The sequence below is a fragment of the Sarcophilus harrisii genome, chromosome 4 (genome assembly GCF_902635505.1).
Source record: "Sarcophilus harrisii chromosome 4, mSarHar1.11, whole genome shotgun sequence".
Lineage (NCBI taxonomy): Eukaryota > Metazoa > Chordata > Mammalia > Dasyuromorphia > Dasyuridae > Sarcophilus > Sarcophilus harrisii.
Window position 1 is genome coordinate 336,361,128 of NC_045429.1, and position 72,089 is coordinate 336,433,216.

The following is a 72,089-nucleotide window of genomic DNA, read 5'->3' on the forward strand; positions in this document are numbered from 1 at the left end:
AAACCTCTTGAAAAACATTAGTGATTTCTGTGACAATTTTTCCAACCAAGTCTCGAGTTGGCAGCCATCTGTTACAGTTGGAGGTGGGATGAAGTAAGTATTTCATCTAGAGTTGGATTAATTCTTGTAAGATGGTCAATAGATGAGTCGCTTTTCAAGAAACCACAAAAAAACCTCATAGTAGAGGGCAGTGGAACTTGTAATGGGTAGAGAGGGGCATGGTAGAAGGTAGAGGGATTTGTTGAAAAAAATAATTCTGCCTTCTGTTAGTTGCTAGTGAGGCTCAGCAGCAGGAGGAGCAGCAAGTGGGACAGCTATGGCAGGTGGTGCGGCAGGGGGCTGGCTGGCAGCAGGGGGGTCTACAGCAAGGGGATTGCACAGAAATGGGCTGGCAGCAGGTGGAAGCCCAGCAGCAGGGTCTGCAGACCACAGCTGTGCAAGAGGTGGGGCAGCAGGAGATAGGGCAGCAGCAGCCGTCCTGTCCGCAGCAAGGGGGACAGCAGCGACGGGGGCAACAGGTGTCACAGATGGGGCGGCTGCACCTGGGCACACAGCTCACTGGGCGGCACACAGTGGTTTGGCAGGAAACTGGCAGGCAGCACCTGGGTGGACAGCAGCAGCTGGACTGGCCACAGCAAGGCTGGCAGCAGCTGGACTGGCAGCAGCTGGGCTGGCAGCAGCCAGAGGAGATAGAGCCACAGCAGGAGCTGACCATGGTATTGCTTGGTTTTGGTTTTGTTTAGGTAGTAAGGAGGAGTTGGTTTTTAAGTCTGAATGCCCTATCTTGTTCTGAGCCCTTTATATATCCTGGGTATGTACTGTTCATTCCATAGAACCCAGGAACTTTTCCTTGTTTTTGTTTATATTTCCTGGAATGGTTGGTTGTCTTTTAGTTTCCTTTGAAGTCTTCTTACTCAAGAAAGATTATTTAATTAGGTCTCATTCCATTCTACTATTTACTTCTAAAATCAGAACTTAATGTCTTGACTTCAAAGACTTTAAGGATCACAACTCTAATTATTCTTTATTATTTAAGTACTATTTTAGTCAGGTGATAGACTGATAGCCAGGTAAGGCCAGATAGAACTCAAGGACATTTTATGACTAAGGATGGAAGTATTTTTCCAAGATGATCTGGTATTCTTCTATTTCAAAATGGAAAGGAGCCTTACTGGACATTAGTCCGTTCTATTCCCAAAGAGTCTTAGGCAAAAAGAGTAGATACCATTACTATTCTCTTAGTCACATGGGCTTGGATTTAGAGTCACCATTGACTCTTCCCTTTTGCTACTATTTATTCCTCAGCTGCCATATCCCACTGATTCTATTTCCAAAATATCTCACATCTGTCCCCTCCTCTATACTCAAAGAATTACTATCAAGATCAGGTCCTATGTCTGAACTACTGCTCGGTGGAAACTTGTTCTTCTGACTCTTACTTTTTCCTTTTTCTCATTTATTTTTATCTTATGCACTGTTTAATGTTTTGAATGCATGTACCCCGCCATCTTTTTCCCTGCCCTCTAAATTTCAGCTCCCTTTTAATGTATGGCAAAAGACCCTTTCCATGGTTTCCTAACACTCCTCCCCTTCACATATTTATTGTTACAGCTAGATCGAACTATTCACTGTTGTCTGACTTTGTCCTTTTCTTTTCTATCTCCATTTGCTCCTTTGCTCAAATTGTTTTTGCTTAGAATGGGCAATTCACATCTCTATCTGATGAAATGCTTCCCTTCTTTTCTGGTCCAATTAGGAGCCACCTTTTCTGGGGAATCTTTATTCTACACACTGACAATCACCCCTTTCAAATTTCTCATAACAATTTGTTCACACCTCTTTTTTGCATCAATTTCATTTTTGTTCATGCCATTTAGAGTCATGTTACAGTCACATTTTATTCCAGGCCCTAGTATAGCACTCTAAATGTTAAAGGCACTTAATAAATGTTTTTTGCTAAATTATGTCCATTGAACATGCATAGGAAATGTATATTGATTTCCAAAGACCAGAAAAGGACTTCAACATTCCTGATCATTGTTCCTTTCTTCGTTTCTGTGACATAATGCCAAAGAATGAACTCTGCACTGCAAATTTAGGGCAGAATATGGGTGAATGGCATGCAGCAAAACTAGAATAGGTTAAAATGGTCTATTGATATTCACAACCAAACACAGAATAAGACAGTATAGACAGATGGACATAAATTTAGTCAGAGTAAAGTCATATATGGCTTTCTTTACTCCCCACTATCCCAAGAGGCAGCATTCTGTGGGGTGCTCTTAACTCAGTGGGATGTTCCTCTAGTCAAAGACCTCAAGCTGCTGGAGACCTGGCTTCTATTGATTTTCATATGATGAAGCTTTGAAAAGAAGTTTGGCAAAAATGAACTTTACAACATCTTACAACTATACACCAAATTTAGCTCAAAATGACTACATGGTTTGAATATAAAAGGTTACATTATTTTTAAAATGTGAAGAAAAAAATGGGAGGAAATACTTTTGACAACCATGGTTATGAGAAGAATTCTTAACCAAACAAGACAGAGGAGATTAAAAAAGACATTGACAATTTTTGTTTCATATAATTGAAATTTCATCATAAATAAAATCAATGGAAATAAAACAAGAACATTATAGAAAGGGAAAATAGTTGCATGAAGTACTGTATAATGAATGAAAGTATGATTTCTAGATATAAGATGAAAGACATCCAACCTAGAAGGACCATAAAAACCATTTAGTCCAATTCCCTTATCTTATAAATTCAGGAAACTGAGGCCCAAAATAATGAAATGACTTTTCTGAAGTCACATAGCTAATAAAAAGATCTAGAATCTAAACATAGCTTCTTTAGAACCTAATTGAAAATTCTGTCTATTCTCCAATAGACAAAGTATTGCAGTAGATAAAATATTTTCAAAAGAATTACAAACAATATGTGACTGTTTGAAAACATACTCTAAATTTCTAATAAGAGGATAAATACAAATTAAGTTGACTGAGGTATATATGACATCCTGGAAATTGACAAAGATGACAGAAAGTTGGAGTAACCAATGTAGGAGCAGTCACAGGAAAATATGCACACTATTGTTTTGTTGCTAAAGCTCTGAATTTGTTTATTTCTTCCAGATATCAATTAGCAATTATGTAAGAAAAATAACTAAAGCAATCACACCTTTTGACCTAGCAATCTTATTATTATGCCCTAAGAAAGTCAAAAGACTATAATAAAAGTTGTATATGTGTGTGTGTGTGTGTGTCTGTCTGTCTATCTATCTACCTATCTATCATTGGTTGGTTGTTGTCCTTTGTTCTCAGAGTACCAAAATGACATGTTAGAATCGAGTTAATGTGTCTGTGACTGATCAGACTAATATGAGCTCAGAATGCTTTGCCACAGGTTGGACACAAAATAGTCCTTATGAACATTGGGAGTAGACTCTCTACTTTCATTAGAAGTAGATCTTTCTGAGCTACTTCAATTCTGCTTTGTTTATAGAGGACAGTACCTTCTCTGATGAAGGCATGCTGTTGCTGCGTGGTCCTGTGCCAGTGTCTACCAAAACCCTGTGTATATAAGTATGTGAGTATTTTAAAATATGTATATATACATATATACATGCTCAAAGGAGCTGGAGAAGGAAACAGTAAATCATCCGAGAATCTTTGACAAAACAACAACTAACAAAACAAAACTCAAATGAGTCCATGAAGAGCAAGGCATGACTGAAGGAAAAGAACGACAAAACAACTTTATATGTGTGTGTGCGTGTGTATATATATATATATATATATATACATATATATATATATGTATATATATATACACACATATATAGTCATGCATCTGTTTTATCTAAGTCAACATATTCATAACAACACTTTTTATAATAGTAAAGAATTTGAAACTAGTAAAGAAACTGAACATTCTTTGTAGTAGCAAAGAACCAGAAACAATCTGAGTACTCTAATTAGAAATGAGGAAGTCAAAGAAACATAGAAAGAGTTGAATAAACAAGAAAGCCCAAAAAGGCAGTATACTGAATGACCTCTGAAATGTAATTTTAAAATATCACTAGGCTTTTGATTAATATGAATGTCTACTAGAGTAGGACTTCTTAAATTTTTTTCACTTAACAACCCCTTTTTGTCCAAGAAATTTTTATGTGCCCCTGGATATTTAGGTATATGAAATAAGTATACAAATAAAATATTTATTGCAAATAAATCACAGTTTTGTGACCCCCCCACATTCAGTTACAAGAACCCATGTCAGATCACAATCCACAGTTTAAGAAGGTGGGTACTAGAGGAATCACGATACCCCTTCGTATTCCTTCTTTATTCTGACTGTAGTTAAGCTCTAAAAAAATACACAAAATGAACAATAATAATAATAATAAACAAATGGCTATAAATGCACCCTACCAGTCCAGCACTGTCTAAAAGAATCATTCAAGTTTGTGGGTCCTAAAAGAAGAGTAGGAAAGGTAAGTGAAAGGCACATCAAACAATTTTCCAGTAATCCACGGAAGAAACAGACCCAAAAAGATAAACAAGCTGCACAGAACTCAGGCAGCAGTAATCAGTCAAACCAAAGGAAGAGGTATGGCCAAACCAGCCTCTTGGTGGTATAGTGGGCTGGAAGCCTGACCCTGAGCTATAACAGAAGATGGCAGGAAACTCGGGCCAGGTAGTATAGAGACCCAGGGGACATGGCCTAATCAGGCAGCCTTCTCCTGAATCATAGTAGAAGACAGATGCAGATTAGACCACTAGCAGTTCAGCACCTAGGCAGCCCATAACTGAGCTATATCAGGAGCCACAATAGGAGAGAGAACCAACATAATAATCTTGGCAGAAAAACACTTGGATTCATGCTAGAAGCCTTCTAGTGATACATAAAATCTGGTTGGGATCTGTGAGGGTCACAGGAAGGTACACAGCCAACTCCCAGTTCAAGAATGTATAAGAAGAAAGGAAGAGAGAATGGTTTGCTAAAACCAAACCTAAGCTGAGGTACTAGGTGACAGAATCAAACATTAAAAATTCTTGCAGAGGCTGGGAGATCTTAGCTATAACATTGAGGGCAAAATAGTGTTTGTACATCATAGCATGTATGAAAACTTGAAATTCCAATTCAGAAACTAGTGATGTGTTCAGGGTAGTAATTCATTGTTCCAAATGATGGAAGTATCAAATATTAGGATTCGATCATGTGAAGAATTCACAATGGCCATTCTCTTTGACAAAAGGTAACTTTACTTAGAAGAGGTTGTGGATAAAATGAAAAAATAAAATAAGTACACCAGGAATGGTAAATATGGAACAAAGTTGCGAGAACACATAACTAGCAAGGAAAACAGTTTTAGCAATTAAGCAAAGGAAAAGACAAGTTCACTAGTGGAACAATTAACCAGGAGAAAGGGAATATAACATGTTCTTAACTGACAGACTAAATCTGTAGAGGGATTTAGCACCTTAAAAAACTTAGTTAGCTATAAGAAGGAGAAAGACACCATGAGGCAGAGTACCATGGCAGGCTATAATCCCAAAAGGGATTCAGCAAAGATGACATGAACCATGGACAGATTTATAGGAGAAATTAACCTCAGGGGTTTGACATAGTGGGGCTACCTTTCACCTCTGCAGAGGGTGGGACTATAAGGTTAAACCGATCCCCATCAGTGCCCTTCCCTGCTTGCCTTAGGGAGCAATTTTATCAATACTTCAGATTCTCTCAGTCAAATCCATCTAGTTACTGGGAGTCTTATCATTAGGCTGTAGAAAGAACAAATTGGAGAAAACACCAAAAAATTAAGAAATGTCTTGGATTGAAAGAAATTCAAGTGGTGAATAAGAAAGGAAAGAAGGAAGAAAGGTTGGGAAAGAAGAAAAATTCATTAAGTGCCTGCTTTAAACCAGATGCTATGCTAAGCGATATACAAATATTATTTCATTATTTCCTTATAATAACACTAAAAATAGAAGGAAAAAAAAAGGGTAACACCATAATAAATCCAGTTAATGTCTCAGTAAAAAGAATGACTGAGCCACAGGGATTACATGAATAGATGGATAAAAAAGCCAGTTCTTTATTTTATTTATTTTTTTTATTAAATTTGTTTATTTTCCAACACAAGCATAATTTTCAACATTCAGCTTTGCAAAACCTTCTGTTCCAAATTTCTTTCCTTCCATTCCCTACATCGCCACGTCTAGATTACAAGTAATCCAATAAGTTGAACATGTATAATTCTTCTATACATATTTCCAAAATTATCATGGTACATAAGAAAAATTATATCAAAAAGGAAAAATTGAGAAAGAAAACAAAATGCAAGCAACCATAAAAAGGTGAAAATACTATGTTGTGATATATTCAGTTTCCATAGTCCTCTCTCTTGGTGCAGATGGATCTCTTCATCACAAGGTCATTGGAACTGGACTGAATCACTTTGCTGTTGAAAAGAGCCACAGGCCAGCCCTTTTTGTAGTGGCTAGAAACTGGAAACTGAGTGGATGCTCATCAGTTGGAGAATAGCTGAATAAATTGTGGTATATGAATATTATGGAATATTATTGTTCTGTTAGAAATGACCAACAGAATGATTTCAGAAAGGCCTGGAGAGACTTACACGAACTGATGCTGAGTGAAACGAGTAGGGCCAAGACATCATTATATACTTCAACAATAATACTAGATGATGACCAGTTCTGATGGACCTGGCCATCCTCAGCAATGAGATCAACCAAATCATTTCCAATGGAGCAGTAATGAACTGAACCAGCTACGCCCAGCGAAAGAACTCTGGGAGATGACTAAAAACCATTACATTGAATTCCCAATCCCTATATTTTTGCCCACCTGCATTTTTGATTTCCTTCACAAGTTAATTGTACAATATTTCAGAGTCTGATTCTATTTGTACAGCAAAATAACGGTTTGGTCATGAATACTTATTGTGTATCTAATTTATATTTTAATATATTTAACATCTACTGGTCATCCTGACATCTGGGGGAGGGGGTGGGGGGATAAGAGGGGAAAAATTGGAACAAGAGGTTTGGCAATTGTTAATGTTGTAAAGTTACTCATACATATAACCTGTAAATAAAAGGCTATTAAAAAAAAAAAAAAAGAGCCACAGGCATCAGAATTGATCATTGTATAATTTTGCTGTTTCTGTGTACAACATTCTCCTGGTTCTTCTCACTTCACTTAGCATCAGTTCATTTAAGTCTTTCCAGGTCTCTCTGAAATCATCCTTCTGATTGTTTCTTATAGAACAATAATATTCTATAACATTTACATACCATAACTTATTCAGCCATTCTCTAACTGATGGGCATCCACTAAGTTCCCAGTTCCTTTCCACTACAAAGAGCGCTGCTACAAACATTTTTGCACATGTGGATCCTTTTCTCTTTTCCATGATCTCTTTTGGATACAGGCCCAGTAGAGACACTGCTGGATCAAAGGATATGCACAGTTTGATAGGCCTTTGGACATAATTTCAAATTGCTCTGTAGAATGGTTGAATCATTTCACAACTCCACCAACAATGTATTAAATTCTCAGTTTTTCCACCTCTTGCAACATTCATTATTATCTTTTTCTGTCATCTTAGCCAATCTGAGAGGTGTGTAGTGGTACCTCAGAGTTGTCTTAATTTGTATTTCTCTAATTAATAATGATTTAGAGCATTTTTATATGATTATAAACAGTTTAAATTTCTTCATCTGAAAATTGTCTGTTCTTATCCTTTGATCATTTATCAATTGGAGAATGGCTTGAATTCTTATAAATTTGAGTCAATTCTCTATATATTTTATAAATGAGACCTTTTTCAGACCACTTGGATGTAAATTTTTTTCCAGTTTATTGCTTCTCTTCTAATCTTGTCTGCATTAGTTTTGTTTGTACAAAAAACTTTTTAAGTCAATATAATCAAAATTATCCATTTTGCATTCTATAATATACTCTAGTTCTTCTTTGGCCACAAAATTCTTCCTTATCCATAGATCTGAGAGATACACTATCATTACTTTTCTAATTTACTATCATATCATTCTTTATGTCTAAATCATGAACCCATTTTGACCTTATTTTTCTATAGGTCAATGCCCATAGGTGTGGGTCAATGCCTAGTTTCTGCCATACTAATTTCCAATTTTTCCAACAATTTTTGTCAAATAGTGAGTTCTTATCCAGAAGTTGGGGTCTTTGGGTTTGTCAAACACTAGATTATTATAATCATTGACTTTTGTGTCTTGTGAACCTAACCTATTCCACTGATCAACTACTCTATCTCTTAGCCAGTACCAAATGGTTTTGATGACTGCTGCTTTATAACATAGTTTTAGGTCTGGTACCTTCAAAAAATATCACTGTAAATAAAACTGAAACCTAGAAGTAGTTGCCATCACCATCATTATTGCTAAGGCCAAAGGAGTCTCAGACAATGGCAGTGAAACAAAAATCAGATTGGCTTGGTAAGGATAACTCAGAGACACTTATAAGTGAGCCCAGAAGACAATTGTTATGAGTTTGGTGTTTTTCCTGATATTCTGAGTTTTACTCTAAAGATGAAGTTCACTTATGAAATGTTTATTGAAACATTTACTTGGATGTATGAGAATTGTACTGATATGGATATATTTTTAAAATATGGTGGGACACCAGTTTAAGTTCATCTTTTTTGAACAAGAATTTTTTTATTAAAGCTTTTTATTCACAAAGCATATGCATAGGTAATTTTTCCAACATTGATCCTTGCATTAACTCCTGCTGCAGATTTTCCCCTTCTTCCCTCCATCCCCTCCCCCACTCGCAGTCCAATACATGTCAAATATTCCTAAATACATCCCCCCTCCCATGTTGAGCATCAAAATATAATGTTCTGTTTTGGTTTTCTGGAAGTCTCTGGGGCAGCCTTCTTTTTAGCAGATTAATCACCACAAGAATAGCTAGGTGTTAAAAGTCCAAAAGTCTTTATTGTCTCCACCTGGTGCTCAGCTAGCTTTCTCGTGGTCTTCAGAGGGGACTTGGTTTCAGTGGAGAAGTACAGGAGGCCAGGCCAGCCACCACAAGGCTGATGAAGATGGAATTGAATCTCTCTCTCCTTGGCTCCAAGAGCTTCCAGTCCTCTTGTCTTCTCTGCCTTTATCTCCTAGCCTCTCAGTCTCCCAGGAGAGCCACCAGGAGCCTGACTGAAAGTGGAATGAATCTCATTCAGTCCTTGCTGGCTGTTATATATTCCATTATCATAGGTGTGAATCTTGTGGAACTATATTAAGTACTAAGTACATGTACTAAATTAGAGAACTATTAAGCACCATACTAAACTAGATAACCAATGTCTTCATCAATTCCACCGACTTAACACCTTGTAAGAATCCTTGTTTCAAGTTCAGAGTTCTGGCCCATAACACATGCCAGATCCAATATGTGTATACATATTCACACAGCCATCTGGTTGCATAAGAAAAATCAGATCAAGAAGGAAGAAAAAGAAAAACTGAGAAAAAAGAAACAAAATGCAAGCAAATAACAGAAAGAGTAAGAATGTTATGCTGTGTTCCACCCTTTGTTCACATTGGTTCTCTCTCTGGGTTAGATGGTTCTCTTCATCATTGCATAAGTGGAAGTGCTCTGAATCATCTCAGTGTTGAAAAGAGCCACGTCCATCAGAATTGATCATCATATTGTCTTGTTGTTGCTGTGTATAATGATCTCCTGTTTCTGCTCGCTACACTTTGTATCAATTCATGTAAGTCTCTCCAAGCCTCTCTGAAATCATCCTGCTGGTTTTTTCTTACAGAACAATAGTATTCCATAGCATTCATATACCATAATTTATTCAGCCATTCTCCAACTGATGGGCATCCACTCGGTTTCCAGTTTCTTGCCACTATAAAAAAGGTTGCCACAAACATTTTTGCACATATGGATCCCTTTCCCTCTTTTAAGATCTCTGTGGGATATAATCCCAATAGAAACACTGCTCAATCAAAGGGTATGCACAGTTTGATAACTTGTTGAGCATAGTTCCAAACTGCTCTCCAGAATGGTTGGATCTGTTCACAGTTCCATCAATAATGTATCAGTGTCCCAGTTTTCCCACATCCCCGCCAACATTCGTCATTATCTTTTCCTGTCATCTTAGCCAATCTGACAGGTGTGTAGTGATATCTCAGAGTTGTCTTGATTTGCAGTTCTCTGATAAATAGTGATTTGGAGCACCTTTTCATGTGGCTACAAATAGTTTCAATTTCTTCATCTGAAAATTGTCTGTTTATATCCTTTGACCATTTATCAATTGGAGAATGGCTTGAATTATTATAAATTGGAGTCAATTCTCTATATATTTTAGAAATGAAGCCTTTATCAGATCCTTTGGATGTAAAAATGTTTTCCCAGTTTATTACTTCCTTTCTAATCTTGTCTGCATTAGTTTAAACATATCATTTTTTAAAAGAAAAATAATGAGTTGAAGTAGAGGGTGTCACCAAGACATTGTTAGGACAGTTTCAGGGCAAGGTTGCCTCCCTGAAGTTAAGGAATGATTATAAGGTTGTCCAAAGGAGGAGGAGGAAATGTATACCACCAAGTTGCTTCCTATTTTAAATAATTATTCTTGATTAAACAAATAAACCTATTTATTTAGTTAGTTAGTTGTTTGTTTGTTTTTTAACTAGATGAGAGAGGAGATTCTTTGCCTCAGCTGCTATCTAGCTTTAAACATTGAATGGACATAGCTTCAGTCAAACTGAAACCTGTTAAAAACCTTAACTTAAAAAGGGCAAGGTCTCCTCTTGAATCCAGGGCCATTTTCAGTCCTCCTGATCTGTATCTGGTCACTGGACCCAGAAGCTGTAGAGGGGAAAGTGAGGCAAGTGATTTCGCACAATCTTCCCTCATTTAAATTCAGTTTACTTACAAGTCATGGCATTACCTCTCTGGTGTCTTTGTTGAGAATGAAAGACAAGTAACAACAATTATTCTTGATGAAGTTCAATTGTTTAAGTACTGCTGGAAGATCAAACTGTTGGAAGCACTCTAAATTTCAGAACCCCTGGGCAAAGTTCCAGTCACTTCATCCTTGTTGGGGCTTGACAAATTATTGTAAATTTGACTCTTCTCTCTAGAAGTTGAAAGTATTTTTACTGCAAAGGATTCAAGTTTATAATATGGAATTGCAAGTCCAGTTTTTTTTCTTGAGTTTTAGAGAATACCTATTGTATTTGAGATATGCTTATCTTTTTTTTTAATTAAGATTTAAGCCCAGATCAAAAAAAGAAAATTCAACTGACAGAGAAAATTTCTTTTCTTTACACACATTAAGGTACATTGTGTACGTGTTCCTGAATCTAATTATAACAATAGATGTAATATAACAGAGGGCTCATGTTTAACAAAGTCAGACCAAATTTTTTAAGAGCAAAGTGATTGTTTCATCTGTATATCTTTGTATTCTTAGTACTTAGCAATACGTCTAGCCCCAGGAGGTGCTTGTCAAATGTTAATTGATTGATTAGGATGGAGAAGAAGAAAAACAGGAGCAGGTGAAGCAGAAGGAGGATGAGGAAGAAAAGAAGGAGAGGGAGGAGAAATAGGAGAAGAAATAGAAAAGAAAGAAGAGAAAAGAGAAGGAGGAGGAAACGAAGCAGAGAAAAGAGGAAGAGGAGGAAAGAAAGAGGAAGAAAGGAGAAGAATTAGAAGGGGGGGGGAAGAGGAGGAGGAGGAAGAAGTCACATAAATGCCAAGCATTCCATGGAAGTCTCTATAGTTCTAAGGTGAATATTTGCTGGTTTTATTGGTGAAAAGAGCTCCCTATTCAATAAACTCAGAGGTTATGATAAGAAACTGAAATTATTCATACTTTCTAAATGGCCATTAGATATTCTTTGTTTCCATCTGATTCTCTACCTGATTCTATGTCTCTAGACTTTTACAATATGAGACAATAAGTTTGCAGTTTCAACAACAAAGGGTGGAAAATGAATTCAGAAGAAGGAACTGGTTTCAAATGTTACCTCTACTCTTTATCTCCTGTATACTCTTGGACAACTTGGTTCATGTTAATGGACATCACTTTATTTGTCTGTAAAGTTTAGAGGTGAGGTAGCATTTTCTGATGGAGAGGGCATGGGATGTAAGCCAGTAGATAATGGTTTGAATCGCAGCTCTGCCGTTTTCTACCTGTATGATCTTGGCAATCTTCTTTTGATCTATGTAAAATAAGGATGTTGAACTATAACTAGGGGTTGCATCATGGATCTCCTTGAAAGTCTGATGAAGCCTATGGATAACATATGTTTTTAAAGGCATAAAATACATGGGATTTCAAAGGAGCCAATAACATTGACATATAATTTTAAAAATATTTTTAAAAAGTTCACCCATTCCAGATTAAGAATCACCAGATAATTTCTAAAAAAATTTTTTTCTATCTATAAATCCTCTGGTGAAGAATATTAGAAATGCAAGTTCTTTGTCAAGTAAAAATTTATTTTAAAAGACACAAATAGTATCTGAAAGTCATGGAAATCTGAAATGCTTAAGAATGATACAAAGGTCAGATTCTATACATTCACATTTCCAAACCCAGAAATTCAAGTGGAGAAAGCTGGAACTTTTGCAACATTTGTTAAATGTTCATGTGTGGTCTTGAAGAACATTTTTTTAAAGGCATTGCTAAAGTTAAAGGGATAATAGAAGAGATGGATAGTTTATAGCTTATAATATTTTATAGCTTATAATTAACTTCCAAAGACATAAATGGGCTAAATGGACGAGTAATCCTGGTTCTTAGTTATTAGATCTTAGTAGAGCTGTTTAGCAGCAGGAGGAACAACAGGTGGGGCAGGTGTGGCAGGTGGTGCGGCAGGGGGCTGGCTGGCAGCAAGGAGGTCTGCAGCAAGGAGATTGCACAGAAATGGGCTGGCAGCAGGTGGAAGCCCAGCAGCAGGGTCTACAGACCACAGCTGTACAGGAGGTGGGGCAGCAGGAGATGGGGCAACAGCATCCATCCTGTCCACAGCGAGGGGGGCAGCAGCGACGGGGGCAACAGGTGTCACAGATGGGGCGGTTGCACCTGGGCACACAGCTCACTGGGCGGCACACGGTGGTTTGGCAGGAGACTGGCAGGCAGCACCTGGGTGGGCAGCAGGGCTGGCAGCAGCAGGACTGGCCACAGCAGGGCTGGCAGCAGCTGGACTGGCCACAGCAGGGCTGGCAGCAGCTGGACTGGCAGCAGCTAGGCTGGCAACAGCCAGAGGAGACAGAGCCACAGCAGGAGTTGACCATGATGTTGGTTGGCTTTAGTTTGGTTTAGGTAAGAAGGAAGTGTTGGTTTTTGAAGTCTGAATGTTCTGTTTTGTTCTGTCCTAGTCCCTTTATATACCCTGACTAGATACTATCACTCTCCCAGATTACAGAAACCTTTCCTTGTTTTTGTTTATGTCTTCAGTAATAAGAGCATTGGATTGGCCAGTTCAATAGCTCAAAAATACTCCCAGTATAATTTAATAATTCTGACTTTCCCTTGACTCAGATGCTCATCCAATGTGCTTTTTCCTTATGAATATTAGATATTAGTAACTCATGCTTCAAATGATCAGAAAGATTGCTCATTATTGCTAAATGTTGGACCTCATAATTCCTGATTGAATAGGTCATGTGACTCTCTGACAAGCGCATTAGCATTTCATAGGTCTAGTCATCATCATTTTCTACTTGTTTATATCCATGACTAATATTTGGAAAATAATTTTCACTAGGTGAGTATTTTCATTTAGGGGTGGTTTTTAGGTGAAAGAAGTTACAATTTAAGAAAAAAAAACCTATTATCTTGAGAGAGCAAGAAGAACGATGCATATAAAAGCATTTAGAAAGCTGGGATAGGGAACAAAATCCAGTCATTTTGTTGTTTCTTTTTTTCCCCTTTAACCACCATGTACAGAAATAATTTTTCAGTCATTTTTTAGTCATATCTAATTCTTTGTGACTATGTTTGGGATTTCCTAGGCAAAGATACTAGAATGTTTTGTCATTTCCTTTTCTAACTCATTTTACAAATGAGGAAACTAAGGCAAACAGGATTAAGTGACTTGCCCAGGGTCACAACAGTTAGTAAGTGTCTGATGTTAGTGTTGAGCCCAGAACTCTATTCACTGTGCCACCTAGGTTCCCGAGAATTATTCACTGAGTACCTATCATTAATTTAGAGGATCGGTGTATAAAGTGTAAGTTTTGTGGTTACAAGGTTCTTTTCAGAAATCTAGGAGGACAAAACTACTTTCATAATACTAAGATATTTTGATATCTAATATAGTATATATTAACAAAAGTAATTCCCATAAACAAAAGCTCTTTAATGACCTTGATAATTTTTAAGAGTGTAAAGAGGACCTGAGATTTAAAAAAAAAAATTGAGATCTGCTGAGTGAGAGTGAGAAGGTTTGTTAGGAGCCCTCTGTTCCAATTCCCTTATTTTACAGATTCGTCTCAGAGAGGTTATGAAACATGCTCAAGTTCACATAGCTCATAAGTTTCAGAGGTAAGATTTGAACCATGTCTACTAACTCGGAATTCTTCACTGTTATCACTATGCTGTTACTATACTATACCTCACTATAATATCTCTATTAGGTAGGACTCTGGTTCTGACATATAACAAGTTCTGTGAACCTCATTTGACTAATCTATAAAATGGAAATTGTACAAATACAAGACATAGAATTCCATTCTTGATGATGCTTTGACTCTGAGGACATTAATTTCTTTATGTTTGTCTTCAGACGTTGAAAAAAGAGAAACTAGAATTTCATATTTGCTTTTTGTTTTTAGATGTACTTCTCCACTATAAAACAAAACCTCTTTCTTGTATCCCTCCTTTATGTGAAAAAATTTGCCCTCTTCTACTTCTCCCTTCACCCTTCTCCTCCAAGTGCATTCTTCTTTCTCACCCCTAAATCCTATTTGGAGATCATCTTTATATGATCAACTCACTCCCATTCCCTCTGGCTATACAGACTTCTCCTAACTGCCTTGATAATTATAGAGTTAATGCATCATCTTTTCATTTAGGAATGTAAACAGTTTAACTTTATTGAGTCCTTAGGATTACTCTTTCATGTTTACCTTTTTATGCTTCTCTTGAGTCTTTTGATTACATGTAAATTTTTCTATTCAACTCTGGTGTTGTCATGGAAAATTTGGTAGCACTCTATTTCATTAAATATCTATATATTCCCCTGAAGGATTATACTAAATTTTCTAGATGTTATCCTTGGTTGTAATCCTAGCTTTTGGAATATATTCTAAGTTCTCTGATCCTTTAGTGTAGAAACAGATAAAACTTCTGTAATTCTGACTGTGACTCCATAATATTTGAATTGTTTTTTTCTGAACAATCTTGCAAATTTTTTTCCCTTGACCTAGGAGTTCTGGAATTTGGCTATAATATTCCTGGGAGTTTTCATAAGAATTGATGGATTCTTTTGATTTCTAATTTACTTTCTGAATCTAATATTTTGGAGCAGTTTTCCTTTATAATTACTTGAAATATGATGTCTAGTTTCTTTTTTTTTTATCATGGTTTTCAGGTAGTTCAGCAATTCTTAAATTAATTCTCCTCAATCTATTTTCCTGTTCTGTTGTTCTTCCAATGAGATATTTCATATTTTCTTCTATTTTTTCATTCTTTTTACTTTGTTTCATTGTTTATTGATTTCTCATGGATTCATTGACATCTTCTTGCTCAATTATATTTTTAAAGAGTTATTTTCTTCTGTGAGTTTTTTACCTCTTTGACCCATTCTTCTTTTTAAGGAATTTTTTTCTGTTAATTTTTGTACCACCTTTTCATTTAGCCTATTCTGCTTATAAAGAACTTCTTTTCTTCAGTGATTTTGTTTCTGAGGCAATTGGAGTTAAGTGAACTTTCTCAGGATCACAGCTAGGAAGTGTTAAGTGTTTGAGGCCACATTTGAACTCAGGTTCTCCTGACTTCAGGGATGGTGCTATATTCACTGCACCACTTAGTTGCCCCTCAACGAATTTTTTTGATGCCTCTTTTACTATTAGGTAAATCAGGAAATATTTTCTTCAGTATTTTCTGTAGGTTTTTTAAAATCAAGCTGTTAATTTTCTTGCATCACTCATTTCTTTTTCCATTTTTCCACTATTTCCCCTCACATATTAAATATTTAATAAATTTTCCCTCTTCCTCCCCCTCCCTCCTTCTTCCCTCTCTCTCCCTTTCTCCCTCCATCTCCATCTCCCTCTCTCCCTTTCCCTTTCTCCTTTCTTCCTCCCCACTCCCTCTTTTTCTTTTCCTCTCCCTCTCCTCCTTCTCTTCTTCTCCCTTTCTCTTTCCCTATATTCTTCTCCTTCTCCCACCCCCTCCTCAAAGTAAGATCCTTTCTTAAATTTATAGTCCTGATTGATATGATTGATATGGCATGAACTTTGAGGAAATTATTATATTCCCAGTATGACCAGGACAGACTACAAGAAGGCTTATTGATTTTTTAGTCTTTTCTGTTATATTTTATATACTCTAGAATTAACTTTTTGGGCTATTATACTCCACTGCTTATTACAAAAATAGTTTGAATATTAAATAACATATGTTTCTTAGATTTTAGAATCTGTCAGTGTTAGAGCAGCTAGGTTCATCCTGGGTTTGGTTCCAGATTTTCTTCATATTTAAGAGGAGAATAAAAAAGAAAGAGGATTGAATATTATCCAAAGAATTGCAGAGGGACACACCAATGAGAAATTGTCTGAGAATATACTTGATATTGGAGCAATATATAGCAATATATAGGTGGTGAAGTAGACAGAGTAAACTGGAGTCAGGAAGACTCATCTTCATGAGTTCAAATCTAGCCTCAGAGACATGCTAACTATGTGACCCTGGGCAAGTTACCTATCCCTGTTTGCCTCAGTTTCCTCATCTCTAAAATGAACAGGAGAAGAAAATGACAGACATTCCAGGATCTCTGCCAAGAAAATTCCAAATAGGGAACCAGAAAGTCAGATATGACTGAAAAATGATTGATACACTCAGTGTCTTACTGTCAAACCTCTATTCTCTGAACTTGAAAGTATATATAGCATAGAAGAAAAAAAAACACTAATTGGAGACAGAGGACTTAAGTTCAAATTCTGCCCCATGCATGATCTTGGGTAAGTCTGAACCTCAGTTTTCTTACATGTGTTAGAAAAGATGAGATGCCTGAGATTCTTTGCATTTTTAAAAGGAATGACTTCTCACCTTCTTTCAAATAGTTTCTAGCTAAAATTGACTGAATTACACACACACTAATGAAGAATTTAGAGTGAGAAGAGTTTTTGTTATGCCAGGAAAATGTTTATTGAAAACTAATAAGCAACACCGTATGGAAGATGGAATATAATAGATATATTTGAGACTCAGGATGCCAATGAGAATACAGGAAGTTTAGAATCTATTGGGATGAATTTGGAAAGCTCATGTAAATAATTTCCAATGAGCCATTTGCCTCTAGAAATTGATTCTAAGTCCTATAGCATGGAGAACTGAGAAACTGTCATTTGATGTACAGAAAAAGCCTGGCCCAAGTGGAAGAATGTAATGATGAACATTGGCACTTCATGAGATAAAATTTTCCATCTGATTTGAATGACTCAGAAGAGACATAGATGCTCAGCAGCAGGAGGAGCAGCAGGTGGGGCAGGTGTGGCAGGTGGTGCGGCAGGGGGCTGGCTGGCAGCAAGGAGGTCTGCAGCAAGGAGACTGCACAGAAATGGGCTGGCAGCAGGTGGAAGCCCAGCAGCAAGGTCTACAGACCACAGCTGTGCAGGAGGTGGGGCAGCAGGAGATGGGGCAGCAGCAGCCGTCCTGTCTGCAGCAAGGGGGACAGCAGCGACGGGGGCAACAGGTGTCACAGATGGGGCGGTTGCACCTGGGCACACAGCTCACTGGGCGGCACACGGTGGTTTGGCAGGAGACTGGCAGGCAGCACCTGGGTGGACAACAGGGCTGGCAGCAGCAGGACTGGCTACAGCAGGGCTGGCAGCAGCTGGACTGGCAACAGCTGGGCTGGCAGCAGCTAGACTGGCAACAACTGGGCTGGCAACAGCCAGAGGAGACAGAGCCACAGCAGGAGCTGACCATGATGTTGGCTGGTTTTGGTTTGATTTGAGTGGAAAGAGTAGTTGGTTTTTCAGGTGTGGATGCTCTCTCCTATTCTGGACCCTTTATATACCCTGACCAAGTACTATCAGTTCCCAGAATCCAGAATCTTTTCCTTGTTTTTTATTTTATTTCCTGAATTGAGAGCTCTGGATTGGTTAGGTAGTTATGAAGTTGTCATTGAAACATTCTAAAACTTATTACAAAACAAAAACATTTACTCCCTCACCAAAATTAAATTCTCTCCTTTGCCCATTTGCCCTGAAGTCATAATTTTGTGCTCTGACTTCAAAGTGCTCCCTAATTACCATCCAAACATTAATCAGTATTATTCATATCCAATTGTCTAGTTGTGTCTCTTTAGTCTAAGAAGGACATAGAGTCATATGTCTCCTATTAGATCATTTATTTGGACTTGTTTTCAAAGCAAGCATCATTTGGAATATCTTTTCACCTTTGATGTCTATTTCACATAGGTACCCCAACATAAACTTTCTTCTCCAGTGAAAAGATTCTAAGAATTCCTTTCTCTGAGTTGTTGTGTTTAATCACAGCCTTCTGCCTGGCTAGAATAATCTACCTTCCATGTCTATGGAATTCCTCCCTTTCCTTTAAAGTTTACCTTTTTGCCCCTTTGATCTCTTACCCCTCTGAAGTCCTGTTACAGCTTTTGTCTTAACAGTTTATGTGTTTTTGCATTCTTTACTGCCTTTCATTCCTTTTCTGTTATTTTCCTGAGCTAATATGTAAACTTCTTGCCATTTTTCTTGAGGATATGTGAGAGTTCTTCCTACAATAGTGGAGAGACAGTTTATCTTGGAATCAACAAGACTAAAATTTCACTTCTAATAAATATTGGCTGTGGTAGAATGAATAAGCTACTTAAACTCTAGGTGTCCCAAATACCTTTCTAAGACTAAGACTGCCTTGGTAGAGAGTATTTCCTAATTGGAAATTCCCTATAGCCAATTAAATTATAGAACTAATAAGAATGTTATTTAAACTTTTTGCGAACTTATGTCTAATATCTTCAATAAAATAATGGATTACTAGTCTATCTAAAGATGGAGAGGAAAAGAAGGGGAGAAAGGAGATGGGTATCCAATCTATCAAGAGTTGGTGAGACTTATCAAGAATAAGATTCAGAAAATAATTAAGAAGCCTCTTGATGAGGGCAAAAGAAAAGGATATAATAAATGGCTTGAAGCTTAACATAAAAAAGCACTAAGATCTTGGCAACTGGCCCTATAACTTTCTAGCAAATAGAAAAATAATAAATGGGAATAGTGTCAGATTTCATATTCTTGAGCACAAAGATCACAGCAGATAGAAATTGCAATTGTGAAGTTAAAATATATTTGCTCTTTGGAAAGAAAGTTATGACAGCATACTAAAAAGCAAAAACATAACTTACCCGAAAAAATCCCATATAGTCAAAGCTATGGTTTTTCCATTAGCAATGAATGATATGAGAATTGGACTATAAGAAAAGCTGAGTACCACAGAAACCCATGTTTTTGAATTATGGTGCTGAAAAAGACTTTTGGAGTCCCTTGGACAGCAAGGAGATTAAACTAATCAATACTTAAAGAAATTAATTCAGGCTATTTACTAAATATGGTGAAACAAATATTTGGTCACAAAAGATAGAAGACAGGACTCATTGGAAAAGACCCTAACATTGATAAAAAATGAAATTAGAATGAGAATAGGATGGAAGGGGATGAGATAGATAGACAGTGTCATGGAAACAATGAATGTGAACTTGGACAGACTTTGAGAGATAGTACAGGATAGAAAAGGCTGGCATGCTATGGTCTCAAAGAAAATGACATGACATAACTGAATGACTGATTTTTAAAAAAGAGAGAGAACTAGCCATTTGGATAGATTCTCTATGGAAGATTTATTGGAGGAAAAAATCAAAAGTCAAATAATATAAGAAGGGTCAGAATTGGAATTTATAACCTGCATACTTAGAAGGAGTATGTATACTGATGCTTTCACAAATCCATTAGCATATTGAAGTATTTTTCCCTATTAGATTCTAGAGAGCAAATATCTTAGTCTGAAACTTAGCACATAGGAAGTGCTGAATAGTTGGTTGATTTGATTTCATATGTCTACATACATAATATTGATGGTATAGACTGGTTAGATCACTCTGCTCTGCTGATCAGTCTGATAAGAGATTGTGGAATATGTAGATAAAGAAAGCTAAACTGATTGATGCATATCCATGAATGTAGTTAATAACTGTAAAGAAATTGGCCTTTTTTGGGTTATTGTATCTGACATAATAAAGTATAGCTGGCCTTGATTAACCTAGATTGGAATATATAGTTCCCTTTACCTACTTCAATATAAAGCAACATATTCCTACTGTCTGCAGACCACATACATATCAATTGTGTTATATCTAGATATAATTCATTTCTTTGAAGCTCATGTGTATACAGCTTTATTTCTCTAGGTCAAACAGAAATGGATGAATTGGTGAATAAGAAGAGAATTGGATAAGTCCATATCTTCTTGCTCCCTTCCTGCATATAAATATATCTGCACAGGATCCTAAATTTAGAGATGGATTGGACCTTAGAGGCCATTGAGTTCAGTCCCCACATTTTACAAATATGGAAATAGTCCTAGCAAAATAAAGTCACTTATTCATTGTCACACTGCTATTGAGTATCCTTAGAAGGATGTGAACTCAAATTTTCTCGACTCCAAGTTTGGCACATTATTCACTATACTATGTTGTCTCCTATGGTTTATATACTATTCAAGAAAAACTGTGATTTTATCAAGTTATTGTAACCTGTAACCAAGATACCAAATCTACCTGATATAATTTATGTCAATATTAGATACTAGTTTCTGAAGATACCTATTGATGATCTAACCATGTATTACCATTGGTAATGGTAATACCATGTATTACCATTGTCAATATACAAATAATAATAACAATAATAAATAACATTTATGTAGGCCTTTAAGGTCTGCAAAATACTTTGCAAATATTCAATCCTGGGAAGTTGATGCTATTATTATCCCCGTTTATAGAAAATAAAAGTGATGCAAGTAAAGGTCAGGTGATTTACTGGAGGTCACACTACTACTAAGTGTCTGAGGCTAGATTTGAACTTATATGTATGTTATGTATATCATATATACATAGATTTATACATATTTATGTTTTGAATATATATAGATACATACTATAAATGCATCATATATAATTTACACATACATACATGAAAATATATGTATAAAACACTAAAAATTTCTGAGACCGAAGACAGATAAATGACATTACAGAAGGATTCATGACAGAATTTCTCTAAACAGCCAATCTCTTCTGATACATTTAGCCATATTTCAAAGTATCAAATTCAATTGATACATGTTTTCTAAAGAATGCAATTACTGTATGAAATAAGAAGCAGTTGTATAGAGTATTGTATGGTTTTCTGTTAACTTCTACTGGTATGATATATCAGATATTATATTGTGATATATCCCTTCTTTACACATTATGTAAATATCCAAACTCTACTTAAAGACCTTCAATGATGAGGTCATTCACTCCCTAACACTTAAATTTTTGAAACACATTTCACTGTATATTAAAATCAATCCTGAGAAACAAGCTGTTTTTTTTATTTAGCTGAAAAAATTTGGGTATTGAATTTTATTTCTTGCTATAATTACAGGTTGTGATTTCCTTAGTTAAGTAGGCTAAGAATGAAACCAAGAAAAAAAGATCTTTAACTGTTCTGTATGGTTATCACATGGATCCACTGAACAGAGAATACTTGCTATATATGTCCTAGGTCTTCTTGATTCCATATCCAAAGATCTATACAATACTATATATGTAGTATAGTAATAAATGTTGTATGATGAGTCAAATCTGTTCTTATCTGTACCTTTATTTAAAAGGGAAAAGTATTATTCTTCTTTGTCAGTTGATACTTTGTTCAACATTCTGCTTTTTCATAGTCTTAATAATCAGATTCACTAAATGTATAAAGGGCTGCTTTGACTTTTTTTTGTTGTTCAGTTATTTTAGTCTTGTCCATCTCTTTTTGACTCCATTTGAGGTTTTCTTGGCAAAGATATTAGCATACTTTGCCATTTTCTTTTCCAGCTCATTTTACAGAAGAGGAAACAAAGGCAAACACAGTTAAGTGACTTGCTCAGGGTCACACAGCTAGAAAGTGTCTGAGAATAAATCTGATCTCAGGTTCTCTTGATATGAACTCTAGTGCTCTATATCTGCTGTTCAAAATTGTGTATAATGCCTTATTTGATTCCCACAATGATCTTGTGAGTCAAGTCTTACTGTTAATCTATTATTCCCTATAACATTGCAAATATTGGTCTGACTTTAAATACTTGCATAGAAACAACAATAGATCAGAAATTATTGATGAAAATGCACAATTAGAATGATTGTCAATTTTTTCCTGTTATTTGAAAACTAGAACTTTTTTGAGACACATACAAGCAATATAGCATGAGAAAATGGAATGAAAAGAAATGTGGGATGGAAACATCATTGCTTTGAGTTCTAGATTCATTGCGGTCACTTGGATGTTTCTATAGTGAAGCTATCAGATAGCAAGAATTTTATAATAGAATTGAACTCAATGATTCCTCAGGCTTTTTTAGGTGGAAAACCCTGTGATTTCCTTTATTTTGTTAATTGGCGGATTCAGGGTTAATAGAGAACCTGTGTCTGAGACGAGGAAAAAACAATACCAGACCACATAGGTAGTAAACATTAGTCCTCTATGACTCATCTTATAGTTGATTAGCTTTAATGAGCATAATTTTACTGATTCATAAGAGGAAGAGGAGTGATGAGCTTGTTTTTATGCATTGAATGCAAACAAGTCTGGATTCTCAGCAGCAGGAAGACCTGAAGCAGCCTGGGCATGGGTGGCAGGTGGGATGGTAGCAAGACTGGCACCAGGTAGACACAGAGCTGGGGTAGCATCACATTGTGTGGCAACAAGCAAATGCAAAAATGGTAGCAGCAGTTTAGTTGGCAGACTACAGATTGGCAAAAACTTAGTCTACAGTAGATTGGGTCCAGCAGCTGAACAAAGCAACTAGGGTGGAAGCATCTGGACACACAGCAGCTTGGGCAACAAGTGGACACAATACAGGTAGATTTGTAACAGTTGGTCCTGCAGCACGTGCTCTGGTTACAGTCAGGTGGGAAGCATCAGCCAAAGCCACAGCTCAGGCCAGAGCAAGTGGAACTACAGCAGAAGCTAACCATTGTGTTGGTGGACTGAGTTTCTGGGTTTCTTTCAAGGTGAGTGAGTGACTTGAATTCTGAAATGGGAACTTCTTACATATTCTTTTCCATGGCTGCTGTCATTTGGTCCAGATAATTTATTTCATTTACCTTGATGAAATAATGATTATTACATCAGAAAACTTGTTTTGTTTTTTTGATGAGAGGAATTTTTTTCCTGATCACTTAGAATTCATCCTTTTATTTTTCCTCCAAAATGATCTTCTATAGCTTTTTATTTACAAGATATATGCATAGGTGATTTTTCATCATTGACAGTTGCAAATCCTTTTGTTCCAACTTTTTCCCTCCTTCCCCCACCCCTTCTCCCAGATGGCAGGTTGACCAGTACATGTACGATATCTTCTTTCAGAATCCTCACCACTATTTCTTCTTTTCTTTCTGTTTTTGACATCTGAGCAATAATGGGTTGACTTGACATTAGACTTTTCCTCCTTCACTTCCTGTGTTGTGACCTTTATCTCCTGATTCCTGCCCAAACAACACACAGTCAGTTACATGACTTCTGAGAGCCCATCTAACTCTGAGGTTTTGTAACCGGTACTAAAGTTAGGTTCCATAGTCTATAGAGAAGGGATCAGGGAAATCCGACTCATGTTCTGCACTTGACTTTTTGCTTAATTTCATCTGTATCAACATTGCCTATTAGACTAACTTTCTTTCTTAAACTAAAATATTTATTTTTCACCAGCCAAATACAGTTTAAACAGTGATTACATGGCATAGCCATTGTTTTAATTTTTTTGATAAATATTTGGTCTAGAAAAAAGGGATAATTTCTATTACATAACCAAGTCACCTTTGAGTCTTCTCTCTCCATCACTCCACATATTGCTATCAGTTTCAGAATCTTGTTGAATTTACCTCCACAGGATCTTTTGTATCACCCACTTTCATTCACAGAATCACCACCCTAATTCAGGTGCTCATTATCTATTACTTGAACTGTTGGGATGATCTGGTTCATTTGCTTCTTGTACTATAAATCTTACCCTTAGCCAAACATTGTTCTACATAGATACTCTTCCTGAAACGAAATTATAAGTAGCTCAGCAATCGGATTTGGATAAGCTATATGAAACAGAAGGGGGAACAAGATGGCACAATAAATAGAGTGCTGAGCCTGAAGTCAGAAAATCTTATCTTTCTGAGTTCACATCCAATCTCAAACACTTACTAACTGTGTGACTCTAGGCAAGTCGGTTCATGTTTGTCTCAGTTTCTTCTTATGTAAAATGAGCTAGAGAATGAAATGACAAACCACTCCAGAATCTTTGCCAAGAAAAATCTAAATGGGGTTATGAAGAAGTATACAAGAACTAAATGATTGAACAACAATAAATTCTAAATCTAGGATCCAATTGGAGAATGGTTGAGTAAATTGTGGTATATGAATGTTATGGAATATTATTGTTCTGTAACAAATGACCAGCAGGACCAGTACAGAGAGGATTGGCGAGACTTACATGAACTGATGCTGAGTGAAATGAGCAGAACCAGGAGATCATTATATACCTCAACAACAATACTGTATGAGGATGTATTCTGATGGAGGTGGATTTCTTCAACAAAGAGAAGATCTAACTTTGTTTCAATTGATCAAGGATGGACAGAAGCAGCTACACCCAAAGAATGTATGAATGTAAACTGCTTGCATTTTTGTTCTTCTTCCCGGGTTATTTATACCTTCTAAATCCTATTCTCCCTGAGCAACAAGAGAACTGTTCAGTTCTGCACACATATATTGTATCCAAGATCTACTGTAACCTATTTAACATGTATAGGACCGCTTGCCATCTGGGGGAGAGGGTGGAGGGAGGGAGGGGAAAAATTGGAACAGAAGTGAGTGCAAGGGATAATGCGGTAAAAAATTACCCTGGCATGGGTTCTGTCAATAAAAAGTTATTAAAAAAAAGAAAAGAAAAATCAGATCAAAAAGGAAAATAACCAGAAAGGAAAAAAGAGCAAGCAAACAACAAAAAACATGAAAATACTATGTTGTGACCCACATTCAGTACCCACAGTCTTCTTTCTAGATGCAGATGACTCTGTCCATAACAAGTCTTTAGGAATTGACTTGAATCACCTCATTGTTGAAAAGAGCCAAGTCCATCATAGTTGGTCATCACATAATTTTGTTGGTGCTGTGTAAATGTTCTCTTGGTTCTACTCACTTTAATTAGCATTAGTTCATGTAAGTTTCCCCAAGCCTCTCTGAAATTATTCTGCTGATTGTTTTTATAGGATAATAATTTTCCATAGCATTTATATACCATGACTTATTCAAACATTCTCCAACTGATGGGCATCCACTCAGTATCCTGTTCCTTGTTACTACAAAAAGGGCTGCTACAAACATTTTTGTACATGTGGGTTCCTTTCCCTCCTTTATAATTTCTTTAGGATGCAAGCCTAGTAGAGAAACTGTTGGATTAAAAGGTACACACAGTTTGATAGTTCTTTGGGAATAGTTCTAAATTGTTTTTCAGAATGATTGGATTAGTTCACAATTCTACCAACAATGTATCAGTGTCCCAGTTTTCCCACATTCCTTCCAACATTCATTATTATCCTTTTCTGTCATCTTAGCCAATCTGAGAGGTGGGATGTGGTACCTCAGAGTTGTCTTCATTTGCATTTCTCTAATCAATAGTGATTTAGAGCATTTTTGTATTACTAGAAATGGCTTTAATTTCTTTATCTGAAAATTTTCAGTTCATATCCTTTGACCATTTATCAACTCGAGAATGACTTGTATTATTACAAATTTGAATCAATTCTCTCTATGTATTAGAAATGAGGACTTTATCAGAGTTCTTGGATGTAAAAAAAAAATTTCCCCCAGTTTTCTGCTTTTTAATTTTAGCTGCATTTATTTTGTTTGTACAAACCTTTTTAATTTAATATAATTAAAATTATCCATTTTGCATTTCATGAAGGATTCTAGTTCTTCTTTGACTATAAATTCTTTCCTTCTCCATAGATCTGAGAGATATATTATCCCTTGTTCTTTTAATTTGCTTATATGTCACCCTTTATTTCTAAATCATGAACTCTTTTCAACCTTATCTTGATAAAGGATAATAGATGTTGGTCAATGCTTAGTTTCTGCCATACTATTTTCCAGTTTTCACAGCAATTTTTGTCAAATAGTGAGTTATTATCCCAGAAGCTAGAGTCTTTGGATTTATCAAACACTAGATTACTGTAGTCATTGATTATTTATAACAGTCATTTCTACTTAATAAATGGTCAAACAATATGAACAAGCAGTTTTCAGAAGAAAGAGCTATCTATAGTCACATGGAAAAAAATCCTTAAATATCTATTGATTTGAGAAATTCAAATCAAAACAACTTTGAGGTACTAATTTTCACCTAAAATTTGCCAACATTTGCCAACACGATAGAAAAGGAAACTGACATATACTAGTGGGGATATGGAAACATGGAAACACTAATCCAAGGTTAAACTGGTCTAACCATTTGGGAGAGTAATGAATAATTGTGCCTAAAGGATTCTAAAAATTTGCATACTCTTTGACTTAGAAATATCAGTGCTATGTCCCTAGGCCAGAAATGTAATAGGCCAGAATTCTGGAGAAATGTACTTGAAACCAGGATTCTTATAACAAGGTGTTAATTCAGTGGAATTGATAATATAATAGTTATCTAGTTTAGCATGGTGATTAATAGTTCTCTAGTTCAGTATGAGTGATTTAATCTTACAACAAATAATGGTTCCCTAGTGATATAATGATTGGCTTATACTCAGCATGATGAATGGATTTAATTGTAATAGAGTATTTAAGAGGTCAGAGTCAGACCTAGAGGAGGACTCAAAGAGACTCTGAGAAGAAAGAGATTTGGAGGCTGGAGCTCAAGCTCTCCGACTCAGAGAGACATTCCATCTTTATTGGCCTCGTGGTGGCTGGCCTGTCCTTCTACTTCCCACACTGAGACCAAGATCTGTCTGAAGAGTCTCCAGAAAGCTTGCCAAGTCCCAGGCAAGGAGATAATAAAGATTTTTGGACTCTATCTCTGGCTATTCTCAGTGGTGATTACTCAGCTGAAAGGAAGGCTGATCCAAAGACCTCCAGAAAGCTAACCAGAACACTACACAAAGAGATCAAAGAAAAAGAAAAAGAATCTATATGCACGAAAATATTTATAGCACCTCTTTTTATGGTGGCAAAGAAATAGAAATTGTGGGGATACCCATCAATTGGAGAATGGCTGACCAAATTGTGGTATATAATTGTGATGGAATGCTATCATGATAAAAGCAATTATAAGCAATATTATAAATATGATCATCTGTGATAGACTTAGCTACTCTGATCAATAAAATCATCCAAGGCAATTCTAAAGGACTTATGATGAAAATGCTATTCACTACAAGCCATTCTCCAATTGATAAATGATCAAAAGATATGAACAGACAATTTTAAGATAAAGAAATCAAAACCATTTCTTAGTCATATGAAAAAATGCTCTAAGTCACTATTGATCAGACAAATGCAAATTAAGACAACTCTGAGATACCACTACACACTTGTCAGATTGGCTAAGATGACAGGAAAAGATAAATGTTGGAGGAAATGTGGGAAAACTAGGACATTAATACATTGTTGGTGGAGTTGTGAACTGATTTAACCATCCTGGAGAGCAATTTTCAAGTATGTCCAAAGGGCTATCATAACCTTTGTGCAAATCCTTTGATCCAGCAGTGTCTCTACCGGATCTGTATCCCAAAGAGATCATACAAAAGGGAAAGGGACCCAATATGTCCAGAAATACTTGTAACAGCCTTTTTTTTTTTGTGATGGCAAAGAACTAGAAACTGAATGAATGCCTATCAATTGGCGAATGGTTGAATAAGTTATGGTATATGAATATGATGGAATGTTATTGTGCTATACGAAACTATCAGGAGGATGATTTCAGAAAAGCTTGGAGAAACTTATATCAACTGACTCAACAACAAGATTGTGTGATGATCAACTGTGATGGTCTTGGTTTTTTTCAACAATGAAGTGCTTCAGGCCAATTCCAATAGACTTGTGATGGAGAGAGCTATCTGTATCCAGAAAGAGGACTGAATGTGGATCACAACATTGTATTTTTAAATTGTTGTTTGATTGCTTTTTTTCTCACTTTTTTCCTTTTTGATCTGATTTTTTCTTGTGCAGTATGATAAATATGGAAATATGTATAGAAAAATGTAAAGAAAAATGATATTTGCCCCTAGAGACAAGTGATCCAGGCCAAATACACAAGGTAGACCACAGCCGAAAAATAAAGACAATGGGTAAACCTAAGTGATACACACAAGACAAGGGATGACTCAGAAAGAATAAACTGAGCAAATTCCAGTGCAGTATAGAAAGCAATTAATATTTCCCATCTGAGCTTTTAAGTTAAAAACACAACTGCTTGTTGTGTTGTGATAATCACTTTTTTGTTTCATGGTAAACAATAACAAAGAAATCTTTGCATCTTTGTGACATAGCAAGACTAGTGTTATATTAACTCACCCCGTCTCATCAATATAACCTGATGTGATTTGGAAAATGATTTTGTGAGAAATTTCCTTACAGTGGCCTATGTTTAAAAGAGAATATTTCAAGGGAATAGAATGCTATTGTGGGGAAAGTAAGAGAAAATATCATGGTGGATAACTTCTGAGTGATAAGGAAGAGCCAGGTGATATGAGTGATATGAGCTGAAAAAATAAAGTTCTCAAGGCTTCCCAAAGCTTTGCATCATTTCTTGTTTCCCTAAATTATTGACTCAAAAATTTGGCAAAAATTCAAAAATTTTAATGAGTAAAAAAGGAATATGGATTGGGTATGTCCATTCTTCAGAAGTTGGTGCATATGTAAGCAAATATTTTCTGATTCCTTTCAAACCGTCAACCATTATAATAGGCAAGAGTCATCATGTATTTTTCTTCCTTAAATAATTGAATAATAATATATACTTTGAAACAATTTTTAATTACTCATCAAGCAATGGATGTCTGATATAAGCTGGGCAAGGAAGGGAAACAAATTAAGGGTGCTGCAATATTATTGTCTTTTAAAACATAGAAGATTATTTGAGGATAGAAGATATGCCTCTATGATGAATTATTTCTTAGCATGAAGTCTTAGTCTGGCAGCAAGAGTCCTACAGCTGGACTTACAGAACTTGAGTTCAAATCTTGTCTTATGCTGTGTGACCTTGAGCAATTCCCTTAACCATTTTAACATTCAAATTCAGGGAAACCCAGATTAAATAAATAAATAAACAAACAAACAAACAAAAAACATGAATCCATGAATAAGTTCTGGAGTTACAAAGTTTAAAAAAAAAAAGAATTTACCTGTCCTCTAAAATGAGGACTTTGGACTAATCTATCTTAAAAGTTCCTTTTCATCATTGTACATGGCAACATCAATATTATATGACAATTAATTCTGATGAATGTGACTCTTTCCAACAATGAGATGATTGATGCCATTTCCAATGATCTTGTGATGAAGAGAGCCATCTACACCCAGAGAGAGAACTGTGGGAACTGAATATAGATCACAACATGACATTCTCACTTTTTTTGTTGTTATTCGCTTGCATTTTGTTTTCTTACTCATTTACTTTCTTTTTTTGATCTGATTTTTCTTGTGCAGCAAGAGAATTATATAAATATGTTTATACATATTGAATTTAACACATTTTAACATGTTTAACATATTTTGAATTGCTTGCCATCTAGGGGAGGGGGTGGGAGGAAGGAGGAGAAAATCTGAAACACAAGGCTATGCAAGGGTCAATGTTGTCAAGTTATCAGTGCATATGTCTTGAAAATATAATGCTTTAAAAAGAAAAAAGAAAATCCATACCTCAAATAGTTATGATTGGTGTGGCTATTTCATTTAAAACAAGGTTTCTTAGCCTGGAGTCTGCAAACTTCTTTTTGTTTTGTTTTGTATTTTGACCAAATAATTGTTTAATATTGTTTAATATCATTGGTTCCTTCATTTAAAACATTTTTTATATTCATTAAAAATCCATAAAAATGAAATTCACACAAAAGCTCCTTCTCAGTCCTAAATCTATAGTCTGATGAAAAATCAGAATTCCAACGATTTACATGCTGTTATAGCCACAATCGCATATCTGTCCAAAGGCTTTAGAAAAAGGTGATTGTCCAAGAAGAAGGGAAAAAAGGAATAATTGTTGAAGACATGGGTTTGGGGGATAGTGGTAGTGATGATGGAAATGAATAGTAAGAACAATGGTTGTTACTAGAGGGAAAAGTCAATTTGAGTTGTAATGGTCAAAAGGAGTGGTAATAAGCAGAGATACTATGTATTCTCATAAATATTAATACTACAGGAATAGCTAGATGGTTCAGTGAATAAAGCACCAGCCCTGGAGTCAGAAAAGACTTAAATTCAAATGTGATCCCAGACACTTACCACTTACTACTTGCTCTGTGTCCCTGGGCAAATCACTTAACCCCAAATTGATAAGGGGAACCCTAAAACTCTCTTTCTCTCTCTCTCTGACTTTGGGGGGGAACTCTAAGCTCTCCCCTCAGAGACCTGCCCCAGGGAATGAAGATAAAGTGGTTTCATTCTGGTATCTGGGTGGGACTGGTTAAATCCAGGACCATTCCTATTTGAATTGGAAATTAGCCCAGAGACACTCATTCAATTCTGATTCCAGCTCAAATTGCTCCCAGCCCCAACTAAGAACTGTCCCCAGCTTCTAGCCAAGCTTTAAATTATAAAAGGGAGCACCTGAGCTCAATCATTGACAGTAGAGGATCTCAATGTAGGAATCATGCCAGGCCAAGGGACCTCCCTTGGCATATCTGCAAGGGACTCTCTGCCTACTGAAAGATATTCTCTTTCTCACCTATTTCCTTAACAAGCCCTTATTCACTTTCTCTGCTAGAAACATTCTCTCTCTCTCTCTCTCTCTCTCTCTCTCTCTCTCTCTCTCTCTCTCTCTCCCCCAAGACTCCTCTGCTAAATCTTTACTTCTCTGTTGGGACCTGCCATTAAGGAAGTCAGCCAGCAAAAAAACTGATCTCTCAGTTCTAATAACAAACTTCTTTTACCAGTTTAACTTTTCGGGTTCATAAATTCATTTACAAAGAACCTGAACCTCCATAAAGGGGTTCCCACAACTCCTTATCTGCACTGAATCTCATCATTTGTCTCCCTGACTGAGAATCAAAGGAATGTGAACCTCATCAAAATGACTCAAAAAAGAATAAAAAAACTATATTAACTGGAAAACACACAGTTGGTATCTTTTTATGAACCTGAGTACTTGACTCTACAATCCATGTAACATTCAACACTACATCCCAAATATGTGTGATTAAAAGCTCAAGCAAATGTGTGCCTATTGAAGTGTTTTAGAAAAGGCCAGGCAAATGATTTGAGAGAGGAAAAAAAGATTATTGCAGACATTAATTTCCTGACTGAGTTTTATTTGGAAACAAATATGATGTGACAAAAAAACTTCTAACAGAAAAAATGCATTGGAAAACTCAAATATAATAAGGGAGTAAGATTATTTATTTCTTAATTGACAGATTTGAATGCATTCACAATTTTTAAAAGAAGGAAAGGGTAACAAAGATGGCTGTTTGGGCAGGAATCAAAGCCAAGTACTATTTTTGAGGTTTCCAAATTATGCTCATGTGGCTCAGCTGAAAGTTGAATGATTTAAAAAAGCGTTATTCATCTTAATATATAGGAGGATGGTTGAAGATATATCTAGGAGATAGCATGGGGATGATGCACAGATGTATTTAGGTCTGAGTGTTCAGCAACTTGGGCGGCAGCAAGTGGTTCTACAACAGGTGGTCTGGCAGCAGATGGGGCGGCAGCAACTAGACTGGCAGCAGATTGGGCGGCAACAGCTGGACCCACAGCCACTGGGGCGGCAGCAGCTAGACACTCCGCAGCTGGACCCACCGCAGCTGGGGCGGCAGCAGCTAGACACACCACAGCTGGACCCACTGCAGCTGGGGTGGCAGGAGCTAGACACACCACAGCTGGGGCGGCAGCAAGTTGTGCCACAACAGGTTGTCTGGCAGCAGGTGGGGCGGCAGCAACTAGACTGGCAGCAGATTGGGCGGCAACAGCTGGACCCACAGCCACTGGGGCGGCAGCAGCTAGACACACTGCAGCTGGACCCACCGCAGCTGGGGCGGCAGCAGCTAGACACACCACAGCTGGACCCACCGCAGCTGGGGCGGCAGCAGCTAGACACACCGCAGCTGGGGCGGCAGCAAGTTGTATGGCAACAAGTAGTCTGGCAGCATGTGGGGCGGCAGCAACTAGACTGGCAACAGGTTGGGCGGCAACAGCTGGACCCACAATTGCTGGGGCGACAGCAGCTGGACACACTGCAGCTGGGGCGGCAACAAGTTGTACCACAACAAGTAGTCTGGCAGCAAGCTGGACTGCAACAGGAGATCTGGGGGCCACAGCTAGGAGTACAACAAGTCTCTTGACAGAGGCCTTGGCCAGAGCAGCTGGAACCACAAGGGGAGTTGACCATGGTGCTAATGTACTGAAGTTCTGGGTTGATTTCAAGGAGAATGAGTTACTTGAGTTTGAAAGTCTTCTTGCCCTACAAGCCTCTTATATACTGTCCTAAATGACTATAATGACCATTTACAGATTATTTCCTTGTTATTGTTTTTCATGATGAAATTAGATAATTTGATTTAATTATGAAAGAAAAAGCTATTTTCTTAGTCATTTAGGATTTATCCATCATCTTTTCCTCTCTTGAATTATCTTTTGTATTCCATTTTTTAAAGGCATGTCACCCTTCATTATCTTTTATTCTCCTTCCAATTCAGGTTGATCATGTGATAACTGACACCATTCCCTCAGTACATTATACATCATTCTCTGCTTATTGCAAATCATCCATGACTTATGGTGAATTAAATTCACAAAGGATGAAAATATATTTATGGCATGATAGTAAATATCTTCCATGAGGATGCCATCTGTTCCTTAGCTTATTCATGAAGCTCACTGTGTTTTCAAAAAATAAGTATAATTAGTCATCCTTCCCTGTGCCTCTATTTATAATCAAAAATACATGTCCTATCTATGAAATAGTTCTATCACTGATCTCTAGGTTCTCAATCCTTGTCCTCATTTTGTTAACTTAGATAAAAGTATCTCTGTCACATGAGAAAGACTGAGACAGGAAAGTAAGCAGGATTGCCAAAATTTAATTCCCCAGAGGTCCTTTGGTGAATGGGATAGTAGCAGATATGAATGGCAGGAGTTGTAAGACTCTACCAACTTGGAGTTATGAGAATATGTAGAGAGTTTGTTGAGAATGATGGACCATTCATATTGCAAACTCTAACCACATGGAAAATGGGACTATGGAAGTCAAATAAAGTAATGAAAGATGTAGAAACAATGTCATGAGAGAAGATGAAATGGGATCTGACCAGAAATGTAATAAAGTATAGACTCAATAAATCTTGGTAGCCCTGAAAAAAGAAGTTGATATAGAAGAGCAAAAGAAATTAATATTATGTGCCTGTGATAAGTATAAGTGCACTGGAAAACTATGGATTGAGTTCTTCACCTGATAGATTCCATTAGTACTCATACTTCTTGACTTCTACTTCTATTTTCCCCACTACCTTCATATTTACAATGTCTCTATCTCTGTATTCTCCTCCTCTAACTGTTGAATTCATCCCTCACTCTAAACTCAGTCAGTCTGTGACTCCCCAGATGTATTTTTGATTTCCTCACCTCCCCTGCTTTCAGCTCCCTTTTATATGTTGTCATCCCTTCAAAAACCCGCAAACACTTAATAAAATATCTGTTTATCTTCCTATCCATCCATCAATCTATTCACTATACCAATCTATTGTTCACATTTTTAATAAATATAAAGGATGGAAACTGAAAATTGGATGAATTTTGGTCTTGAGACTGCTAGGGAAAATAAGTTTGCTGGTATACTAGTTTTGGAATATCATGTTTTGGGTGAAGTTTTCTTTTTTGCTTCAATTAAATGATATTTTAAAATTAATTCTTCACTCCTAGATTTCTTTTAAACTTTTTCTTTTAAAATATCTAGACTTGATTTTGCTTTAAGTTCCTGAGTTACAAAATGAGTAGGGAAGTAGAGCTTTGTGGAGTGACACTTATAAGAAAATAGCCATTAAAAACATGAACTTGAGTTCATATGAAGAATTATTTCAATTTAGCATATGAATAGCACTACTATGGAACAAGTTTCTCTTCTAAGAATCCTGGAAGTCTATTATCACTTGTAGGAATGAGGGAAGAATCTTGAGGCTGTCCTGGAGCTATTCAGATAAAAAAGCATCTATTGCCATTATTTTCTCATGTCTAAAGGTCCAGAGTTATCAATAATAATAATGACAATAACAACAACAAATGACATTTACATAGTGCTTTAAGATTTGTAAAGTTCTTTGTATGTAATGTCATTTGATCTTGACTATAAGCTTGCAAGGTAGGTCCTATTAATCTATTATTAATAATTAATAAATATATTTAAATAAATAAATAGTAAAGGGACTTCATGATTTGGCAATCAGCAGATCTACAACCATAATAATATGAGTTTTTATGGATCTAAAAAGAAGTTTGCTTCTTAGGTATCAGTTTTAGGTTTGGGCTCTGGAATATGTTTGTAGGGATTAGAAAGCTGGAATTGGAGTTAAAAAATCCTGAGTTCCTATTCTGCCTCAGACAATTACTAGCTATGTAAACTTATAAAACTCATTTAACATCTCTGTGTCTCTGTTTTCTCATTTGCAAAATGGGAAGATTAATAGGAGTTTAGATTAATTATTAATTAATAATTTTATTATTAATTAATAATTATTTGAAAGTTTTGTTAGTAATGTGTAAGAATGCTGATTATTTATGTATATTTATTTTATATACAGCAACTTTGCTGAATTTGTGGATTGCTTCTAATAGTTTGTTAATTGATTCTCTAGGGTTCTCTAAGAATACCATGATATCATTTGCAAAGGGTTTCCTTTCCTTATTATCTACTCTAATTCCTTTAATCTCTTTTTCTTCTCTTATTGCCAAAACTAGCATTTAATACAATATTGAATAGTAATGGGGATAGTTGGCAAACTTGTTTCACTCCTGATTTTATTGGGAATGGTTCCAGTTTAATCCCCATTAAATGATGTATACTGGTGATTTTAAATAGATGCTACTAACTATTTTATGAAAAAATCCATTTATTTCTATACTCTCTAATGTTTTTAATAGGAATGGGTGTTGGATTTTATCAAATGCGTTTTCTGCATCTATTGAAATGATCATATGATTTTTGTAAATTTGGTTATTGATAAAGTCAATTATTTAATAGTTTTCCTAATATTGAACCAGTCCTACATTCCTGGTATAAATGGTGTATTATCCTGGGAATGATTTCTGCAATCTCTTTGCTAATATTTTATTTAAGATTTTAGCACCAAGATTTATTAGGGAAATTGGTCTATAATTTTCTTTCTCTGTTTTCAACCTACCTTGTTTAGGTATCAGTACCTGTCTGTGTCATAAAAGGAATTTGGTAGGACTTCTTCATTCCCTATTTTTTTTTCAAATAGTTTATATAGCATTGGAGTTAATTGTTCTTTAAATGTTTGGTAGAATTCACATGTAAATCCATCTGCTCCTGGGGATTTTTTCTTAGGGAGCTGATTAATAGCTTGTAGTATATCTTTTTCAACAATGGGACTATTTAACCAATTTACTTCTTCCTCTGTTAATCTGGATAACCTATATTTTTGAAGGTATTCATCCATTTCATTTAAGTTATCAAATTTATTGGCATAAAGTTGGGCAAAGTAACTCCTAATTATTGCTCTAATTTTTTCTTCATTGGTGAAAAGTTCTCCCTTTTCTTTTTTAAGACTAACAATTTGATTTTTCTCTTTCTTTTTTCTAATCAATTTTACCAAGGATTTATCTATTTTGTTAGTCTTTTCATAGGACCAACTCTTAGTTTTATTTATTAATTCAAAAGTATTTTTTTTTTTACTTTCAATTTTATTAATCTCTCCTTTTATTTTTAGAATTTCAAGTTTAGTTTTTGATTGGGGGTTGTCAATTTGCTCTTTTTTCTGGCTTTTTTAGTTGCAAGCCTAATTCATTGATTTTCTCTTTCTCTATTTTATGCAAGTAGGCCTCTAGGGATATAAAATTTCTCCTTATTACCACTTTGGCTGCATCGCACCCATTTTGGTATGTTGTTTCATTATTGTCATTTTCTTGGGTGAAATTATTAATTATGACTATGATTTGCTGTTTCACCCAATCATTCTTTAGGATGAGATTATTTAGTTTCTAATTATTTTTTGGTCTATTTTCCCCGGCTTTTTACTGAATGTAATTTTCATTGCATCATGATCCAAAAAGTATGCATTTACTATTTCAGCCTTTCTGCACTTGAATTTGAGGTCTTTATGTCCTAATATATGGTCAATTTTTGTATAGGTTCCATGGATTGTCGAGCAGAAAGTGTACTCCTTTCTGTCTTTATTTAGTTTTCTCCAAAGATCTATCATACCTAACTTTTCTAGTGTTCTATTTACCTCTTTAACTTCTTTATTATTTATTTTGTGGTTTGATTTATCTAGTTCTGAGAATGCACAATTGACATCTCCCACTATAATAGTTTTGCTGTCTATTTCTTCTTGCAGCTCTCTTAACTTTTCCTTTAGGAATTTAGATGCTATAGCACTTGGTGCATACATATTTAGTATTGATATTGTTTCATTATCTATGCTGCCCTTTAGCGAGATATAGTGCCCTTCCTTATCTCTTTTAATTAGATCAATTTTTGCTTTTGCTTGATCTGAGATCAGGATGGCTACCCCTGCTTTTTTGACTTCACCTGAAGCATAGTAGATTTTGCTCCAACCTTTTACCTTTATTCTGCACACATCTCCCTGCTTCAAGTGTGTTTCCTGTAAACAACATATTGTAGGATTCTGACTTTTAATCCAATCTGCTATCCACCTCCACTTTATGGGGGAGTTTACCCCATTCACATTTATGGTTAGGATTACTAATTCTGTATTTCCTGTCATCTTGTTAACCCAAGATTATGCTTTTCTCTTTCTTTTTCCCCTTACCCCCTCCCCAATATTAAACTTATAAGCTCCACATAGTCCTCCCTCTTTACGATCCCTCCCTCCCCCTTAGAGTCCCTTTCCTTTTCTTAAACCTTTCCCTTTCAATTTCTGTATTCCCTTCTATTTATCCTACCCCTTCCCTTTTCACTTTTCCCCTCCCACTTTTCAATAAGGTAGAACAAGTTTCTCTGTAAACTGAATATGTCTAATAATTTCTCTTTGAGCCAATTCTGATGAGAGTAAGATTCACACTATGATCATCCCCCTCCTTTCTTTCCCTCAGATATAATAGGTTTCCTTTGCCTCTTCATGAGATGTAGTTTCCCTCTTTTTACCTCCACTTTTCCCTTTTTCTGGTACAATTTCCTTTCCACCTCTAGATTCTTTTTTATGTTATAACAGTAAACCAAATTATACATGTACTCTTTATGTATACCCATATATTTCTGTTATGAAAACTCAAGAGGTTTTTTTGTTTTGTTTTGTTTTTTACCTTTTTATGCTTCTCGAGTCCTATATTTGGATGTCAAACTTTTTGCTTAGCTCTGGGTTTTTTTGTCAGAAACGTATGGAATTCATCTATTTCACTGAAAATCCATCTTCTTCCCTGGAAGAAAATGCTCAGTTTAGTAGGGTAGTTTATTCTTGGCTGCATATCAAGTTCCTTTGCTTTTTGGAATATCAGATTCCAGACCCTTCAATCCTTTAATGTGGAAGCTGCTAGATCCTGAGTGATCCTTATAATGGCTCTTTGGTATTTGAATTGTTTTTTCCTAACTGTTTGTAATATTTTTTTCCTTGGTCTAATAGTTCTGGAATTTAGCCACAATGTTTCTTGGAGTTTTAAATTTGGGATCTTTTTCTGTAAGTGATTAGTGAATTCTTTCAATGTCTATTTTACCTTCTGTTTCTATGATATCTGGGCAATTCTCTTTGATGATTTCTTGAAAAATAGTGTTTAGGCTCTTTTTTTCATCATGTATGGGAGTCCAATAATCCTTAGAGTGTCTCTCCTAGATCTATTTTCCAGGTCGGTTGTTTTCCCCACTAGGTATTTTACATTTTTTCCATTTTTCCATTTTTTTAAAAATTTTGCTTGATTGATTCTTGTTGCCTTATTGAGTCATTTGTTTCTATTTGTTCAATTCTGAATTTTAGTGTGTTATTTTCTTCGCTTACTTTTTTAAACTTCTTTTTGTATTTGTCCAATTGAATTTTTGAATGAGTTGTTTTGTTCTATGGAATTTTTTCCATTTCACAAATTCTGTTTTTTAGGGAGTTATTTTCTTTTTCCATTTCACAAATTTTGTTTTTTAAGAAGTTATTTTTTTTTTGTTTCACAAATTCTGTTTTTCTGGGAGTTGTTTTCTTTTTCCTGTTTATCAAATCAATCTTTTAATGAGTTGTATGCTTTTTCCATATCATTATGACTATTTTGTGTTGTCTTTTCAAGACTCTCTTGCAAGGTTTTCATTTCCTTTCCCCATTTTTCCTCTAGCTCTCTTTTAAGATCCTTTCTAAGTTCTTCTAGGAGAGCCTTGTGTGATGGGGACTAGGGTATTTCACCCCTTGGAGCTTCAACTGGAGACAATCTGACTTTAGTCTCCTCAAGATTTCAAACCTGTTCTTCTCTTTCACCATAAAAGCTGTCAAGTTTTAGAGTCCTCTTTACTTTTTTCCTCATTTTTTTTAAAAGTTAAGATCTCCTTTTAGGGTGGGAGAGGTTTACAAGCAACTGCAGCAGTGGGTCACTGCCACATGGAGTCATTAGCAATATCCCAGGGCTCTGTGCTGTCTTCCTTGATGTTTGTCGTCAAAGTCTGCTCAGCCAACCTGAGACTGCCCTACTCCCAGACTCTGAGCTTTCTGTGATGGTGTTTGTGGTCAGCTGCCTGGGCCTCACTGCTTCTGATTGAAGCAGACCTTTTCTGGTCCACTTCCTCCCACAAACTCTCTGCTTTGCAGGAGTCACATGGCCACACTGAGACTGTTCTGCCCTGGGGACCTGCTCTGTCTGCACTGGCCTTTGTGGTCAGCTGTTTGTGCTTTGCAGCCACTCTCTTGTTTCTGATTGAAACAGATCTTTTCTCATCTGTTTCCTCCCACAAATTCTCTGCCCCAGGACACTGAGCTATCTGTGCTGCCATTTATACTGGTTGCCCTGGCTGCCTTCCTCCCATTTCCAATTGAGACAGAACTTTTTTGGCTATCTTTGAAATTATCTTCCATTGATAATTTGTTGCACTCCCAATATTTGTAGGTTCTGCCCATCCAGACCTAATTCAGAGGCTGCATTTCATAATTATTGTGAGGGTTGTAAAGAAGGTCAGAGAGAAATGTGTGTCATCTCCACCATCTTGGATCCACCCCCAGAAGTTCATTGATAGTTTTCAAAGTGCAAATGCTCACACCAAAAATGCAACAGTTAGCTCTTCTGAGGCACTTCAAGTTCAAGCTCAAACATATCCATAGAAAAGCTATTTTTTCTGGTCTTTGGCATCTAGTTTCAGAGTAGCTAAGTAGCAATGGTCTTTTTTTTTAATCAACATATACCTAGAGCATTGTAAGTTAAAAGAATTAATAATGAGTTGGATAGGAAAAAACAAAGTTGCCTCTGGGCAAGGATAAATTAATGGAAGACTTGGGACTTGACCTTGGCCCTGAAAAGTTGCTATGTATATATAGGGCCAGAGGAAGAAACAAGAATACTCCAATTTAAGGGGCAGGTCTTTATGACCAAAGCAGAACTAGAGATCATTACTGATCACAAAATAGAAAATTTCGATTATACCAAACTGAAAAGTTTTTGTACAAACAAAACTAATGCAGACAAGATTAGAAGGGAAGCAATAAACTGGGAAAATATTTTTACAGTCAAAGGTTCTGATAAAGGCCTCATTTCCAAAATATATAGAGAATTAACTCTAATTTATAAAAAATCAAGCCATTCTCCAATTGAAAAATGGTCAAAGGATATGAACAGACAATTCTCAGATGAAGAAATTGAAACTATTTCTAGTCATATGAAAAGATGCTCCAAGTCATTATTAATCAGAGAAATGCAAATTAAGACAACTCTAAGATACCACTACACACCTGTCAGATTGGCTAAGATGACAGGAAAAAATAATGATGATTGTTGGAGGGGATGTGGGAAAACTGGGACATTGATGCATTGTTGGTGGAGTTGTGAACGAATCCAACCATTTTGGAGAGTAGTTTGGAACTATGCTCAAAAAGTTATCAAACTGTGCATACCCTTTGATCCAGCAGTGTTACTACTGGGATTATATCCCAAAGAGATTATAAAGAAGGGAAAGGGACCTGTATGTGCACGAATGTTTGTGGCAGCCCTTTTTGTAGTGGCTAGAAACTGGAAACTGAATGGATGTCCATCAGTTGGAGAATGGCTGAATAAATTGTGGTATATGAAAATTATGGAATATTACTGTTCTGTAAGAAATGACCAACAGGATGATTTCAGAAAGGCCTGGAGAGACTTACACGAACTGATGCTGAGTGAAATGAGCAGGACCAGGAGATCATTATATACTTCAACAACAATACTATATGATGACCAGTTCTGATGGACCAGGCCATCCTCAGCAACGAGATCAACCAAATCATTTCTAATGGAGCAGTAATGAACTGAACTAGCTATACCCAGAAAAAGAACTCTGGGAGATGACTAAAAACCATTACATTGAATTCCCAATCCCTATATTTATGCACACCTGCATTTTTGATTTCCTTCACAAGCTAATTGTACAATATTTCAGAGTCTGATTCTTTTTGTACAGCAAAATAACGTTTTGGTCATGTATACTTATTGTGTATCTAATTTATATTTTAATATATTTAACATCTACTGGTCATCCTGCCATCTAGGGGAGGGGGTGGGGGGGTAAGAGGTGAAAAATTGGAACAAGAGGTTTGGCAATTGTTAATGCTGTAAAGTTACCCATGTATATATCCTGTAAATAAAAGGCTATTAAATAAAAAAAAAAAAAAGAATACTCCAATTTGGGACTGGTATTGTATTTCACTCTCAGAGGAACAAAATGAAATCTCTATGTTGGGGTTAAGGTACAATATTCCACTGTGACTTATCATACTAATATGAGTTGAGAAGACTCTGCCACAGGTTGGGCACCAAACAAAGTTAGGGCTAATCTCCTAACCCTAATTTAGAATTGAGAATTATCTTTAGTTATTAGTGGGACAATGACTCTTAAATGTGAGAATTAGAAAGGATTTCATTGACCATCTACTAAGCAGAGATGGAGATTTAAGTATGGAGGTAGAACAGAGAATTCTTGGTAGTCATAGAAAATAAGATTTGAATGGTATGGCAGAGAAAGGCTGTAAATAATAGCCTTGATAATCACAATGAATTTTTTTACTTAATTCTCTGGACTTCTCCAAGTATACCATCATATCATCTGCAAAGAGTGATAGTTTTGTTTTCTCATTGCCTATTCTAATTCCTTTCATTTCTTTTTCTTCCTTTATTATTATAGGCAATCTTTCTAGTGCAATGTTAAATAGTAGTGGTGATAATGGGTATCCTTATTTCTCCCCTTATCTAATTGGAAAGAGTTCTAGCTTATCCCCATTACAGAAAATACTTATTGATGGTTTTTTGAAACATTTATTAGTGTATTTCTGAATTTATTTACTTGATTTGGAGTCTCTCTTTCTTTCCGTTGTCAATATTTCCCTGTTGACTTATTTGCTTATGCATAAGGTCTTTAAGCTTTAAGGTCTTTAAAGATCTGAGATCTTTGAAAATTTCTATTTCCCTTCCTCATTTTCCCATTTTTCCATTTTCTGAATCTTTTCTTTTGATATTTCCCTGGGTTCTGAATTTCAAAGCATTTTAGCTTCTAATTTTGAACAATCCTTTGTTTACCATCCTAGGTCACTGCCCAAATGAGTTTTGCTGGGACAAACATAGAGCCAAATGGATGCTGGGCTTTCCCCTTTGATTTAGTGGAATGCTATATTATATCTCCACCCCCTACACACACACAGCCTCAGTGTCTGTCTCTCTCTCTCTCTCTCTCTCTCTCTCTCTCTCTCTCTCTCTCTCTCTCTCTCTCTCACACACACACACACACATACACACACACACACACACACACAAATAGAGTCCTGTCCCTCTTCCTCTATTTCATAGTCTTCAGGCCCAGCAGTACTTAATAATGCCATATTGTTGCTTTTCAGCTTTAGTACCACTTTGTCAATAGAGTCTGAATCTGTAAGGCTTTGGGAAAATGGAACATGTTTAGGTTAAAGGTTTGAACCTTATTACAAACCCAGACACATGTCCTAATCGATTCCCTGTTAAGGACCATACCTAAGTGTGAAGGGGCAGGTGGATTCTCTGAAAGCCCCCACAGCTGTGAATATAACACATTTGGAAGAACCTTTACTGACTCAGATGTTGCTTATGAATCGGGAATGAAATAAATTAGAGGCAAGAGGGAAGAGGAGAAAGGTAAGAGAATGCAATTGCCTCTCAGTCTCCTTGTATCATTATCTTCTCAAATGAAGGGATCTATTCTGCTGCTCAGAATTAGATCCCTTGCAGCCACTACCAGGTTGTACTTGTAACAATTCCCTATATCTCCACTCTTCCACAGAGCTCTGATACAGCACAGATTACTGCCATTGCTCAGGCTATTGAGGCTCAGCAAATTTCTATGGTTTGGATCTCCAAGACACTTCCCCAAGGGGACAGGAATAATTAGGATTTGGGATAGTACTTGGTGCAAGCCCATAGGTCAAGCTGTCTTGCTGCCAGGAATATGGTGGACAAGAGTGATGGAGAAGAGAGATTGCTTGATGACTATGAATTAGACCTTAGTTCATGGAGTTTTAAACTTTCTTTTGGCTTTTTAGTGTTTTAGGCTATAGCAGTAGCTGAAATTGTTTTATCTTTGGCATATCATTTTTTTAGAGGTTTGAGAGATAAAGAGCTTCATACAAATGTACCTTGCACATGGTAGACACTGTGTAAATGCTTATTCAGTTCTTTTCCATTTCTCTTATCTCTTAGTGTTATTGAGCTTTAATTTCCCCTTATTCATATACCTAATAGTTCTTTTTACTGGCCCTTCACCTCACATACACACACTTTTATGTCTTCTTGGGATTCTTCTCTGCAGAACATAGCATCGTATTGTCTATTGTTTAGAAAATGAGAGTACTTGGCTTTAACAATTCTTGAATAGCAAACTCATTAAAATAGATCTTGGTGCAAAGTTTGTTATCTATTTCATTTCCATTTCAGGTTTTGAGTGACCCCAATATATATGATTTTGTCATATATATGTGTGTCTTTAAAAAGATACATGAAAGAAAGCACAAGTTTCTATTAGAAACTAATAGGCATTAAGACAGAGAATAATCATTGTAAGAGGGAATTTTAAGGGAACGTTTTTGGAATCTCAGATTTCAAATACTGTAATGAGTGAGAAATGTGGTAAATAATAGTTCTCATCAAATAACAAAATCTGATGACTGAAAGAAAATCTAGGATTAGATGAGGATTTTAGTGAATGAAATAAAATTTAATTAAAAATTAATATCTTTGTAGAAGGAAAAGGGTAATAGACAATTGAGAGGTTGAATAAGTCAGAAGCCTGGATATTAGTATTTTGGTTGAAGCTTCTAATAGGTCATGTGTAGATCAGCCATGCACAACCTTTAGACAAGTAGGGAAGAAGTGGGATGGATTGTTAATGATGCGCAGATATACAGAAGAATGAGCATTCATCAACAGGAGGCCCTGCAGCAGCTGGGATGGCTGCAAGGTTAACAGCAGCTGGACCTACAGCAGCTGGGGCGGCAGCAGGGCTGGCAGCAACTAGAAATACAGCAGCTGGGGCGACAACAGGGCTGGCAGCAGCTGGACCCAGAGCAGCTGGGGCGGCAGCAGGGCTGGCAGCAACTAGAAATACAGCAGCTGGGGCGACAACAGGGCTGGCAGCAGCTGGACCCACAGCAGCTGGAGCCACAACAGCTTGGGCGACAACAGGGCTGGCAGAAGCTGGACCCACAGCAGCTGGATCCACAGCAGTTGGATCCACAGCAGTTGGGGCGACAGCAGGTGGACACAATGCAGGTGGGCCTGTAGCAGGTGGTCCTGCAGCAGGTGCTCTGGTAGCAGGGAGGCCGGAAGCAGCAGCAAGTTCGGCAGCAACAGGGGGCACAGCAGCCAGAGCCACAGCTTTGGCCACAGCAGGTGGAGCCACAACAAGAGTTGACCATGGTATTGATGTATTGAACTTCTGAGTTTGTTTTAAGTTGAGTTTGTTGAATTCTGAAAATATCCTCCCAGGGGTCTCTTATATACCTCACTTCTCTATGCTGCTTTAGTAAGTCAAGATAACTTACTTGATTTGTTTTCTAAGAGCAAAAAGTGATTATTAAATTAGGGATGTGTTTCAGGTTAAATATTTTTACTTGGATGGAAAAATTAATTACATTAATTTTTGTGTTGATATTTATAATATAACCTTTACTTGAGTCATCTCTTTTTTTTTAATGTTGAGTCATCTCTATAAAAACATCATTCGGAGAGTTTACCATGTGACTATTTGACTTTACCTCTCCCATGAATCACATTCTCTTGCTTTTGTGCCGTATCATAGTTAAATGTCATATTATAGCGAATTGCTATCATGGTATGCAGATCCCTCATATTTTTCTAAGAAACCATTTCAGAAAGATGAAATGCTGTTGTAGGAAAAAAGTGAAAAGAAACTATGGTGGATAGGAAAGAAATGAATTTGCAGTATAAGATACCAAAATACACTATAACACTGTTATCCTCAAAATTATTTGTTATTGATGGAGACTTAGAATTTAATCAATAGAACAGAATAGGTGCACAATACACATAAACATACACAGTAAGTGAATAGTATGTTAATATTTGACAAATATAAAGATCTTAGCTACTGAGATAAAAACACATTATTGAATCAAAACTGCTCTAAAATGAAAAAATTAGTTTAAGAAAAGCTAGATAAAAAACAATCTTTTACAAAACAAGTTCCAAATGGATATACAACACACATAAAGGATAACATTATTAGAGAAGAATTAGAGAAACAAAACCAAGAAGTTACCTTTTGGGTTTTTGTGGGGGGGGGGGATGGAAGAAGTCATGATTTAATAAGAGAGATGATAACAGAAGAATAAACATAAATTTAAAAGATTTTTTTTCACAAATCTAATCAAAGAGTTAAATTTAGAGGGGAAATATGTACCTGGGAAAACTCTATAGAGGAAGTTCCTGTTATAAATGTCTATATAAATTTATACAAGTCATATATACATACACATACACATATATGTATTGTGCATACTTATCTATATCTGTATTAGATTTATATATAATTTGGACTAAAAAATAAGAATATGGTATATTTCCCTGTTGTTAAAAAGTAAAATAGGCAATTTTCAAAGGAAGAAATCCAAGTTTTCAATAACCATGAGGAAGAAAATAACCAGTAATGGTTAGAGAAAGTCAAAATATAGCAAGCTTTGACATAACACTCCATGTCCATCAGACTGTCAAAAATGACCCAAAAGAAAAATGACAAATATTGGAGAGGCTGTGGAAACACAGGCATATTTATTTCACTTTTGGAAGAATTGGGAATTAGTTCATTCATTTTCTAAAGCAAATTAAAACTATGTACAAAAATTATTAAACTGTACATCCCCTTTGATCTAGAAATACCAAAGAAATAAAAGAAAGAGTATAAGGACCTATTTGCACAGAATTTATTTATAACAACTTTTTTTTGTAGTGTAAAATAAGCAGAAACTAAGTAAGGGTCCATCATTTGGGAAATGGCTAAATAAGTGATGGCTTTTAAATGTAATATATTATTATATCATTAAAAATGACAAATGAGACAGTTTTAAGGAATCTAAGAAAACCAGATGAACTGATACAGAGTTAAATAAACACAACCATGATTTAATAAACCATGATTTGTCATTTTTAATGATAATACACTTGTACTCACATCCTCACAAAGAGGTCATGAATTCAGAGTGACAAATGAGATATATATCTTTTTGACATAGCCAAATGGAATTTGTTTTGCTTGGTGGGAAGGGAAAAACAGATTTTTACTAAGTGAATCAATTAAATTTAACAGAAAAAACAAATAATTTAGGAATATGTGGAAATACTAGCTTGATCTTATGCACATAATCTTAAATCTCAAATTGGGGTACAGGGAATAGATTCCATCTATTATCAAAATTTACAAAACCTTACCAACAAAGTACAGAAAATTCTTTATTCAACTATATCTAGAAGTTGGGAAGGATTTGTTTTTTATCTTTTTAATCTATATTAACAAGTAGGAATTTTCTCCCACATTCTAACAAATCTCCTCCTTCCCCATGTCCCTACGTATAGGGATGAGGAATTGACCAAACTGTTCTAACTTTGAAGTTGGAATCACATGCTATATGGGTTGATTATCCAAAATGGCATGCACACAGGAAGAAACCACCATCCCAACGAATTTTCTGAAATTGTTGATTGACGGTTGTGGTAGTGAAATAGTAAATTCAGGGACTAGGAGGTTGCCAGTAAACTAAACTTCAAAATGTCACCTCCTTCTCACTCCCATCCTAGTTTCTTAACAGAATAGAAAAAAGATCACCTATTTTAGATAACCACCCTTACTACCCTCCACTCCTCTACGATTGAGTCAAGTGATTGATTAGGGTGATAATGGGCACTCACAGTTTGATGAGCTAAAGATAAGTATATCTTTCTGAGAGTTTCTTTACTCTTCCTTCAGCAGCAGCTCTAGAATCTATGTTCAAAGCCTCCTATTCTACTATAGTTACAGGATTTTCTCAAATAGAGCTCATTTAAAAGGAATGTTTTTGGGACTATTTTCTGGCAATGTAAAGATTAAAACAAGCGTTTTTCCAGTTTTCCTTTCTGCCTTTTCTTCAGGAAATGGAACAATGAAAGTAGTGAATTTTTAAAATATGATCTTTTACTTTTTCATTTGAGTTTAATATTAAAGTATACAATGTATGAAATCTAGTCTTTGATAATCAGAGAACCCCCATATATCACCAATTTCACAATTTTCACATGGAAGAATTGTCAGAGGTCATCTAATCCAAATTCTTCATTGCATATTATGATCCAGAGAGGGGACTTAATTTGTCCAAAGTCACACCCCTAGTAACAATGTTATACAAAGAGGATTTGGGGATTGAAAAGAACTCTAAAAGAACCATGAGCAGAATCAGAAGAGTACCATTATTGGTTAAAATGGCATATGCAGAGGTACTATTTTCATTTTACTCAATTTCCCATTATTTAAAAGCATCCCTTCCCCTTGAAAGTCACTTGAAATGTACTTTATCTTCCACAGCACCACTGAAAAAGAGAGATTCATTATCACTTCATCTCTCATTTCTGGGCATTTTTTTTCCTAGCTCTCCCTCATTCCTTTAATTTCTTCCAATCTATCCCATATATAGCTTCTTTTATTATTTGTTGTCTCTCCCACTGGACTGTGAACTCTTTTAATTTTTTAACATTATATTTTTATTTTCATTATGTATGCATAAATAATTTTCAACATTCACCCTTGCAAAACCTTGCATTCCAAATTATTTCCTTCCCTTTCCTCCTTCCCGAGACAGCAAGTAATCCAATATATGTTAAACATGCAATTGTTCTATATATATATTTCCATATTTATCATTGTGTATAAGAAAAATCAGATCAAAATGGGGAAAAATGAGAAAAAGACAAGCAAGCAAACAATAGCAAAAAGTGAAAATACTATTTTGTAATCCACAGTCAGTGTTTTCCTAATGCAAAGCATTCTTTCCATCACAAGTTTATTGTAATTGGCCTGAAAATTGTCTGTTCATATCCTTTAACTGTTTTTCAATTGGAGAATGACTTGTATTCTTATACATTTGAGTCAATTATATATTTTAGAAATGAGGTCTTTATCAGAACCCTTAGATACAATTTTTTTCCCGATTTTCTGCTTTCCTTCTAATCTTGGCTGCATTGGTTTTGTTTGTACAAAAAATTATAGTTTAATATAATCAAAATTACCCATTTTGCATTTCATAATGTTCTCTAGCTCTTCTTTGGTTATAAATTCCTTCATTCACCCATATCTGAAAGGTTTCCTTGTTGTCCTAACTTGCTTATAGTATCATTCTTTATGTATAAATCATGAACCCATTTTGATCTTATCTTGATATAGTATAGGGTGTTAGGTGTTGGTCAGTGCCTAGTTTCTGCTATACTATTGTCCCCAAGTCATACTTTCTTTATCTTTTCTCCCATTCCTTCCTCACCAGTGTTTTGCTTCTGACTACCACCTTCCTCCATCTGCTCCCCTCTTTTACAGATGCTCATCCTTTTCTTATTCCTTTCCCCTTCTATTTCTGCCCTCACTTCTATTAGTCTCTTCCCTTCTTTTTTCCCCCTCCTATCTTCTTATAGGGTGAGACAAGTTTCTATATCAAACTAAATAAGTCTGATTCTGTTTTTGATCTAAATCAGATGAGATTAAACAATGCTCATCCCCCTCCCTTCTTTCCCCCAACTGTAATTTTTTTTGCCTCTTCATGTGATGTAATTTACCTCATTTAACATCCTCTTTCCTCTTCTTCTAGTATAATTCCTTTTCCATCTCTAGTTTCTTTTTCATATCATGAAGTCAAATTATACCTATACCTTCTGAGCATACATCTAACAAAAATACAATTTTCTCTTTTTAAAAAAATTAAATCTTTTTATTTTCAAAACATATGCATGGATAATTTTTCAACATTAACCCTTGCAGAACCTTGTGTTCCAATTCCCCCCTTTCTCCCACCCACTCCCCTAGATGGTAAGTAATCCAATATATGTTAAACATGGTAGAAATATATGTTAAATTCAATATATGCATACATATTTATACAATTATCTTGCTGCACAAAAAAAAATCAGATCAAACAAGAAAAAAATGAGAAAATAAAATGCAAGCAAACAACAACAAAAAGAATGAAAATGCTATGTTGTGGACCACACTCAGTTCCAACCCTCTCTCTGGATGTAGATGGCTCTCTTCATCACAAGATCATTAGAACTGATCTGAATCATCTCATTGTTGAAGAGAGCCACATCCATCAGAATTAATCATTATACAATCTTCTTGTTGCCATGTACAATGATCTCCTGGTTCTGCTCATTTCACTTAGCATCAGTTTATGTAAGTCTCTCCAGGTTTTCCTGAAATCATCTTGCTGATCATTTCTTACAGGACAATAATATTCTATAACATTCATATAACATAACTTATTCAGCTGTTCTCCAATTGATGGGCATCCATTCACTTTTCAGTTTCTTGCCACTACAAAAAGGGTTATGACAAACATTTTTGCACATGTGAGTCCCTTTCCCTCCTTTAAGATCAAAGATATAATTCTCAAAAATTAAATATATCATTTTTCTATGTGGGATGTAACTATTTTAACCTTTAAAAACATAGTTTTTCTTCTCTTTTAACCTTTTTATTCTTCTCTTGAGGTCTGAATTTGAAGATCAAATTTTCTGTTCAGACCAGAGCAGAAAATAACCTATTTCATCAAATGTCCACCTTTTCCCCTGAACGATAATGCTTACTTTTTCTGGGTAGTTTAATCTTAGCAGCTTAAGCAACTTTGCCCTCTGGAATATCATATTCTAGAATCTTTATGCTTTAAAGTGGAAGCTTCTAGGTCTTAGTAATCCTGATTATGGCTCCTCAAATTTTAAATTGTTTCTTTCTGACTGCTTGCAGTATTTTCTCTTTGATCTGATAATTCTGGAATTTAGCTACAATATTCTTTGGAGTTTTCATTTTGGGGTTTCTTTCAGAAGGTGATCAGTGTATTCTTTCAATGGCTAGCTTCCCTTCTGTGCAGGGAAATTATATTTGATTTCTTGAAAGATGTTGTCTAGGTTTTTTTTCCATCATGGTTTTCAGGTAGCCCAATAATTCTTAGATTGTCTCTCCTACCTCTATTTTCCAGATCTATTGTTTTTCTAAGTAAGATAGTTTATATTTTCTTCTATTTTTTTGTTTTGTTGTTTTCTTTGGTTGTTGATCCCTCATTGAGTCATTCTACCTCCATTTGTTCAATTCTAAATTTTAGTAAATTATTTTCTTCAGATAGATTTTTTGCCTTCTTTTGAATTTGACCAATTGAACTTTTAAATGAGTTATTTTGTCCATTGAATTTTTTTTCCATTTCACCAATTCCATTTTTTAGGGAATTGTTCTCTTTTTCCATTTTACTAATTTTGTTTTTTCTTATTTCTTTTTTTCATTTAGCCAATTCTATTTTTTTGAGGAGTGATTTTCTTCAATATTTTTTTCACCATTTTTTCTTTCCCAATTGTTCCTCTAATTCTCTTTTAAGATCCTCGTTGCCCCACTCACATCAGGAATGGGTTCAATATGTAGTTCAAAACTACATGCATATTATGATGGGTATAGCACCCAACAAAATCTATAAAGAAATAAAAGGGGAGGAATATACGAGTGCAGAAACAAAGGGTGAGGAAAGAAGACAAGGGAGGGATTTCTCGGTGGGGGAGGTTAAATAATAGTAAGCCAAGTTATTGAACAGAATTATTGAAAGAGTCAGCAGGAATAAAAAAAACATGTGTGCATTTGGAGTATGGGTGTGAGAGTGTTATATATATATATATATATATATATATATATATATACATATATTTACATAAATATAATTTTTCTTAACTATAACCTTCTTTGGGGTGGGGTTTAAAAGGGGCAAAGGAATAAAGTAAGATGCACAGCAGAGAACAAAAGAACAATTTACAAGGAAGCAAAGAAAAGATGAACAGTCATGAATATAATTTCTTCTAATATATATATATATATATATATATATATATATATGTACATATATATATTCCTTAAATTAGTATTTGTTGTTATATTTTGAATCCTTCCTGATGTTCTGCCAGACATATGATAATGTTCTCTTTTGTTTTGTTTCATTTTGTTTTGTATTGATTTTCTGTTTTTCTTTTTGCTGCTTCTGTTTCCTCAAATAAAATAAAAGTAGGAAACTAGGATAAAAAGAGAGAGTATACTCAGCTGAAAGATCACAGAAATAGGAATGTTTTTCACAACAAACTACAAAGAGAACTAAGTGCTTCCAAATTTTGAGAATCTAGGATTTCATCAGTGAATATAAGTTTCTTCATTCATCCCATCTGCAAAACCTTAAAACCTGCTGGAGTGGTTTCAAGAGTTTTTTGTAGTCAAAAATGACATTATCAGTATGTGAATTTAGTGATGAGAGTCTTCAAATTTAGCTTTGTTGGTTATATGAGCAAAAAGTTTGTCACTTGATCTGTATTCAAATCTTTTCTAGTTTAATTGCATATGTTTTTCATGTCATGAGGAGACATTGATTTAAGATTTTAGTAGAGGATGCTTCACATATAGTAAATAAAATTTAATATTATTTTTTCATGTAATAGATTATCCGTTTGGGAATAATTGGCAAATATGACTTTAAAAAGAAGGATAACCTCGTCCCCCCAGGAGTTGTGTGTTTGTCTTTGCTATATCTTCGAAATAAATATATCTTTGCAAAAGCTTAAAAAAAGAGATCTTTTTGGAATTCTTCTAAGAGAACCTTTTGAGTTGGAGAACAATTCATATCATCCTTTGAGACTTCATCTGGAGATGTTTGCCTTTAGTGTCCTCAGGGTTTGAGGTCTATTCTTATCTGTCTCCATAATAAGTATCTTTGGCCAGAAATCTTTTTGCTTTTTTGCTCATTTTTAAAGTTTGTGGTCTGCTCTTAGAGCAAAGGAAAGATAACACCAAGCTTCCCCTATAGGACAATAGTGGCTTCACACTGCCCTGGGGTCAATGCTACAGGCTTCTTTCCCATCCTGGATAGGCGGGGTCAAGTCCAGCTTGTTATGCTGGGTTCAGGGACTCACTATTTGCCTTTTGAAGGCAAATTGTCTTGAATTTGACGGTCTCACAGCTAATTTCCTAATCCATGGGCTTCTGAACCAGAGCAGAACAGCCAATGCTGATGTATTTTGGCTAGGAGCCTCCCACTAGATTCCCCCTAGCATTCAGGGTCTTTCTACCCTGTGTCTCTCTGCACTGACTTCCTCTGCCCAATTGAGACAGACTTTTCCTGAAATTCTTCCAAAATATCTTCTGCTGGAAATTTGTTACACTCCAAATATTTGTGGGTTTTGTCACTCCAAAACCCATTCAGAGACTTGATTTGCTGTTGATTCTGAGGGGAGCCAGGAAGAGCTCATGCAAAGACCTGCCTATACTGCACAATCTTGACTCAGATTATAAACTCTTTGAGAGCAGAAGCAATCTTCTTCTTCATTGTTGTTGTTGCTCTTCTTCTTCTTTCTGTTTTTCTCCTTTTTCTTTTTGTTTTTGTGTTCCCAGTGCTTAGCATGGAGTCTGGAAAATAATAAGTGTTTAATAAATGTTTATTATCCTGATTATCAAATCAGGAGGCCCAGATCAGTTCCTTAGGTCAAAAATTAAGGTAAATGTAATGGGATGAATAAAAATTCTATCTCTTGTCTATGATGTCAAATGCATTTTAAGAGGTGGAACTGCTAAAAATTAATTGGTTCTAAAGACATGTTTTTGGAAGAAAAAAATTTCTTTTTTTAATTAAACTTTTGCTTTTTATTTTCAAAATATATACATGGATAATTTTCAATTTCACCTACAAAGCTTGTGTTCAATTTTTCCCTCCCCCTCCACCCCCACCAATTGGGTATCAATATGTTAAATATGTTCAAATTCTCTATACATATTTTCCCAAATATAATGCTACACAAGAAAAATCAGATGAAAAAGAAAAGTATGAGAAAGAAAACAAAATGCAAGCAAACAACAAAGAGTAAAAATACTATGTTGTGGTCCACATTCAGTTCCCACTGTTCTCTCTCTCTGGGTACAGATGACTTTCTTTATCACAAGATCATTGGAACTGGTCTGAATCACCCCATTGTTGACAAAACCCATGTCCATCAGAATCAATCATTGTATAATCTTGCTTATTATCATGTATAATGAATGATCTCCTGGTTCTGCTAATTTCACTTAGAATCACTTCATGTAAGTCTCTCCAGACCTCTCTGAAATCATCCTGCTGATATTTTCTTATAGAAGGCAAATGAGTTCTTTACATTCATGTACCATAACTTTTTCAGCATTCTCCAACTGATGAACATCCACTCAAGTGCCAGTTTTTGCCACTACAAAAAGGGTTGCCTAAACATTTTTACTCATATGGGTCTCTCTCCCTCCTTCATGATCTTTTTAGGATAGAAGGCCAGTAGTAACACTACTGGATCAAAGGATATGCACAGTTTGATAGCCTTTTGGGCATAGTTCCAATTTTTTTTTTCCATAATGGTTGAATCTGTTCACAGTTCCACCAACAATGTATTAGCATTCCAGTTTTCTCTTCATTGGTGAAAAGTTCATCCCTTTTATATTTTATACTAATAATTTGCTTTACTTCTTTCCTTTTTCTGATCAAATGAACTAAAGGTTATCTATATTGTTTTTTTTTTCCATAAAACCAGCTCTTAGTTTTATTAGTTCAATAGTTTTTTTTTTTACTTTCAGTTGTATTAATCTTCCCTTTTATTTTCAGAATTTCAAATTTGCTATTTAATTGGAGTTTTTTGTTTGTTTTTTTTTCTAGTTGCATGCCCAATTCATTGATCTCCTCTTTCTCTATTTTATGCAAGTAAGAATCTAGAGATGTAAAACTTGCCCTAAGAACTGCTTTGCTTTCATTCCATTAATTTTGATATGTTGTCTCATTATTGTCATTCTCTTGGATGAAATTGTTGATTGCATCTATGATTTGTTGTTTCACCCACTGATTTTTTAGGATCAGATTATTTAGTTTACAATTAATTTTTGTCTATTTTCCCCTGGCTCTTTATTATATGTAATTTTCATTGCATCATGATCTTAAAAGGATGTATTTACTATTTCTGCCTTTCTGCATTTGATTTTGAGGTCTTTATGCCCTAATATATGGTCAATTTTTTGTTCCATGAAATGCCAAGAAAAAAATATACTCCTTTCTATCTCCATTTAATTTTCTCCAAAGATCAATCATATCTAACTATCTAACTGTTCTAAAATTCTATTTACCTCTTTAACTTCTTTCTTATTTTGTGGTTCAATTTATCTAGTTCTGAGGGAGCAAAGTTGAGATTCCTCACTAGTATAGTTTTGCTATTTTTTTTGCAGCTCTCTTAACTTCTCCTCTAGGAATTTGCATGCTATACCTCTTGGTGTATATGTGTTTAGTATTGATCTTACTTCATTATCTATGGTATCCTTTAGCAAGACATAGTTTCCTTCCTTTTCTCTTTTAATTAGATCTATTTTTGTTTTTGTTTGATCTGAGATCACAATTGCTCCCCTGCTTTTTTTTTTTTTTACTTCACCTGAAGCCTAATATTTTCTGCTCCAGCCTTTTACTTTTGCTCCATATGTATCATTCTGCTTTAAATATGTTTCTTTATAAACAATATATTGTAGGATTCTGGTTTTTAATCCAGACTGCTATATGCTTCCATTTTATGAGTAACTTCATCCCCTTCACATTCACAATTAAAATGACTAATTCTGCATTTCCCACCATCTTATTTAACTCAAGTTATGATTTTCTCTTTCCTTTCTCTTTTTCTCTCCTCCTCAGTAATTTGCTTCCACCTCCCTCAAACAGCCCTCCTCCTTCACAGTCCCTCCCCTTTTCTTATACTTTTCCTCTACTACTTCTGTTTTCCTTTCTATTAGTCTTCCCCTTTCCTTTCCCCTTTCTCCTTCCACTTTCCTCTAGAGCCTGGGAAGCCAAATATTTCTGATATTCTCTCTTTGATCCAACTCTGAGGAGAATAAGATTCACACAATGTTCATCTCCCTTCCTTCTTTCCCTCAATTAGAAGAGATCATTTTTGTCTCTTCATGAGATGTAGTTCCCTCATTTTCCCTCTATTTAACTCTTTTTCCAGTATAATGCGCTTTCCACCTCTAGTTCCATTTTTATATTTTCATAATAAAATCAAATTATACCTGCACTGACTATGTATACCCATATATACATATACCTATGTATAGTTCTCAAAAGTTCTTTTTTTAAACCTTTGTTATGCTTCTCTTGAGTTCTGTATTTGGAGATCAAAATTTTTTCTTCAGCTCTGGTCTTTTCATCAGAATAAATGCAATTCACCTGTATCATTGAATGCCCATCTTCTTCCCTGAAAGATGATGCTCAATTTAGCTAGAGAGTTTATTCTTTGCTGTATTCCAAGTTTTTTTGCCTTTCAGAATATCCAGGCCCTTTTAATCCTGTGAAGTGGAAGTTGCTAGGTCCTGGGTAATCCTGATTGTGGCTCCTCAAAATTTGAATTGTTTCTTTCTGGCTGATTGCAATATTTTTTCCTTGGTCTGATAGTTCTGATATTTAATTATAGTATTCTTTGGAATTTTTATTTTTGGGTCTCTTTCAGGAGGTGATCAAAGGATTTTTTCCATGGCTATCTTACCCTCTAGTTCTAGAACATTAGGGCAGTTTTCCTTGATGATCTCCTGAAAGATAATAATGTGTAGGCTCTTTTTTTATCATAGTTTTCAGGAAGTCCAATTATCCTTAGATTGTCTCTCCTAGATATTTTTTCCAGGTCAGTTTTTTTCCAATGTGGCATTTTACATTTTCTTCTATTGTTTTCATTTTTTGGTTTTGTTTGATTGATTCTTGAGGTCTCATGGAGTCATTCATTTCCCTTTGTTCAATTCTGATTTTTTATGAATTATTTTCTCCAGTTATCTTTTTTAGTTCCTTTGTATTTGGTCAATTGGATTTTTTTAAAGGGTTATTTTGTTCAATGGATTTTTTTCCATTTCACAAATTCCATTTTTCAAGGAATAATTTTCTTTTTTGCATTTTGTCAAATCTATTTTGTAAATAATTATATGCTTTTTCCATTTTGTCAAGAATATTTTGTAAAGAGTTATTTTTTTTCTATTATGCTAAGTCTATTTTTAAGGAGTTTTGTTCAGATAATTTGTTTCCTTTTCCAAACCCTCTTGCAAAGTTCTCATTCCTTACCCCAATTTTCTTTGAACTTTCTTTTAAGATCTTTTTTGAATTCTTCTATAAGACCCTTCTGGGATGGGGACTGAATCATATTATCCTTTGGGGCTTTATCTAGAGAAGATCTGTTTTTGCTGTCCTCAGGTTTGAAATCTGTTCTCTTTCTCCATTAAAAAAAACTGTTTGGAAAAAGTTCTTTTTGTTTTATGGCTCATTTTTAAAAAAATGTTGAGTCTGCTTTTAGGGTAAAAGGGAGATTGTCTAAGCTTCCTCGACAGGCAACAATAGCTGCTCTGGGTCAGCACTGACTAATTTCTGGTGCTGGATTGGTATGACCAGACCCTGCATTATTCTGAGGTTCAGAGGCTCACGGTTTTTTTTTTTTTTTTTTAATTTGGGTTGGATATCTTACAGCTAATCTGCTGATCTACTGGATAGCAGGATAATCCCAATGTGGAAATTCCTTTTGTGTTCCCAGAACAAGGGACCTATAGTATCCTGGGTTCTGCTGTGCCTTCCTTTCCTTCCTCCTCCCAATTGGGCAGACCTTTTCTGAAGTTCTACTAAAATATCTTCTGCTGGAAATTTGTTACACTCCAAATATGTGTGGGTTCTGCCACTCCAAAACAGGTAAGAGGCTTGATTTGGTGGGTGTTGATCTGAGGGAGTTCAGGGAGAACTCAGATAAAGACTTGTCTCTTCTCCACCATCTTGGTTCTGCCCTCCTCAATTTTCTCTTTTTGAGGATATATGACATTAAGGGAAGGCATGATATCATTGCATGCTACCAAAAATAGAGAACACGGGTTTTCATGGCAGAAACCAGAGACTCCTTTCATGTACGTGGATGGTTGTGAAACTTCGTTCCTTGACAAGAACAAGAATTAAGTACAATTGTTCTCACAATGCTGCCTGTGAATATGTCTAATGACTGATGAAAGCTTGAGTTTTCTAGTAACCCACAATGAGGCAAATGGAGACCAAAACAACAGGACAGGCAAGAAATAAAAAAAATGAAATAATATGAACAATTAGGTAACCAATATTAGACTATAATATATGATTGATTGATTTGCTTATTTGTTTATAACTTTTTAGTAAAGCTTTTTATTTTCAAAACATATGCACAGATAATTTTTCAGCATTGACCTTTGCATAGCCTTGTGTTTCAGATATTCCTCTCTCCCTCCCCTACTAGATGGCAAGCAATCTACAATATATGTTTATTAAACTGAAACACACATTTTAAAATCACACAATGGAAAATGACTTGGTCCATGGTCTTCTGCTTCTATGCATAAGTTAGAGCGCAGATAGATAAGGAAGACGAGGATGGAGAAGGAACATGTGTCTGTCATATGAGGAAAAATTGAAGCAGTTTGTATTTTTTCTTTTAGCTGCCATATTACACTGCTCACTCATAATGAGTTTATAATTCACAAAAGCCCTCTCTTTGACTCAAAGCCTTGAAAAAGATCTTTGATATTTCAAATACAGATCCAAAGTACAGTATATTGTATTAACATCATATGTTTAGAGTTGGAGGCTATGAGAGATCATCTAGTACAACTTCTTCACTTTATAAGTGAAGAATCTGAGACAGAGAGAGGTAATAGGTTAAGAAGTAAAGGGACCTTTTATCAACAAATCCAGCACCACCACCCTCACTGTGAAAATAAAAAAATGGAGGCACAGATAGGCAAATAAACTTACCCAGAATCATACGATGTAGAAGAGTTTTCATTGGGTTTCAATCTAGGTCATGAAGATTCCAAGCACAATGCCCTATCCAATTTACCAACTTGCCTCTTGTGAAGTAACTTGACTAAAATAACACAGATAGCAAGTTGAAGTATTACAAATTGATTCCACATCCTCTAAAATGTCACTGTACATAAATATAATGCTCCAGGGAACCATGAAGTTGACCTCAGAGCATTAAGATATATGCTTATATACAGAAGCATCACCACAATGCAGGCAATAACAAAAAGAAAGAAACCTTAAGATTTTTGGTCCTTAAACTATGGAGATTTTCCCAAAATTTCCAAGATAATGTATTATAGAAATATGATGAGACACACAGTTTAAGCTATTGTAAGTAATCCTCATTTCCTCAGTTCATCTACCCATCTGCTCATACTTAGTAACACAGTCTTCATTACTCATAAGTAATTTTTTTTGTTTTCCTGAAGTTCCAATCTACTTTTCTGAAATAATCTTTTCTCATGAGGTACCAAAAGTCATCTTTCCCCCAGAATGACCATTTTCCTTTTTTTAAATTGTATTTTATTTTTTATTTTTTCCAAATATATATAAGCAGGATGATCATTTTCCAGGTAGAACGAAAATGTATTTAAGAGAAAGTGACACATGGAAGGCTTGATGTTTAACCTTTGACTCATGACAATTGCTTCCAAAGATGAGGGAAAAGCATAATGAATAAACTCAGATGAGTAGATTAACTAATTGCTAATGTGTGAAGAAAGGAAATGTTTTTGCCATCTACTTTGGAAAAAAAACTAGAAAAATACCACTGCCTCATTTGGAGTATTATTTTTTCCATATTGCTAAATGATCACAAGGAAGTAAGCTTTTACTGGTGATGGCTGTCATTCAGGATGGTATATAAGATGCCATTATGGTGAGGAGACTTTCAAACTCAAGAAACCCACTAACCTAGAAACAAACCCCAAAGCTCAATCCACTACTATCATGGTCAATTCTTGCTGTGGTTCCACCTGCTGTGGCCAAAGCTGTGGCTCTGGCTGCTGTGCCCCCTGCTGCTGCCGAACTTGCTGCTGCTCTTCGGCCTCCCTCCCAACACCTCTGGGCCACCTCCTACAGGCCCACCTGCATTGTGTCCACCTGCTGCCAACCCAGCTGCTGTGGGTCCAGCTGCTGCCAGCCCTGCTGCCACCCCAGCTGCTGTGGGTCCAGCTGCTGCCAGCCCTGCTGCCGCCCCAGCTGCTGTGGATCCAGCTGCTGCCAACCCTGCTGTTGTCAGCCCTGTTCTCGTCCCAGCTTTTGTGGGTCCAGCTGCTGTCAGCCCTGCTGTCACCCCAGCTGCTGTATTTCTAGCTGCTGCCAGCATTGTGGCTGTCCCACCTGCTGTTAGATCAGAAGCACCTGCTTCTGTCCAATCTTCTGCCAGTCCTCCTGCTGTTTAGTGTTGAAATTTGCCCACATTTGCTCATCGCCATCACTCACTCTAAGGGAAGCAAGAATTTCTTTTCCTGTATTTATCAATTTGAACAAATCTCATTGATAAATTGACTCCTATTACCCCAATTTGAAAACCTTAACCCCAGTTGCTTTTCCAGCATCTGACTGCCATCATAACTATTTCCTCATTTGGTCTCTTTTCTCCTCATCGAAATTAATATCAAACATGCTGAATTTATCTGCCTAGAAATTTATGTAATACATTTATGACTTTGCTTCTGGAATTCATAAATCACCAAACTTTATTGAAAAGGTTTCCTATTGTGTTTACTCAAAATCAACTGGCTTACCCTAAGATCTGGGATGTGGGATTCCAATGATGTCATTCTCTTTCTTTGATTTTTCTATTACAGAGAATTCCCTTGTTTTATTGTCTGTTTTTTTCCTAATTAAAAAAAAAACTAACATTCTGGAATAGAAAAAGAAAGTTGCTCTTGTATTTCTTTCTTATACAGTCTCCCTAATTTTTTTCGCAAGCATATTTTTAAAAGATAAAAAGAAAAACCTATTAATTGTTAACTAATAGGGGCTCAATAATACATTAATGAGACATTATGACATTCGAGGAGATAGAAATAATTGCTTTGAAAACTAACATGTACTAGATGTGTGAACCTGAACAAGATATTTAACCACTAAGTATTCCTGGCATCTGTAGGACTATATACATTTAAATCATAGATGAATTTCTAATCTCTATCATCAGTGAACGATCACGTATCTGGCCAATAATAATTAAATTAATAAATACATGAAGTTTCTTGATGAATGAAACAATACATTTTTCTTTATGTCTATTTTGTCTGGGAAAAATAATCCAGTGGTCTAAGGAAACCATATTGACAGGTATAAATAGAAAAATGTGAGTAAATACACATTCAATTTTTATTCCAAGATACTACTTCAGAACTATGACTTTATAGGATAATCTTTTCTGTCTTGAGAACAATGTAAGGCACAGAATCACACAAACACACACACACACACACACACACACACACACACACACTCCAAGAAAGGTGATACCAAGGAATTACATTCACTTAATTAGTCATTCTTCTTCATATTCATTCAAAGGATATTTTTTTTTCTGAAATCTTCTTAAAAAACTCTAACCTGGTCAATAATATAGTATATGCTATTTTAGCCAGTCATTAAATTGAGCAAGCTAACTATATGCTAAGCACTGTGTTAAGCTTTGAAAATACAAATAAAAATTGGGGAGAAAATTGCCCCAATTTTTAATTTGTGTAAATAATTAAGCATATGTAGGGCATATTCAGAGTAAATGGGAAGAAAAGCACTGGGTAGGGTGAGATGACAAAAGCATAGTACAGAAGAGAATTGAATTGAGTCTCGGTGGAAACTAACAGGCAGAGGTGAAGAGGGAGTGAATTTCAGGTATAAGGAATAAGCAGATATAGATGGAAGATGGACTGTTTGAAGAACTACAAGTAGGCCAAATAGATTACAGAATGTATAGAGATGGATAAAATATAAACAGACTAAAAATATAATAAAAGAGGTATGCTATAAAAAGACTTTTAATGCCAAACAGAGAAACTTACATGTAATTCTAAAAGTATTAGGTAGATATCTTAACTCATTCATTAGTAGGGTTAATATAGCAAAAAATTTAAAAAATTTACTTTCATAGTTTCTAAGAGAGCTTTTGTTTTGGCTTTGCATCTTACTAAAATTATTTCCTAGATATGTACATAAACCAAAAGTGCTCAATATTGCTTGCTAACCTATTTAAAAATTCTTTCATGGAGCATATTTCACTCTTCTTTTATTATAAAGTTAAAGACAATTTTTAGTTGCTTTTTGGAGAAATTGGACAGGAAAAGTTTAAGATATAAAAGTAGATTATAGAATGTATCAGAGTAGCATTTTTTCACATCTATAGAGTTATATATATGAAAGATAGTGAGTGGTCAAGAATTTAAGGATTACTCCTTGGTTGTGAATCTGAGGGACTAGGCCAATTTTATTGTCCACTACAGTAATAGAAAAGAGAGGAAAGGGAACATTTAGGGGGAAAATGAATTCCTTTTTGGAGATGTTGAGTTTAAGATGTCTACTGGAAATCCAATTAGAGATTTAAAAAAAAAACTCTGGAGATCTGAGATTGGAGATTAATAGAAAGATTTTGAGGCAAGATAGGTATATTTGATATTAACAAGGACACAGATGGTTTTTAACTCCATGGGAACTGATGAGATCACCAGTGATGTAGTATAGAGGAAGAAGGGAGCTCATGACAGAATCCTGAGAGACACCTAAAACTGCAAGGAATGATTAGAATTATGAAGAGACAGAGAAAGAGAAGTCAGATGCTTGAAAATCTAGAGAGAAGAGAGTATCAAAGAGAAGAGGGTGATCAATAACATTCAAGGCTAGAAAGTAGTCAAAGTTAATCCAGATGAGGAAAGATAATTGGATTTGACAACTAAGAGATCATTGATAATTTGGAGAGATGGTTTTCAGTGGGATGATACAACCAGAAACCAGTGTGAGAGATTTTAAAAAGAGGGAAAAGAGGGAAAGTAGAAATATCTAATGTAAATGGCCTTATCATTTTTCTGATTTTAAAAAATATTTTTAGTTTTTCATTTTTATTATATTTGCTTGACCTATTCAAGAGCACTTGATATTTTTTCAGTTGTTTAGATCTTACTTAATTTGTGTGGAAAGTGTTTTGTAGTTGTGTTCATATAGTTCCTGACTTTCCCTTGGCAGGTAGATTCCCAAATATTTTATACTATTGACAGTTCTTTAAAATGAAATTTCCTTTTGTATCTCTTGCTATTGGATTTTGCTGGTGATGTATAAAACTGATGATGCTTTACGTGGAATTATTTTGTATCCTTGCAACTTTGCTAAAGTTGTGGATTATTTCTAGTAATTTTTAGTTAATTCTCTAGGTTTCTTTAAGTATACCATCATATCATCTGCAAAGAGTGATAAGTACCTATTCTAATTCCTTTAATCTCTTTTTCTTTTCTTATTGCCAAAGCTAATATTTATAATACAATATCAAATAGTAATAGTGATACTGAGCAACCTTGTTTCACCCTTCATCTTATTTGGAATGGTTCTAGTTTATCCCCATTACATATGATGCTTGCTGATGGTTTTAAATAGATGCTACTGACAATTTTGAGAGAAAAGTCCATTTACTTCTATACTGTCTGGTGTTTTTAATAGGAATGGGTATTGCATTTTAGCAAATGTTTTTCTGCATCTATTGAGATAATTATATGGTTTTTATTAGTTTGGTTATCGATATAGTCAATTATGTTAATAGTTTTCTTAATGTTGATCCAGTCCTACATTCCTCATATAAATCCTACTTGGTCATGGTGTATTATCCTGGGGGTGTATTTCTGTAGTCTTTTTGCTAATATTTTATTTAAGATTTTTGCATCAATACCCATTAAAGAAATTGGCCTATAATTTTCTTTCTCTGTTTTGACTCTATCTGTTTAGATATCAGCACCATGTTTGTGTCATAAAATGAGTTTGGTAGAAGTCCTTCTTTCCCTATTTTGTCAAATAGTTTGTATAGTATTGGAGTTGATTGTTCTTTAAATGTTTGGTAGAATTCACATGTAAATCCATCTGGGCCTGGAGATTTTTTTCTTAGGGAGTTGATTGATGCATTGTTCTATTTCTTTTTCTAAAATGGGACTATTTAAGTAATTTACTTCCTCTTATGTTAATCTGGGCAATCTATATTTTTGTAGATATTCCTCCATTTGACTTAGGTTATCAAATTTATTGGCATAAACTTGGGCAAAGTAACTCCTAATTATTCTCTAATTTCCTCTTCATTAGTGGAAAATAATCTCTTTTCATTTTTGAGACAAACAATCTGATTTTCCTCTTTCCTTTTTCTAATCAAATTAACTAAAGATTTATCTATGTTGTTTGTTTTTTCACAAAACCAACTCAGTATTATTTATTAACTGAAGTTTTTCTTTCAATTTTATTAATCCCCCTTTTATTTTTAGAATTTCAAATTTGATCTTTGATTGGGGGGTTAAATTGTTCCTTTTCTAGCTTTTTTTTGTTGCAAGCCCAATTTATTGATCTTCTTTTTCTCTATTTTATGCAAGTAAGCATTTAGAGATATAAAATTTCCCCTTATTACTACTTTGGATGCATCCTACACATTTTGGTATGTTGTCCCATCATTGTTATTCTCTTGGATGAGATTATTAATTGTGTCTATGATTTTCTGTTTCACCCATTCATTCTTTAGGATTAGATTATTTAATTTCCAATTAATTTTTTGTCTACTATCTCCTGACATTTTATTAAATGTAATTTTTATTGAATAATAATCTGAAAAAATCATTTATTATTTCTGTGTTTCTGCATTTAATTTTGAAGTTTTTATGTCCTAACATATGGTCAATTTTTATATAGGTACCATAAATCACACAGAAAAAAAGTGCACTCTTTTCTGTCTCCATTCAATTTTCTTCAAAGATTTATCATACCTAACTTTTCTAATCTATTTACTTCTTTAACTTCTTTCTTATTTTTTTTTTTTTTGGTTTAATTATCTAGTTCTGAGAGAGAAAATTTGAGATCCCTCACTAGCATAGTCTGGCTGCCTATTTCTTCTTGCAGCTCTCTTAGCTTCTCGTTTAGGAATTTAAATGCTATACCACTTGGTGCATATATGTTTAGTATTGATATTGCTTCATTATCTATGGTACCCTTTAGCAAGATACAGTTTCCTTCCTTATCTCTTTTAATTAGAGATATTTTTGCTTTTGCTTAATCTGTGATCATGATAGTTAACCCTGCTTATTTTACTTCATCTGAAGCATAATAGATTCTGCTCCAGTCTTTTACCTTTATTCTGTATGTATGACTCTGCTTTAAATGTGTTTCTTATTAAACAACATATTATAGGGTTCTGGCATTTAATCCAGTCTGCTATCCACTTCCATTTTATGGGGGAGTTCATCCCATTCACATTCACACTGAAAATGACTAATTCTGCATTTCCCACCATCTTATTTGCCCCAAATTATGCTTTTCTCTTCCCTTTCCCCTTTTCCCTTCTCCTCCCAAGTATTTTGCTTATAAGCACCACTTGCCTCAAGCCACTCTCCCTCTTTATAGCTCCTCTCCCTTTTTTATACCTTTCCCTTACTATTTCTGTTTTCCCTTCTTTTAGCCTCCTCCTTTCCTTTCCTCTCCCTCCTCCTGCTTCTCTATAGAGCTCGTGAATACAAGTACATCTGATATTCTCTCGATGAGCCAAATCCAATGAGAGTAAGATTCACACAATGTTCCTCCCTCTCCCTTCTTTCCCTCAATTAGAATAGTTTTCTTCGCCTCTTTGTGAAATGTAATTTCCCTCATTTTACCTCCATTTCCCCTATTTTCCAGAACAATCCCTTTTCCACCTCTATTTTTATATTATAACAGTAAACTCACATTATACATGCACTCTCTATGTATACCCATAACAAAAATATAGTTCTCAAGAGTTCTTTTCTTTTTCCTTTTTATGCTTCTCCTGAGTTCTATATTTGGAGGTCAAATTTTTGTTCGCCTGATCTTTTCATCAAAATAAATGAAAGTCCTGTTTCATTAAGTCCATCTTCAATTTATGGATAGTTTATTCGCCCCATTCCAAATTCCTTTTGCCTTTTCAGAATATTGATTCCAGGCCTTTAGCTTTGTTGAAGTTGTAGGTCCTGAGTAACCGATTGTGCCTCCTAGTATTTGAATTGCTTCTTTTCTTTTTGTAAAATTTTTCCTTGGTTGATAGTTGTGAAATTTAAGCATGCCCTTGGGTTTTCATTTATTTCTTTCAAGAGGTTATTGGAACTATTTTGGTGGCTTTTTATTTCTTTCCGGACATCAGGGCAAAGTTTCTATTTTTGAAAGTAATGTCCAGGTTCTTTTTTTCCAGATGTTTTCAGTAAGTCCAAAATCTTCAGATTGTCTCCCCGATCTATTTTTTCAGATCTTGTTTTCCCAAGTAGGTTTTTACATTTTCTTCTTTATTTTAAATTTTGTTTGACTGACTTGATGTTTCTTGGTTATTCATTTCGTTAGTTCTAATTTTTTTAATTATTTTCTTATTTACCTTTTTAGTTCTTTTTTGTATTCCAACTGAATTTTTAATCTGCCCGGGAAGCACAGTCTGCTGGGAGTTCTATTGCCCGGGTCAGCCCCCTCATGTGCAGATTAGGGCTTCCTGGGCTGTGCCCCCGACATGCAGATTTGTAACTCTCCTCCCTCCACCCCTGAAAAGCCCGAACTGCAGGATTTGGCTGCGGAGCTGTGTTAAGTTGCCTGAGTCACCTTGGTTTGGGTGGTTTAAAGCTTTTTAGGTTCTGGCTTTTAGAGTACCCTGTTTTAGGTTTTAATTTCTCGCCAGTTTACTGTTTGTAATCAAGGCGGAAGTTAATAGAGTGTCCTCTATAACCCCAGCCACAGAGATCACCCCCCCCGGTCTGCCAGGAACTGTCCTTGTTTGGCTAGTCTGTTCCTGGCCCCTCAGGACAAACCTTTTCCCTTAAAGTTCCAGATTATCTTCAGTGGAAATTTAGGTTCAATATTCGAATTTAAGCAGTGAAGAGCTATTTTTGAGGCTGAATTTAATAGTTGTTTATGAGGAGAATGAGAGGAGCTTAGAAAGTCACGTGTGCCTTTTCCACCATCTTGGCTCCACCCCATAAGGCAAGATTTTCAAGTGAGAAATTGGAGGAAGAGGAATTGTAAACCGTTTAGGATTAATGTAAATATTTGGGGGAAATCTAGAAGCTATCTGTCTGGGTCTAATATAAGAGGATATACAAAATATTGATACATGGTTATCAAATGACAAATGATTGTGAGGTATAGTTATGAACAAGAAAGACATAAACATCTGGTTGCTAGAAGGGATTTCAAAGGGATGCTTAAAGGGATCTTATTTAACCTGATTTGGAATAAATTATCAGGTAAATGAAATCTTACTCTTTTAAGACTTGCTGGTATCTACTTGAAATAATATAATGATGTTGAAGTATTACTTTGAATCAATTTGATAACTCTGGCCAAAAAAGCTAAAGTGATAGATATTAAATTCCTGACTGTAGATAATAATGTACAATAACATTTTAAAAATGTTACATCTGACTAATTTCTCATCCATTATTTAATGAAAATGTAAGTGAATTTTCAAGATAGAGAAAACAATTCATAAAATCTATTTCACAGTCAAGTACAAGCCCATTTCATAATTGTAGCAGGAATATATTGAGTATTCTTAATTAAAAACTTTACTGGTTTTCCAAGCACAAAGGATATATTTAATAATGGGATATATAATTTACTTTAGAGCTAATTGACACTTAAATAAAAAGAAATATAAAAAATATATTAAGTATTTTATATATGTCTCCCAAATCAAAAATGCCACTCCTCCTTCATTCTGGTCCCAAGGTGACCCTGGAAGTCCAAAGGACATGTCACCCGAATAAAAGCGTCTACAAGTTCTGCTCTCAATAGAAAATTTCCAAGTATTGCTATAGTGTCAGACTGCCTATTATTCAATCCCACCTACTAACTATTCATTAGATGCCTATAGTATGAAAGGCATTGTACTTGGAATAAAAAGACAAAGAAAATGGCCATTGCCATTAAGAAGGGAAATAATGAAATTTCTAGCTTTACTCAATTTTCAATTATTGCCTCATAAATGAATTCCTGAACCTGAAGTGAAAAAAAAGGAAAAGTACATAAACAAGACTCAATATGCTTAGGAAGGATGGAAAGAAGACATTGTTGAATTTCATAAATGTCTTCACTGTTGGAGACCATGAAGGAATCAATACAGTCCCAGGATGAAAAAGAAAAAGAAAGAAGGAAAGAGAGAAAGAAAGAAGGAAGGAAGGAAGAAAGGAAGGAAGGAAGGAAGGAAGGAAGGAAGGAAGGAAGGAAGGAAGGAAGGAAGGAAGAAAGAAAGAAAGAAAAAAGAAAGAAAGAAAGAAAGAAAGAAAGAAAGAAAGAAAGAAAAAGAAAATGAAGAAAAGAGAGAGTGAACGAAAAGAGAGAGAGAGAAAGAGTAAGAGAAAGAAAGAGAGAAAGAAAAAGAGAAAGGAAGGAAGGAAGGAGGAAGAACCTTATGAATTCTCTGTCTCCTATAATTAAAACTTCTTTGTTTTAATGTTGTTTATTCTCATAATGTTCTGGCTGTCATAGCTGAAAAATCTGTCACAAAATGTGTAGCCTCCTAATACTGAGCTTCTTCCTCCACAGGTACTTTGGCAACTAAGAAAAAGAAAAACTCCAAGTAGGACCACCAAGGCCTTTGCCACATGGTTAGAACCTACCAAGGTTTATGCAACACTTAAAATCTTTTACAGGATCATCCAAACATTAAGGGCAGCACGCAAAATTTGGGCCCTCTTTGTTTGGGAAACTGGAAACTGAATGGATGCCCATCAGTTGAAATGGCTGAATAAATTGTGTATAAATATTTGAAATTGCGGAAACGACCAACAGGATGATTTCAAAAGGCCTGGAGAGACTTTCACAACGATGCTGAGTGAAATGACGGACCAGGGATCATTAATACCAACAAAATACTTAATGATGACCAGTTCGATGGACCTGGCCATCCTTTAAATGAGATCAACCAGATCATTTAATGGAGGAATGAACTAACAGCTACGCCAGAGGAAAGAACCTGGGAGATGACTAAAAACCAACATTGAATTCCCAATCCCCATATTTATGCCCACCTGCATTTTTGATTTCCTTCAAAGGTAATTGTATATTTAAGTTGACTTTTGTACAGCAAAATAACGTTTTGGTCATGTATACTTATTGTGTACTAATTTAATTTTAATATATTTAAATCCACTGGTCATCCTGCCATCTGGGGGAGGGATGGGGGTAAGAGGAAAAATTGGAACAAGGGTTCAATTGTTAATGGTTACCCATACATAAACCTTAAAAAAAATATTAAAAAAAAAAGGGCAGCACAAGGGAGGAATTTATGGTATCTCAAAATCTTAGCTTCCATCTTAGATACACTCTCTTTATTGGAATATTCACACTTCTATTCTCCTTATCTCTTTTGAAGTCAGATGCATCAATCATTACTAAAAAAATGGAAATGAGGAAATGAAAGGAAATGGCATCTTTGCCCACATATTTCTTGCTCAGGGCTCTGGAATCCTTGGAAGTGCATTCTAAGTTCCAATATTAATATCACTTGTGCCTGTGACTCACCTGATGCAAATAATGAACAGGATTTCAGTCCAAGATGCATTTGTCAACAAATTTGTCCTATGGGATCAAAGAAGAATGTAGACTTTCTCATCATTTATAGCAGATAAAACATTTATTGTTCTAAATTCTTGAAAACTATCCTGGCAGTTATGGAACTATTCAGTGGGTACCATTTAGAATTATTGGTAGAATTTTCCAATCCTCTTCTACAAATATTCCGATACATTATAGCTAAAGTCTACCATGAGTCATAAGATGCTGAGGAAATAAAGATGTATAATAAAGACCTTCAAACATTGAGTTCAGGATTTCACAGGACTGACAAGAAGATAAATGAGGATAGGCAAAAACACAAATGTTGATAGTGCTGTGAGAAGGGGGAGAATTAACTGAGGAATTCCACAAAAAGCAAGGAAAGACTAGTTTTGTTCATAAACGACATATATTATTTAATAAGATTCTTTTTCTATGATGAAAAACAGTAATGTGAGGGATAGAAAATCCTATCCAAAATTGACTACTCAGAGACCTCTCAAAGTAAAAAGCAGAAAAGTTGTTTATTTAATAAATTCTCATGAGAATGAGCAATTCCACCATGAGGAGGGAAAGAGAGATAGCTCATGGTAGAAGGGCTAAAGAAGGAAAGGTACAGTTTTTATAGGTTTTAGAAAAAGGATTACCATGGTTGGAGAAATTAAGAGAAGGACCCCACCCTTAATTGGATGTTTTATGTCACAACAGTATATTCCTGTTCGGGAGGAACCTACATCAGGCAAAACGCGAAATTTGGTAAGAAAGCGATAAATGTCATCATTGAGGTTAAATAATATGTCTAAAATCTAAAATAGGTCCCCAAATAACTGCAGATCACAGGACCTGAGAAACTAAAATACAGAAGAAAGTTAAATGTCCTTGAAGTTCAGCTGCTGGAAGTTCTTCACCTTATCTTTACACACACAGCTACTGGAAGTTCTTCAACCACAAACACACAACACACAAACCCCCAAGGAAATTTGTGAATTTTGAAACGGTTTTCATTGAGGACAAAGAGGCCTGGGAATAAAAAGATGTTTGTTTGTTTGTTTATTTGTTTTGGTTGGTTTTTTTTTTTGATACAATTCAACGTCCTTGAAAGAAACTAGAAATCCATCCAGAACCATGGTGAACTCCTGTTTTGGCTTCATCTGTAAAGAGGCATTTGGGCCTCAGCGTACAGATTATTGAGCCAATCGGTTGCTGCCAACCAATCAAATCCCATATACTTGTGCAGAACCCTTTGCTCTGTGTCCATTTACAGACGTGCCCAGTCCATTTGTTGCCAGCCGACGCCAGCCTCTTCTGCCAGTCTACTTGCACCTTTCTATGCAAACCAATGTTGCCCAATAACTTTTGCGCCCCAGCTTTGTTGCAGTTTTAAACCGTGTCCCCAGTTGTGCCAGACACCTTTAAAAACTACCTGCCCAGAGACTCTGGGGTTCTCCTGCTGGTGAGGACCCAAACTGTTTCTATTTTACAGAAAATTCTTTGTTTTCTCAGAAATACATTTGATCTTTGGTGAGATTCAAAGAAATCAAATTGACAAAGCCTGCGTAATTGAAAAATCCATTTTTTGCAAGCCGTCATCTCTATTTGTATTATCTTCCCTTTCCTTTTCTTCCAAACATGAAAATCTATTAAACTGAATCTGAAGATTTAAAAATGGAACAGATTCCAAAATTCCCAAAAATAGCAAAATCTTTTGGATAAGATCAATATAAGAATGTTTGCTCCCAGCATTTCAGGTCAGACACAAAAACAATAAAGTTTAGGATACAAAATTATCATTCTACATTTCTTTAAAACAAAACTTTGTCATGTACTATTGCTTATATGATTGCTAATAAAAATATTGTCCCTCCATAAAGATGCTTGGGTAACTTCTTCTAATTTCATGAAACACTTTCACGCCCAAAATTATTTCCACACTCCTTCATGAGCTATTCAGGAGTTTCTTTGGTATGAGAGACCTAAACCAAATGAGCTCAATGATCAATCCAGCAGAGATTCTGCCTTAAGTATGCGGAAAATTGTAAGAAATTATCCACCAAAACATGAAATAAAAGACATAGTTATTGAGTGATTTCTCATTCTTTCATTCATGAAAAAATACACAAATTTGCAAAATAGATCAATTAATCTGAAGACTCAGAAAAATCACAGACAAATAGAGAAATTTAAGGCTCTAAAAAATGCATCAGGCATCTTCAATCTAGAGCTGAATTTGGGATTGAAAGCATGGAAAGTTTAATGAATTGTTGTGTGTAAATGAGAATATTTGTAGGGCTGTACATACCATTACAATTTCAGAGTACTGGGTGGGGAAGATCTACTTGGCATTCTATAAGTTGTATTTCTGATTGCAAGAAACCATGAAGCACAGAAACCTTTGCATCAATTCAATTTTTGGTCAGGATTCAATAGATACAGGGTTTATGATAAACAATCTTTTCCTTCACATTTCAGTTCCAACAAAGGGAAATTTATACAGTGGTGTATTAAATTTACTTTTCAAAACTTCTTATTAAAAACATCTAATCCTGGAAGGTGAATATGTTTGTCTTAAAATCATTGATTATTTCATGTCTTATGTATAAAGTTGTGCCTTAGGAAATCCTTGTCTTTTTCCATCCCAAGTCTAAACTCTGCCTGAAGAAA

General features: G+C 35.4%; 3 protein-coding genes and 1 pseudogene across 3 annotated transcripts in view; 1 reads left to right on the top strand and 3 right to left on the bottom strand.

Annotated features, from left to right (window-relative positions):
* Positions 1-13,367, bottom strand: part of LOC100931586 (keratin-associated protein 4-6-like) — a 13,708-nt gene extending 341 nt beyond the window's left edge. The window contains exons 1-2 of the mRNA XM_031968659.1: positions 12,855-13,367; positions 1-738 (exon numbers count right to left, since the gene is read on the bottom strand). The exon at positions 1-738 is cut by the window's left edge and continues 341 nt beyond it. Coding sequence (XP_031824519.1) covers positions 284-738; positions 12,855-13,320 — 921 coding nt within the window. The 5' untranslated portion in view covers positions 13,321-13,367 and the 3' untranslated portion in view covers positions 1-283. The remainder of the gene's footprint in view (positions 739-12,854) is intronic.
* A 4,056-nt stretch (positions 13,368-17,423) lies between these two features.
* LOC100931323 (keratin-associated protein 5-5-like) lies at positions 17,424-33,138 on the bottom strand. The gene is made up of 3 exons (XM_003768241.2): positions 32,359-33,138; positions 18,426-18,496; positions 17,424-18,247 (listed from the first exon to the last, which is right to left on the bottom strand). The coding sequence occupies exons 1-3, from the start codon at positions 33,092-33,094 to the stop codon at positions 17,708-17,710; spliced, it is 1,347 nt and encodes a 448-aa protein (XP_003768289.2). The 5' UTR covers positions 33,095-33,138; the 3' UTR covers positions 17,424-17,707.
* Positions 33,139-44,151: 11,013 nt separating this feature from the next.
* Positions 44,152-45,014, bottom strand: LOC105750384 (keratin-associated protein 4-6-like). The gene has a single exon (XM_012548339.3). The coding sequence runs from the start codon at positions 44,982-44,984 to the stop codon at positions 44,529-44,531; it is 456 nt and encodes a 151-aa protein (XP_012403793.3). The 5' UTR covers positions 44,985-45,014; the 3' UTR covers positions 44,152-44,528.
* A 14,581-nt stretch (positions 45,015-59,595) lies between these two features.
* Positions 59,596-60,547, top strand: LOC100924414 (annotated as a pseudogene).
* The last annotated feature ends 11,542 nt before the right edge of the window (positions 60,548-72,089 follow it).

Excerpts from the sequence above, each read along its gene's own strand:
- LOC105750384 (XM_012548339.3), bottom strand. The coding sequence starts at position 44,984 with ATGGTCAACTCTTGTTGTGGCTCCACCTGCTGTGGCCAAAGCTGTGGC.
- LOC100931323 (XM_003768241.2), bottom strand. The coding sequence starts at position 33,094 with ATGGTCAACTCCCCTTGTGGTTCCAGCTGCTCTGGCCAAGGCCTCTGT. Across the intron at positions 18,497-32,358 it reads CACTTGCTGCCGCCCAAGTT|GGAGCACTTTGAAGTCAGAG; the intron begins GCTGAACACTCA and ends GATGGTAATTAG. Across the intron at positions 18,248-18,425 it reads AAGGAGAGAATTTAATTTTG|GAGAGAGCATCCACACCTGA; the intron begins GTGAGGGAGTAA and ends GGTCCAGAATAG.